Genomic DNA, 51871 nt, shown 5'->3' with positions numbered 1-51871 from the left:
TACTCATTTAAGGATCAGAGAGAAAATAGCCTGAAGAAACATGAGGAAACATTCATATCCTGCATATCGCTCCAGAACACAAACAGTGGGTACAAATTTCAGTCTGGGTTAGACTTTGGGGAAAAACACACACACACACACACACACACACACACACACACACACACGTACACACACACACACACACACACACACACACACACACACACACACACACACACACGTACACACACACACACACACACACACACACACACACACACACACACACACAGACACACAAACAAACACACACAGGGGGAATGTATCCGTTCTGGTGGGTTCAGATGCCTGTCGCAGGACCCAGCCCCATGACCTGACCCTGCCCCACTGCGCTTCAACAGAGCCCGGATTGTGATTCAGCTTGTAATACTCCTCCTCCTCTTCTTTCTCTCTCCTTTTTTTTTTTTACCATTTTCCCTCCTTTATCTCGATCTCCCTCCTCACTAAATGCTTCCCCACCTCATCTGGAGCAGGTGCTTTCCATTACGGGGGCTCTGCGTGGCGTTTGAAGTGGAGGGGCTCGGGGCAGCGAGATGGCGGATCAGCGATAAGCTCGGGCTCTCCTGCCGGGGAGCGTTCCCACTGATCCGCATTACCGGCAGGGCCGTGCTCGCCGGGGGAAATACCAGCCCCCGCGCCTGCTGCGCTGCATTAAGCACGAGCCGCTCGCAACGAGGGATAAAGCGCGGCGTGGGGTGGAGGAAATACGGATGCCTGGGCTGGCGGCTGGGGCGGGGAGGCACTGTCCCGGGCGAAGGTTGAAGTCACGAAACTCTGTGTACCGCACGCCTACCACTACGATATAATGATATTGACTATGACACAATGATGGCCTCTCTTGAAGCCCTTAAAGGTTAAAGGTCAGTGAAAGAAGGCGCAGTTAGAGACCACAACACATAACATGGTCGCCTGACGCCCGTCACATGGGGGACCTTGCTGTTATGATGCATAGCGTAGCGACATAATGGAGGTGGGGAGAGACAAAGACCCTGCGACAATACAGCCATTGGAGCTGAAAGAGCCAGGGCCCAGGGTATTATGGGCATTTAGCGCTGCCAGGGTAGGGATTTGTTTGAACCTTCCGCAGTTTGGTTAGCCACGCTTTATATCCGGCGCGATTTATCGCTGTTTTGATTGGCCTTTCTCTTATCGGGCCGGCAGTGTTTTCACTGGGCGCGAGGAATGCGCGCTGGAATGTGTTGATGTTACTGTAAAGCCCAGCGCGCAGCTCCTAGTCAGCACCTCCATCTCGGGGCAGATAAGGGCCGCTATCAGATGCGAAAGAATGCGTCTGTCAGGGCCTGCCAGACGCCTTGCGGAGGGCCCTCTTCCCTAGACGTCCGCTCCGCTGCCTCCCCCCCCTCCTCTCCCCGGGCGGCACCACCGTGTGGGCAGGCTGGCGTGCATCAGCGGTGCTCCCCCTGGACACGAGACCTCTGCTACTGACCGCCGCACTGATATCGGCCCTGCTGCTATCGCTCTCATTCCCATTAATAACAACAATATGAGCCCCTGGTACAGTTTCCTCCACGTTACCCAAACATGCACCGTAGACAAGAGGGTCAGATAAAAATCCGTTCCCAATCGAAAAAAAAAAAAATGAAGTTGTTCTACGTTATTTGACATGGCTTGAAACACATGCGGTAGCAGAGGAAGTGAAGGTGAGTAATGAATCTATTCATTCTGGGGGGGGGGGTTTGGGTCCTTTTTTTGGCGCTTTCCTTTGGATTGTCTCAGCTGTTTAGGTACAGACTGAGAGAGACTCCCACTCTTTCCTCATATTTTAAAGCATGTCTACTAGCTACCGTGGGGCAGATGATGCTGCACCTGGACGGCCACCCGTCTTCAAGCTTTGCAGGGAGACCCCCCTCCCTGAGATCCTCCACTGGACTGGAAAGCTATACCTCATTCTTCCACGGGACTTCTGCCACCATCAATACCACCAGTGCGTTCAGTCCTGGCCTTCAGCACTTTGAACACTTTGAACCCCTTCCCAGAGAGGAAGCCGTCCTGAAGGGATGAGGAAGACAGATGACCCCCTTCCCTTCTCCAAGTTAGTGCAGGCAAAATATGACTTTGGAGCATCTTCATTAGACACTGCTGCTCGCAAAGGAATCACAGAGGATGCTGGGAGTGTGTTTCCAATGGAGCCCCTGCTGTTCTTGGCCAAAACCTCCTCTTCTAGTTGGATAAGGTGTTTCATTCTGAGTGCACTAGATCCCCCCCCCCACCAGCAGAAGAGAAATGGCATTCCTGTTCCTCAACAGACCGTTTGTCATTCTGCCACCTCCGACTGCTGGCATCATAAATCAGAGTCCGGCGTGGATGATCCTGCCTCAGGTTTCTTTAATCTCCTCCCTTTTTATCCAATTAAACTGTCCCGCACCATGACAGCAAGGAGCCCCCGGAGCTGGGCTACCGCTACCCGGCACCTGCTTCACGTTACTGGGGGCAGTCTTCTGGAGCGGGCCAGATGAACAGGCGTTCGTTTTCGGAGTTGGGGGGGGGGGAGGGCATGTCTGCGTGCAGGGTGCGGTCACTTTATCAGTGCTGCTGGATCTGATTCCCCCTGACATGTTGTGCTATGCGACCGCTGTTTGTTTTGAGGTCACTGTACAAGCCGTTGTCTCTCAATTAGCCCGTTAAGAGCATGATGTAAAACACTCTTCCCGAGTGTCTTTTGTTCTCTTCCCGTGCCAGAGATGGATGAGAGATACCATAAAAAACATCAATGGATCTCACTGAATCACTGCGGAGAGCAATGTCATTGAAGAAATATGCACATGTGCATTTCGCCATATGTTTGTGTGCGTCTGTGTCTGTGTGTGCGTGTATATGTGTGTGTGTCAGAGATAGGGAAGGAGAGTCTGCAGTTGTTAATGCAGAGCGAACAGCTATAAAAGGGTAATGACTGCATATTAGATTGAGTAAAAGGCATCTTTTAAAAAACCGCTCCGATAAGTATATTTTATTAGATTTCAATTTACTAACTTTTAAAAGGGGATTTTCTGTGCAAAATTATATGTTCAAAAGCAGTGTTAGCAGATTTTGACCAGGACAGAGAAAGGAAAGGCATTTGTCTTCACTTTACAAAGAACAAACCGCTTATTTTGAACCTAATCCATATAATTATCTGGTGGTCCAAGCACAATGTTAACTAAATAGCAGGTTGTAATACAATGCATAGCATGACTTGGCAATATACGTCATAAGGGTTATGTGGCTTTTCCTTAATGCTAAATTTGGCTTGATAGAAAATTTGACAGAAAAATCTATTAATTTCTGAATTTCAATACATTCTACCATTGACATCTTGAGTGAAAGAGCAGAAAGATTAATAAAATACTGACTTACTTACCGACATGTTAAAAGCATTCTTCACTTCGACTATTTAAGGCTTGCAATGAATTTCCTTTCCCAGGATATTTAATGAGGAAATGACACGAGCTTGTTAAAGTAAAAAAAAAAAGAGATGCAGGATCACTGGGATAAGGCTCGTGATTAATCCCGCTTTGACTAATTCTGTCGGGGATTCCTTCAAAAGACCAGGGGCTTTTAATTGCCATCCCCACTTTTCCCAGCGCTTTACCTCCCTCCGCTTCCCGGTGAGGGGGTCTCGTTGGAATTCGACAGGCCCCACACACACATACACACACACAGGCCTGTGATTGCTTTCAGATGTGGAGGGGTGTGTGTGTGTGTGTTTTTTTGGGGGGGGGGGGGGGGTGTGCAATGCCAGCTTACCTACTGTGGTTAAGCTTTGCGGCTGTGTTGCCAGTGTTGCCAGTGTTGGAGCGGGAGAGGGGCACAGAGGCAGTGACAGAGGGGCAGGGAGAGCCCCACAGGCAACCTCCCACTTTTGCCTTTGCACCCCCAGTGAGTGTGGTGGTGTCAGAAAAGGATCGCTGTGGATAGGAAGCAGTAAAGGATGGCGGTGGGGGAGGTTCATTTTCAATGTGGCCGATAGTAGCCACGCGCTTTATCTCGGATAAACGACTCCCAAATTCATCAGATTGAACCCCCCTGTAAGGCCTCTCCCCACCCCCCTTGGCTTCATCTGGTCCTTGTTAAAGATAAGGACATTTTTAGGGGCCGCTTCTCTCTGCTTTATTATTTAGGAAATACATCAGAATCAACTTTAAATCCCGCAGGGGTGAGGATAACGGCTTGTCTTTTGATAGTTGTTGATAGAGCTTAGGGGCAGTGTGTCTGCAGTGAGGTCAGGTTTTGAGAAGCGTTGACTTCAATTGCTTGGTCGTCATAGCTTCGGCACCCTTGGCACTCACCTCTGCCTCAGTATCGGCACTGGCCTTGCTCCCTCCATGCTGAGGGCCTGAGAGATTTCGGCATGGCGGACTGGCCGCATTATTGAAGCATTACGGCATGAACCCGCATCTGTGTTATAGACAGACAGAGGGAAACTGTTAAAATAAAATGATCAAGTCCAAGAGAGCACTCCGAAATTATTACTCACAAAACTGACCATTGTGAAACACTCTGCTTTCGGTAAACGAATGTTATGCAGATGATTCCTCAGAATCTGGATGCATTTGAATGGCCAAAGGATCTGGAATGCTGAGGGGGAAAATTTAATTTCCTGAACGTGAGTCTGACAAGGGAGCCGGTATTTATCAAGTAAATAAAAATGCCTTGAAAACAGTGTAAGATTTAAGGAGTGAGACAGAGAGGGAAGAGGAGGCACATGGTGATACTAATGGTGGTGTGTGGCACTGCCAGGCATGATTCTCATTAGCGCAGACCGGGGTGTCAGATCATAATCAGCGGGACACCTGGAGAGCCTTCCCAGAAGCATCGCCACATGTGGGCCACATCGCGGCCCTCTAATTGCCAGCAGAGAGACAGAGAATAAGACAGCACAGGTCCGCTTTGTGATGAATTCACTTCTGCCTTTTCGACATTTGGCTCAAGCTACAGAAGCACTTTTTTTGTTGTTTTCAGAAAAAGTTTGCTTTTGCTTTAAATAGTGTTTTTTTTTAAATAGTTTTTTTTTTTTTAGAGTTATAAATGAAATTATTCCCCATTTGAAAAACGAGCCCTGGAAACAGTGTCGCTGTGGGAGGATGCTGCTTGGTTTTTAGTTCCTCTTTCAGAAAGGCAGTGCTTCAGGACTTGTGCGCTCCCTGAGTGGGGTGTGAATGAATGGGCAGAGATGCCACCTTCTGTTCTCCTCAGTGGCTTCCGCGGTGGGAATCTCGGCTCCCCAAACAATACTGAACTGTTCCTCGAATATTTTACAGCCAAACGGTGTTTGAGCATCCGCTATGCCAAAACACACTGGACAGAAAAACACCCTTTAAAATGACAATAAAACACGGTTTAAAACACTCGGGAGAGCCGTTTTAGGACTGCCTTCCTGTAGTCCCTATGTTCTCCAACACTCCTGAACCATTCAAAGTCCAATTAGCACCACTCTGAATGCTTTTTGGCAGTGGATGTGGAAATGGTTTTAGTTAGAGGCGAAGTGGCATGGAAAACAAATGTGGGCTGGCTTTATGTTGTCTGTAACAACCACGGACCCCATTGAATGCTCTCACAAGGCTGTTTAATAATTGCAACAGAATGGTCAGGTTTTCTGGGCAAAACGGTCTTTTGGTGTGTTCCTTGTAAGAATGAAACGTCTTCAATGCGATTTCATTCTTATAGAAGTTGACTGTTTGAAGTGGAACATTATTTTGGCTTGCTTTTTCCCAAAGACCCTGAAGTGGTTGATTCTATAATCAGTGATTCTTACGAGGAGACGAGTGCTGCGTAGAGCAACATTTGTCTTGACCAATCTAGAGGGGTATATTAAGGGCATTAAAATCTCATACTGTTTATAGAGCTTAAACATCCATAAGTGCTATTCCTTACTTGCTGCTGTAGCGTTTCTTATTTTTTATAAGCACAAAATCTGGCTGTTTACTGTACAGGGCATTGCAAAATTTTAGCTGTGGGGAAAAAGAATACCAGAGTTTCATATCCCTACTGAATTTGAAACAATCATTTTATAGAGTGAATTAAAAACCTTGTCTTGCCTCGGTAATTTAGGTTGTTTGAGAAATCTGTTGTCAGAATGGAAGGATGCCAGCGCTGTGAGAGTCCTGATGGGGAGCGCGGAGGGGGGTGGGGGTGGGGGTTGGGGGGGGGGACTTGGGATAGTGGAAGTGGTAGGGGGCAGTTGGATGGGGCTCCGATCTGAGCCGTCTACAGCTGCGGGGGAGAGTTTTTCGCTCTGTCTTTTCTCTGATATTGGTTTGAGAGGTCTCAATGCATGCCAGTGAAGGTTAGGGGTGAGCTGGCTGCTGTCTTTTCAAATTGGCAGGAAGATAACCAAATTGATTTATGGAAACAGAGGTGAAAGGTCGACGCAGTCTGTGGGACCTTTAAACTTTGGCAGGACAGCGGGGCTACCTGTTGAAACAGGCAGTGGGAGTGTGCTGAGATTCCACAGGGACAGTAACGTTCCTGCAGAACTCTTCGTACCCTCTGTGTACTTTCTTTCCTTCTTTTCATAGTTTCACTGTCGCCTTATTTATTCGCTGTCAATCAGTGACTCACTCAAGTGTTAACTAGTGCTAGTGCTATTTGATACAATACATGGGTCTTTTAATACACAGTATATAACAAAATACCTTTGTGATCTTTCACAAAGTCACAAAGGTAATCCAATGCCCCCCCCTGCCACTTGGCAAACTCCAAATATCGAAGTAAACTAAATGAACAAAGATTGGACATGCATGGCTGTTGAGATTCAGTACTAAAGCAGGACGCAAGAGGAGATACAGAGAGACAGACAGATTGATAGTTCTGCCTTCTCTGATGTGGACAACATCTGCACCATGTCTGGGATAGGAGCTCATGAAAGATGGTTAAAAGGAGGGAGATAGAGAAAGAAAGATAGAGAAAAGGGAGGAAGAGAGAAAAAGAAGGGAGACAGAGAGGGAAAGAGAAAAAGAGACGATGAGGACGATGGACGACAGAAAGATGGAGAGAAGGAGGACGAGAGATAAAAGGAGAGAGAGAAAGTGAGAGAGTCATGGAGACATTACTTCTCAGCTCCTGCTGGTTAGACTTTGCATTTATACATTGGCCAAATGCATCTAATAAAGTGGCTAGGCGTATTAAATAGATTAAAGCACATCTTACATGACAATAAGCTGCTGCGTGAGTATTAAGATGAAGTACATGTTGTACAGAATGGCAGCTGATGTTATGAAATGTAGATGCTGTATTCATATCTTCATAAATGTTTACATTGCTGTTTTCATATGACAGCCAAAATCTGCTTAATCAACGACAGTCACTGAATGGAATCTCACTCTCATGCCAGTTTCCCATGAACACGCTTGTTAAAAAAATATCCAGACCTGGGAGTAATTGACGAAAAATGAAATTGCCCACACTGTAGTGCATCATATTACAAGACCAGAAACCGTCTCCATGGCATTGCCTTTCCTATCAGGAAAACTGTACTGGGCGATGGCTGAAGCCATGTTACAGTTTGTGAGAAAATCAAGCTTTGTTTAAACAGAATGAAGCTGACGCAGAATCCATGGAGCATAGATGCAACCACTAACCACATAATAATATGGCAAGATTTGCAATGAAAGCCAGTGCTATAAATTCACTTAAAGAGTAGCTGACATGATTTTGTCATTTTTGGATCTCTCCAAAGGTCTTTGGATCAAAACGTTGTTTTGTAAACACCATTTATTTGTCTTTGTGTGTGATCGTAGATGATTTATTTGGTTTTATCATGTCCCCGCTCTTGGGTTTCATATGAGCTTCCAACACAAACCTTTTCTGGAGGGTTCTTTGTATCTTTACATGTTGGAGGCTAATATTCAGTGAATGAGGTCAGAACAAATACACACGACAGCAAGGAGAACATATTTGAGCAAGGGTCTAAAAGACTCAGACTCTCTGGGTCAGAAACATATAAAGGCCGCTGTATATGAAACAGGCAATGATGTGCTCCATCAGAAGCTGAGATGGAGACCGAACATGGTCAGGGAAATAAAAATGTTGAAGATGTGTTTTTTCCTTCTATGGTGGTGTGGGGGAAATGGGCAGAGAAGCCGCCGTGTGACCACGATCTGGATAGAAGACCATGCACATGGGGGGAGGGTGAACATTAAGCAGGATGGCACTGTGAAGTGCTAAACAGCTCCTAGCTGTAAATCTTTGCACACAGCGGGGTCAGATTCACATTTCCACTGCTTCATGTCTCATTTGCAAAGTACAGTACAGGCAGAGGATGCCAACTTGTGTTTTACTCATCTCTTTGTGAAAAATTGTTAATGTTACCCAAATAGGCTGCAAGATCTGAGTGTTCTTTTGTTGAAGCAACACTAATCTACAGCGTAATGTAAGATATCATATGTCATCATCTGTGTTTAATGCACAATGGTAAGTACAGTCCTCATTGAATATTTCCATTGAAATATCTTTTTGGAATTAAATGTAAATATTTTAATCTAAAACAGAATCTGACCAGATTGTAATTTTGATATATACACACATGGTTTATACATGGATTGGAAATGAAGTCTTCGAAACCCAACTGGGAGCTGACCCCAGCTGTGATACAGAGTCTTACATGTATGCGAGCATCTTCTACTTTTCACCATTTGCACAGTACAGTGCCCCCTTGTGGAAATAGGAAATTCATCTCTCCCAGAGAGTGGAAACATCATGGACTACCACGCAGCTCAATGGTGGTAGGTAAAAACAGATCCCCTTAAATGGAAATCAAGCGAAAGGCATGCTTAGAAACTGTCAGGTGAGTGACCGAGATCGGACCAGTTTGGGGTGAAGGAACAACAGTGGATTTATTGGAGGAAACCTCTGAATGCTCTTCTCCCGACACAATCTACACTATAGGATTTACACAAGCCCCTATTTTTTATCTCCCTCACTGTCTTTAGTCTAGACAATCTAGCTCTGAGGCAAATCTTCTCCCTAAATCACTTTGGACAGTGGAGCACTGATAAATGGCTGGAAACAAGTTCCCCACTGCACTGGAGGAAATGCAGTGGGACCCCCACAGCAGGGAGAGTTTAGACAGAGGTGGCCCTCCCCACCTGCCAACGTTCCGGCCGGGATTCAAGCTAAAACGGTGACCTTGTCGGTGACTTTATTGCCTGTGGGTTCAGGCATCATTGCACAATCCCTTCCACCGGGGCCTTCCCCACTGTGCAATAACATTGGGTATTTCTAAACTTCAGATACTCTCCCCACCCAATCTGGAGTGAAGCCATCTGTCTTCCCCCCTGTCTTGGGGACCTGAGGCTTGGGTTCTGGGGACAAAGCCTTGGCTGAATTGCTTTTTTTGAAGTGTTATCTGGACATGCCTCCCGCCTACCCCATCCGTTTAGATGATATCATTTGAGTAAACGCAAAATGCATCAGTACATAACATCTCTCTGCTCAGCTACAGTCTATGCTGTCCTTTGCTTTCTGGGTGTTTGGAAAATATTAACTTTTTCCAGTGTTATTTTCCATCCCTGAACATGTTCTGTCTCCAGTGTGGTTGAAGCTCAAGCCTAACTGCAATCAAAACATGATTACAAGTTTCATTAAAACAAGTATGTAAATGAAGAAGAACAATGTATGCTCACTGCTAATTAAAGAATGCCAGGGGTAGAAGTAACTGTGTGGGTGGCTTTTTTGTCTTTTTTCTTCTGTTACAGAATATAATTTCCTCATTAAGATTTTTAGTGTTTATGGGGTCACAATGGTTAGGGTTTTAGCAATCACAGTCATAATTTAAAGTGAACATTTCAATTTCTGTGGGGAGCGCAAAGATCTGCTAAGCTTCAAACTTCAAGCTTTTTTCAGGCTTGGGGCCTGGCAGAATTTGAAGCACTAACTGTAGGACCCCAGTTTCTCCTGTAAATGGTCAGGGAAAAATATTAAACATCTGAGAACTGCACATTACATAAAACATTTCTGCTTCTTCACATAGTTTCATTTATCTCAGAATGTTGCTCGAGGCCAGAAATGAGTAATGACTGAAAGGTTTGCAGAAACAAATGTTGTATTTTTTCTTGAGGAAACCAAGGCAAGAAGCTGTATAAATTTGGCATGCAATCAAATATGCAGCTTAAACAAACCACCGTATCTTCATGAAGGCCAAAATATTTAATAATTTTGCTGTATTAAAAAACTTGAAAAATGACATGCCTGTCATAATATTTGCTAAATGTTTGAAAAAATATTACACATATTCCTCTCCTTTTCAATTTATTGCATGGAAAATCAAGATGAAAAATGACCTTTGTGGCAGACTTATTGATTAAAAAGTGCAGGGTTTTTTGGCTTTTCTTCAATATCACATCATCAACCTCTACCTCATAACATTTCTAAGGAAGAACTGTAATGTGACTTTGAACTCACTCCAGGTTGAAAGATATTGATTAGAGTGAGGCTCTGAAAATGATGGTATAGCCTACTTTATGAATCTATGAAATATTTATGAAAATGTTTTTAATAAAACAATTTGAACTCTGCAGAGTCGTTTATTTGACCTTTTCACCATAATTTCAAAACTTGTATACTAAATTAATTCTCAACATGTCTGTTTAATCATTTTAATATATTCTACACATGTATGATTTAATGCATTTAAGTAATTCTACAAATTTTCTTTTACTATATTTATTTTATTTTCATTTTGAGAAAACTAAACAGGTCTCCATTCTTCTATTGCCAGTATAACTTATTCCTAATCTAACCAACACAAATACTGTATCTGACTGAGGGTGGGCCTAATTGCTGAAAATAATTAAGCACAGTATCTTTGAATAACATGATGAGATTGGCATATATCAAATTACCACACTTGGCTTTTATCCCTCCAGATAACACACATATCACAGAATTTGTTCATATCATTAAAGGAATTAACCCTCATGTGTTACACAAACAGGACATACAGTGTTTTAATTATTATATCACATGCCTTCAAAGTAGACAACCGTATTATCAAGATGTATGATGTTCTTTGTACCACCTAAATCCAATCAAAGAGCCTCGATCAAAGGACTTTTCCCACACAGTATCTGTAATATAGAAGTAGTTTGCTTCTGTATCCTAGCAACTGTTAAGTGAAAAGGTGTCCTATCTTTAGCAGTTCTAATCCTGTCCCTGTGTCTTGCTCAGAACATCTGGAAAGAGCAAGATTGAACACGGAGACTAGATTTACCTTTTTCTATTTATTTAAGGATTGATTCTGTACAATATCCACCATAAGCAAAGAATAATGAACTATTTCTCTGAGACCATATAACAAGCAAAGGAAGGGAAGATAATTTTAGGCGTACAGAGACTAATGAATTTCACAATAGGGAATAATACACGTTTTCAGGTATTCCAGCTGAACAAACCTCTCTTGGATAATTCTCAAAAGCACCCATTGGCACAATTTTTAGACTCTTGCTTATAGACATTTTCCACCCCAATTCAACACTATTAAATTAGATGAATCACTTGGCTCACTGAATGGTGAAATGGTCATAAAGATTTAGTCTTTGTTTTATGTGGATTACAGAACATAATTTCTTTTTAAAAGTTCAAAACACTTATAGAAATGATGGGAATTCTCGCAGCTGGCTATGTATCCAAACCATACTTCTGCATTTCATTGCATATGCACTGAGGAGTGGATCTGCTGTCTGTTCACTGGCATCCTGTAAATTCAGAGGTGACAGGTGCTTTCTGATATCAAGGACATTAGCATCCCATTGTACGCTTACATGTTATCCCACAAAATGGAAATAAGGTCAATAGAAAACTGACTTTGGGAAGGTGTGGAGTGCCAGTCCAGTCAACCAATATTAGTTTGATGTGAATTTGTGGATATGTTGTATTTAATAATCTTTAAATTAAATATTTTAAATATTAACACATTTATTTTTTGACAGGCATTGCCCCCTTGTATGTGAGTATTCAGAATTGAATAGGCTGTTTTTCATAGAATAGGCTGCTTTTCGTTGAAGATTTGAATATATAGACAATTTGTTTTACCTTGCTCCCCAATGTACTTTCCCACAGTGCTGAGTGCCGGGGTGGATACAATGCTTTGTTCATCATGAGGCATAAACCCTTGTGACTGACCAGGCTGAAGAGGAACAGTCTTGATGCACTGAAGTGCATTCTGGGATGGGGAGGAGAGAATCTGGAGAGTGTCTATACCCTGTGTCAATACAGTTAGTGTGACAGAAAATTTCAAGGTACAGTATTGTCCTAGAGACAAACATGGCATGCACAGTTGTCATGCCAGCATATCACAGGGCTCTTTTGATAAAAAATATCAACAGCTCCATGTTATTTTCTTCAGTCATATCAGATCATCAAAAAAAACACAGCAAGGAATCTCTTTCAATAAAAACCACAGTTTTTAATTGTACATTTTTTTCTACTGCTGCCATGCAAAAGGTCAAGTTGGTCTATAGTATGCTGCATCTGAACACTTTGAATATGCAAGCCAGGACTGGTAAACAACACGGAAAAAAACCCATAAAATCCCCCCCTTCTCATTACATATCTCTTAAAATGCAGCACCGCAACAACAACAGCAACGTCAACACTGGCAACTGGGGAAAACAGCAGTGACTTGGTGACAGCGCTGATGAATGGGCCGAGAGAGAGGGGGATAAATCAAGTCTCCTAAAGGATCAAAGGGGGGGGGGGCATGGCAACGGCAGCAAACAGAGCGCGGGGCCTTATCAGCAGGCGGGGGGGGGGGGGTGCTCCCCCCACCTTATCTCCCTTTAGCTGTGAATATCCCCCATCAGCAGGTAGAGACGCCCTGTCAGATGGATGTTTCAGATCGGCAGTGGGGAGGATGTTTTTCGAACCCGTCACTTAGCAACAATTGCCCGTCGAGGAAAAGGCCTTTTGTCAGAGGTGTCGTGTTAAGCAACTGCACTTTCTGAGAGCAGCGCTCTATCGGCGGGTGGATCTGACCGCAGGCCAGCTCCGAGAGCGTTATCCTGCGCCAGGATCAGCACAGTGCCCTATGCCGCTCAGCCAGGGGGAACCTCGCCTACATCCTGAGAGGGAGAGGAAGGGGAAAGCCCGGGTCGTGGCGATGACAGACACCGCTCCGCGCCTGATCAGCAGCGTAGATTACAAAGTGAGCCAAACTCGCACTGGTTAGCACACGCATCCATCAGCCGCAGATTCTCACATGTCCTCTTACTCTAACTGTGGCTAGTGCTTTTTGCTCCTACGCTGTAAGAAAAAACATGTCTTTGAGAAACATGAAAAAACACAAAACACAGCTCTGTATGTGGTAAGTTTATGTATTCCAAATACACTATTGTAAACATCTAATGACTTGCATACAATAGATTACTAGCGCAGATTCCAGGCGGAAAACTGAGGCCCTGGGTAAAGTACTCCCTTTGGACTGAGCCATAAAAAATGACCCAAAAAACATGCTTAACAGGGCTCCACAATACACATAGCATATAGGCATTTTGAATCCTAACATGGAACTTTAAAAGCCATTTTGAACGCTAATATGGAACTATAAAAGTAATAGCCAACAATCTATGGGTACAACATGAGAGTGGAATTCTTCCTAACCTGGGTGAATCTGACAGCTAATAAATACTGCATGCTACTTTCTGGTGATAAGGGTGGGTTTAAGGCATGATTTACTTGGTAAAATAAGACTCAAGAATGAATTTTTGGCACCTGTGCCTGTGTGTGTATGGAATGAGGAGGGGGTGGGGATGGTCCTCCATAAAAACAAAAAAAAAAAAACAAAACTCACTGCCAAATTGCTCTGATGTTTTTGTACCCTAGAGCAGTCAAGTCCTTCAATGTGTGTTTCAGTAAATTACGTCTCCTTCAGTGCTATTAACTGCCATTAATAACGGCTGTTTGAAGTTGTTGGACGAGTCATCGGCATCTTGGTGCTTTGTGTCATGATGACAGTTAAAAAGCCGCAATCTGTGTTTGCCAGTCGCTCAGACCAAATGAGCGGGTCTGTTAACCAGTGTGGCAGTAAATATCTTCACTGCTACATCACGGCCGGGACCTTTTTTGTGGCAGGATGCCGCACGCAAAACACTGGCATAGCGGCTCCGCTGGGTCCCTTAACGTTCCCCGTCGCCTTTCATATTACGCTAATAAGAATTACTAATGTGTCTGCCCCGGCTATCTCTACACATGTCCTCAGTATGGACATACTGCTCCGGCTCATTTCCGCAAACTTATTGCTAATTTGATGGCGAACACGCTCTTTATGAGTGTGAGAAAGTGACTTCTCCCCTAATGCTTTGGCAGTGTAAGAACTACAGACACTGTCCAACATGTATCAAAAAGTGAGAAAAATGGGTAGAACATGATCACGAAACAATGATGTCAGTTGGACATTACGCGCTCGTTAAAAGCGCTGCAGGACGGCCAGAGAGGGCTGAGGCACGAAAGGAGAGCGAAAGGTGCGCCGGCGTGAACAGCTTCGCAGCGAGCAGTGTAGGGGCACAGCGTGGCCGTGCAGAAACCCACAGAGCTGATGTAACTCCCTGTGCTATCTGAGACTCCCCTCGCAATGCGACCGCGGCCCAAAGGGTCACTTAAATGGTAAGTGAGCGCAATAAATGCAGCCCGGGGATGAAGTGCGAGTGGCTGTGGCCCCCGTCCTTTCTCCCTGGCGTCCTGTAGATAACCATCGCCGCGGTCTCCAAGTGGGAGGCCGCTAAATGACCTTGGGAGAGAGAGAGAGAGAGAGCAAGTGTGTGTGTGTGTGTGTGTGTGTGTGTGTGTGTGTGTGTGTGTGTGTGTGTGTGTGTGTGTGTTTGTGTGTGTGTGTGTGCGTGTGTGTTTGTGCATGTGCGTGTGTGTGTATGTGCATGTGTATCTATGTATGTGCTGGGGGGGTTGGGTGGTTGGCAGGTCACAAGAAAAGTAATTGCTTGAATGTATCTGTGAGTGGCTGTGTTACAGTCTTACTAAATCACAGTAGACATCAAGAACAGGCCTCACATTCATCTGGGGCTCTATTCCACATGCCAAAACTAGGTTTGCACAGTCTCCTACAGGTACAGTGGTATAGTCTAACATTGCGGTTATGCCTGCGAAGGTTCTTAATGAAAAACCACAGGCTCATCACGACTGTACAGACAGGGTTAAAAAAAAAGATGCAGGGCGCGAGTGGCACAACATCCCGATGTTGACTCACAAATCCACACTGCTTTGATTAAGGTGTGCATGACTTCTCTTTCGAACTGCGAGCTCTGCGTGTCTGCGTTTAGTCATTTTAGGGTCGGCCAAGGTCTCCTCTGGCTACGCTGTATACAATTTAATAGTTTTACAAGCCTATTAGATTTTGATACAGCTTTATTTCCCCAGTCCGTGCTAAATGTCTCCCATTACCTTAACGAGTCCCCCGGTCCAGCAGGGCCTCAGAGGGTACCTGCTTTCACAGGCAGAAACCCAGATGTGTAATATGTACTGGACCTTCAGATGATCTGTCTGGCATTAAATTGGCACACATTGCCTCGTCTCCACAGACTCCTCTGGAGCTGTGTGCTTTCTGGAAAAAAAAAAAAAACAAAACAAAACTTGCAGGCCAGGCTGGGGTCAGGTCTTTTTCGCTGGGTGAGTTCTTAACCGCTCGCTTCTTCTCGGGGTCCTAGAGACCCAGAAACTCTGCAGCCGCTTTCCATTATTCATGCCATATAATCCTGTAAAAAGAGCAAAAACGCAAACCACAGCTGAAATTACAAAATTCTTTCATAAATGCCTCCCAGCCCCTCCTCTGCTCGCCCTTGTCTATTCGGTGTGAGCCCCACTTCCCTTCCTCTTCAGTAATGGTGACTTGGCCACACTCCTCTCTCCTTCATGGCCACCTCCCCCCCACTCCCCCCCCCTTCCCGCCCATAACCATTTCCTCAACCAAACGAATGTATCACGTAACAACCAACCAGGCCTGCTTCAGAAATTCCATGATAAAGGTTCATTTAAATGGTTTGCGGGTCTAAAATAACAAAATAAACAGACACATTTGGATTTGCTTTGTGAGTGATTTTATTATTGGTACATATTGTGTTTTCTTTTATTAGCTGAAGTAATAAAGTGGTTTTCTGTTTTGTGTCAATGTTACCATTTCGTTATAAGGGAGGGATTTGTTCTCAAAGGTTGTACAGAAATTTCCATTAATGCTAAACTGTAGTGTAGTAGTCTATAATCTTGATAACATTTCTGTACTTGCTGAATTAGAACATAAAAATCAGATACAAATAGATTTGAATCCCTCTCCTGTGCAATTAGCCAAGGCAATAAATTTGTGTGTTACGCAACAACAAGCCTTTGGCTGCAAAAGGGAGAACCCTTTATTTGAGTTTGGTTCCCTCTTCAGCGAGAATGAACCACAGTTGTTTCTTTTCAGGCCAAAGTGGTGGTTGCCATGATTCTGCCATTACAGTTTCAGAACTACTAATTAGCAACTTTAAAAAAAAAGAACGCGTCCATGCAAATACAAACGGACATTTCCCGGGTTTGGGCTTAAACCCACACTGGATGGATCCAGGGAAATATTTAGAAAATTAAACAGTTTTTCAGAGTACTAAGAGGAGAAGCAAGCTGCTGCTTTGTGTGTGTTTGCTTTCACGTAGTCTTTTGGTAGCTGCCAGGGCACAGCTCAGTAGCCGATAAACCGGCTCTGCATTCACATGACCTGCACCACTCGCCATGGTACAGCTGGCTGGGCATGAGGGCATTGCCATGGTGTGATCTACTGGGATCTCTTATTCACCACAAAAATCCCTTTCTCCTTTCATTTTTCCAATACTGATGTATTCATACAGTTACTATTTTTATTCTATTACTGTAGATGAGTTTATCCAGAAATCATTTCCAAAGCACATCAGGGTTCCAGGAATCCAGGTGGTCAAGAAATTGTGAAGAAGATTATATTTTTGGGTCCTGAAAAAGGTAGCTTGCTGTCAAATAATGCGCAAGACTACAGAGTAGTGACATGGAGAAAAAAGGACACAGAAGCCCCCATGGTGACAAGAGCTTCTGACAAAATCAAGGCAACAACATCATCAAAAGGAACAAAGAGGGCTGTTACACTGGAAGAGAACATTGGATCTTTTGTGATACGCATAAAGCAGTTTGCTTTCCAGCAGCTTTGTGTGAGCACAGCTCTAATAAAAGTAACACTTAAGTGCTATTTCACACCTTTTCTTTGGAACATGCCAGGGCACTACTCTGTATGCTTGAAAAAGTACACTTATATGGTGACCAAAAGGGCACAGAAAAAATGAGTAAACTCTTTTATGTAACACAAATAGAGCAATATGTAGCTGTACATGATAAAATTATAATAACTATTTCTTTGACAATTAAAGGAAACCTGGTGCCAAAACCCTTTTGATGGATTCACTGATTGTCAGGCTTTTTTCTAGTATTGCCCTCCAGGTTATGAGCTCACAGGCTCACTGTTAGCGGAAGATGTTGTGATTGAGATCGTTTCAGTACTGGCAACGGAAGCCGTTCCTCCTTGTACCATGCAGCCGCTTCAGTGGCCCGTTGCACCACACCGCCTCCGGTGTTCTTTGATTCCTTGGAGGTCTGGCAATCCCAGGCACCTCGATTCACTCGACTTTCATTCACGGTCTCTCGGTGTGAGTGCAACAGGCAGGGACGACAGCCGTCAGGGACACACCTCACTTCTCCTCTTTGTTCAGGTTGGCGGACATGGAAAGCGCTGGGAGATATCCTCAGATAGAGCAGCGCCAGTCATTTAGTGAGACTACCCTGCAGCTGGGTGAGGCATTCTTCTGCGGCATTCTAGCCTTTGCTGATGAACCAGTGCCAGCACTTCTGTGTGTGTGTGCATGTGTGTGTGTGTGTGTGTGTTTGTGTGTGTGTGTGTGTGTGCTTGTGTGCATTCATGTCTCTGCACACGCATATGAATATAGCATTGCAACAATATTTGTGTGGCCAAATCTTCATTCTCAGTACATGTGTATAGATATGCAAAAGAAATGACCAAAAACATCAGTTTTCTTTCACTGTGCTATAACATTGAGTGCTTTCTTTGTAAAAATGTAAGAGACAGATTTAAATAAGATATAAATTTGCATGTGTTTATGACTGTAGGTGAACTTACAGTGTGTGTGGGAGATAGACCTGGGCCTGGGAGTGGATTCTTCCAAGTTCAGTTTTTCAGCCCAACGCCACATGCAGCTGAGCTTTTCTCCGCTTGCAGGCTATGGTGTGTTCTCACATATGAAAAATTATATATTTGTATAAAAAAGTACAAGTTCCAGTCTATTGGATGTCACAGTGGATGAAAATCAATGATGCGTTGTTAACCGTCTTCCTTATGACCCCTCATAAACTGCAAGTAACTTCTGAAATAAATGGCCTTTAAATAAGATTCTGTTACACTTCATATCGCAGTTGGGATAGGCTGAAAGAATGATTCTGTGTTCTTTGCCTATACTGCCCCCTGCTGGAATTGTGAAAACACCATAAAATGAAGATACAGTACCACAAATAAACCATTTTATCGTTTGAGTTTTGACTTCCTTTGTTGTTACCCCCCATTAACAGTAAAGAGGATTAGTCAATTAGTGTATCATATGCAAACTTTTGGATTCCAACTATTACAATAAAATCATTGTTCACTCAGATAACATCAGATTTAATCTTATCTTATGACCAAATATTTATAAGTTGTGAGACAGACAGCACAAAACATTACAGTACTTGAAATTGTAACAGCCTACGTTGTATTTGTTGGAAATTAGGAATAAATGTATTGAATTAGTGGCTTATTTTGGTGATTTTTTAAAGTGTCTCTTGACATTTACCTGTGGAACTGCTTGATCAAAACTTTATTTCATTCTTTACAGTTTTCTTTTCATTCTTTGTATTCGTTTCATTCTACAGCTGATGATAGATATGCACACATTAATGCCCATGTAATAAATATTTAACACAGATATCTTGTATCACAAATGCATGGGTGTAATTAATCAGATTTTACTAAATTAATTAACTAGACATCTCTGTCCAATTTACTTGAGAGCAACTATATCTATCATTGTTGGAATGTTTGTCAATCATTATTTGATGATTGACAAACATTCAATAACAACAGTGGACAATATTAAGTTTTTAAACTGTCCTGGTGGGTTTTGTCAGCCTGCAGATATTTAAATTACTAAGCAAATGGACAAAACTACAAAGACTACGTTCACAATTGAGCATTCTTCAAGCAAGGTAGATTCCAAGCAAGATAGATTGTCTGGCTATCAGAGCAGATATGTATGGACAATGTTAAAATAATATTGTTACATTTAATTACAATATTTTCGACATAAGGGGACATGTAAAACATTTATGAATTAATTAATCCCCACAAAATGATTTTAAAATGTTAACTAATCCCCAAAATGATTTTAAAAATATTATACAAGTTCAAAATGACACATAAAAATTTTGCTTTTTATGACATGTCTCTTATGACTAACCCCTTATGTCCTCTCCATTTATACGGAAGAGATAAAAGTATTATATTGATCTCTGATGATCTCTCAATTGATATTGATCCCTTTGGTTCCCCTAATGTGGGCATAGTGCATACTATGCCAGTGTGCGTGGAAGTTCTGTCCCTAATACCACTGCCATGCAGAAACCACAAACCTCTTACTGGCCAAACTAGTATAACTAGCCTCTGAGGATCACCAAACAATTATGAAATTAGAAACCACCTATTCAGGATCATGTTTGTATATATTGTATGTGGAACACATATGAGAATTGGACTTGAAATGACAGGTTGTGAGCTAAGAAAAACATAAGTAAGAGCTCTGTGAAAACATTACATACAAACATGTGTTCACAGTTCATACAAAGAAAACACACATGTATATAAACATAGAATGGAGTGATCATTATTTGACTGACACCCTACAACTGTATGGACGTCTGAAAGCAGAAAAGTGTAAATAAGAGTCTTGCTTTTATCATCAGGCCCATGATACTGCAATCACCCCACACTACAGCCCCCAGACAGAGACTGGTTTCAGAGCAGAGCGGGACAAAAATTCATACTGGTAGATATTCTAGTTCTGGTGAGCAGAGAGTCTACTTACCTCACCACTCGTACTGTTTCAACTGAGTGCTCAACGGTCAGCATTGAGCTGCTTTAATAAGGACAGTGAGATTTGTCAGCTAGTGTGTCTGGAGTCTGAATAGTCTATTAGTATTCAAAAGACAGCTGGTTTCACTCCAGACGACATTAAAGAAATTATTAGGTGGAGATATTATTGTTGAAGAAAAAAACATGATATGGATAAAAATTATAACCATGTGTTTGTTTCAAAGGCCTCTGCAAGGCCTGTTGCCTGGTCTGGAACATATTATTATGATTATACACCATGGTCTATTTGATTACTATTTTCTTTCTCTAGCATGAAAAGCTTTGTCAATTTTATAAAATAAGAACAGCAGTTTTTTAACAATTCACCCTTGTTTGGGGATGACTTCAGTTGTGGTTTCTGCGGATTGAGAGAGAGGACAAATGACAGGGTAATATTTCGGCATGCTGTCATTTGTTTTGCAGGTTGGGCCTTAATTTGTCCCTGGGCCGCTGACATGTTGGCAGTCATGGGAAATATGGGACCGGAGAGTGCCCTCACTGCATTGGCCGACTCTCCCAGCCGAGATGACGCAGCGCACATTGGCCACACGAGCGCACACTGGCCACACAAGTGCATGTAATCACAAGTACCCCCAAAACTGATGAAAACACTAATGAGGTGAAGACAGTAAACTATAGACTCGAGGTGTTTGGTCGTATGGTAGCTCTTCCTTTCATTCCATCCTTGTCTGAAGAGAACCAGTCTAACTAGGTTGTGCCTCTTAATTTAAAAAGATGACAGTTATCAAGGCAAAGCTCTGTAGAGATGATGTCATCCCATGGGAAAACAGAAATGTTGATTCTAAAACACGTGGGAGGCCTTTTGCACCTTAAAAACTACCCAGTAGGACTGCACTGCATGCAAGTGCAGCACAAGTACAGCAGCACCTCTCCCACTCCTCAGTAACTACATCTGTAGACATGGGCATACAGTACATATAGACATATCTGCACCTTGGGTTTTTTCCTGAAACATGATCACTTGTTCTCCCTTTATGTATCAGTAGTAGCTTGAAGTTATATTTTAAAGTATTTGAAAATTAATCCCAGAAACACTGTGCAGTTGGAGGTCCAACCACGTGTGGTACTTTTAACACAACACTTCCCTTAGGTTTATATTTCTCAGAGTTGCCTGGACACTCTTTGAAACATGATACTAGAGAGTGCTGCTGATAAATCACAATATGAGAGGAATATGTGTGCGTGTGTGTGTGAATGTGTATCTCTTTGCCAATGCTTCTTGTGCAGAAACTACGAAATGTGAAAATGAGCTGAAATACTGTACCCTGAGGACATCACCAAGTACCCCCAAGAGAACCACATGAACCGCTTGTTGAGATGAACTGGTTTAGATCATTGAATGCTATTAAGACTCTGCTCAGACACTCAGGAGACATTTATAGGAAACAAGGGAGTAGTGTGAGAGAGAGTGGGGTGTTTCAACTGGACTCCTATAAGTATAACCCACACCTCAGTGTGGATGGTGTCTTTATCATGTCACATAGACTGCATGTCTACAAACCTTAGCTACATACGCACCATTCACATGTAATAGTGAATGGTGGGTTGAATTTCGACTAATCAAGTCCCACTTCCTGCCTAGTTTTGTAAAGGCCAAGACAGGCCTGTATTGGGTCGCTTCCCTTTCCAAAACCTTTGAATGTGCTATCACACTTCCGCACACAGAATGATCCGCATGAACCCAACCAATTGGTTTTCAAGGCTGGCCAGTTGCATCCTTTGTCTGTCTTGGCTCCTGTGTGTCTTCTGCTCCCTTTATATGTAATTAACTACATGGAAATTTTACTTCAGGATATGTGTTGTGTTTGGAATGGTATAATCCCTCTGTCCTGTACATTGGATCACACTTACATGTTGATCTAGGCACACACTTGTGATCTCAGTGCTATGTTTGGCACTGATGCTTGTTCATATGTGATTAGTGGTGTCCTGTTTGCACAGCTTTTCATGCCACTTAGATGCAATCTGCAAGTCACTCTGGATAAGTGTGTCTGCTAAATAATGATAATGTAATGTAATGATATACTACTACATTTGATGCGTGTTTCTGTGATCTTCTGGAATTTCATTCGCTTATGACTTCCATGAATAACCAGTGCAGCAGAGAACAAAGATCTTTACTTTTTATTACAATAAAAAAGATTTTAAAAAATGGAGGAGAGGTATTGAAACAGAAAGGCACCATCTTATTGATGAAGCTAATTTAGTAACATTAAAAGCTTGCTGTTCTTCTATTTTCCACCACACAGGGAATGGGCCATACCCTGAACCTTAATGTTAAAGGTGTTCATCTCACTTTTAATTTGCAGCCTGTGTTTTCTACCAGCATTATTTTTTAATCATGCTGTGCGTCAATATCCCTTATTTTAACAGATATTTGGGTTTTTAAATAATAATAACAATTAATAGCAATTTCCTTCGGGATCAATAAAGTTTTATCTTACCTTATCTTATCTTATCTTATCCAATCTAATGTAGTCCACTTACATAAGTCATAAGTTCCAAAAAAACAAAAACAAAATGTCTATCAAAATTGCAAATAAAGTATTAAATTTTAGTAACATTCCAGGAATCAAAGGAGGCTTCCAGGTGGCTTAAGAAACCATTGTTGCTCTGAAAACATCTGTGAAAAATATAAACAAGATGGGAAGTAATGACATGGCCAATGGAAGGCAATGTTTGTGAAACGGAGTGAAGAGCTAAAAAGTATCATATGCATTATACAGACGCATGATCTAAAGACCATGAAATCTGTGGAACATTTGTGTTCTTTTGCATTATTACCATGTAAATGGAATCTGCTCTGGTACTCCTGGAAAGTTGAAAGTTCTTATGTCATCCCCCTATATCTACTTTCCTCCCTGATATAAACCCCTCGTCTTCAGTACTGATCACCACCACTAGAGGTCAGAAAAAATATGCTTTAGAGTTGAGAATGAACCTCATTGAACAGAACATGAGGGATTAACCAGTTCCTGTATTGTTAATGGTTTCCTAGTATGTAAAGAAAATATATATCCTGGTTTTCTAATCACTTATTTAATCTGTGCTGTAATCTGGAATTTAGTACTTGCAGTGAGTTTCAGTGTAAAGATGGCTTCCTGCATGCTAATGATGCGTTAAATATTTTTAGACTGAAAAATATTAATATTCTTGACAGACATCCTTGCCCAAGGACTTCTTAAGTACCTTATGTTTAATTAGAATCGGAATCAGAATTTACAAGGTGGCAATTACAATTACATATCTATACAGACAGTTCTGTCCTATACATTTGTTTCTTGGCAGACTTTTCTGCTCTCTACTGGCCTTATTCTCCATCTTCTGTGAAAGTGTTTGTTATGTCTGTAATAGTTATAACAGATGTCTGTAATGTCCTTGTCTGTAATAGTGATGCCTCACCAACACATGCTGAAATGCAGAGGGTGATCTTTATGTTACTGCCACGTCCCTCCCCTAATTTTGGTGCATTTTTTAAGGGATTACGTTGATTGGCATGTCTCTCTGGTGGCATTTGATGCACAGTGGGAGGGCAGAAAAGAAACTTGACACCTTCTGCCGAAGTGTTAAAATGAAGCAAGGTCTGTAAGCTTTGGGATTCAAGATGCTTTGATTCTTAACACACATTTACTGAAAAACAATGACTGCCAGCAAAACTGGAATTTCCATGAAAGCTAGTGTGAAGGTGCAAGAATTGGGGGGCAGTAAAACAATCTGTGTTTTTTGGGGGGTTTCAGAATGTTTGACCAGTGTGAACCAACTCTGACTGGAAAGCTACTGTAGGTTTTTGTGTCTTCTCTGTGCTGGTTCACAGAATGTCTCAGGGTACACTAGTTTGGTATTTTTCTTCTCAGATTTTGCTGCTAGACTTTGCTGCTATTACCATGGTTTCAAAACACTCTCTGGAGAAAGACAGCTGGGCTATGCAGATAATCTAGGTTAAAGGTAGCAATAGCAGAAGATAAGGTGGACATTCAAAGGATTATCTTTCATTTCTTTCTTTAAATATTTTAGTGGGAGTAACAAACTGCCAAGGATTTGCCAATATAACATCTTAAGATAAAGGTTAGCACCGTAACTGCCACAAATAAATGGTTAGTTTTGAACTGATTTGACTGATTTTGAACTGATGTGCTGGATAATGTAACCAGTAAAGTATGTGTTCACTGGTTCAAGTGCTGAAATTTTGACCTACTAGAGTCAATTACAAGTGGAAATGCATTGGAACAAGCATCAGCTTTGTTGTCCCAAAAAATTTCACTGCAACTAAATTCACTACCTTTAACTAATGCCTATCTATATATCACACATATCTAAGAAGAAATACAGTTTTCTCAAATCAATGCATCCCAGTCAAGCGGATTTCCCCTCGACTTCCTCGCCCTCCAGCGGTGTGTATTCCACAATATAAGCATTCCTTTTGTATACTGTTCGACCATGTGATGGAAAGAGAACTGGGAAATGAGGATGAACCATAACCGAAGCTCATAGACTTCAGTACTTTATTTGTAAGGATGAACTTCCAAAATTCCAAAAATTAACCCTTGTTTGTGGCGGCAGAACTGTGTAGCCTAGAATTGCTGTTTCATCCTAGTTTGCAAGGAATTTGCTTAACGCTTAAACAGAGAATGCTTGTACAGTGAAACGGGAGAATCTGTGGTAACAAAACAGGTAATGTCAGCATTTATTTTTATTGAGAGAACCGAAAACGACTAGCTCAGTCAACGTGAGGAAAAAATAAAACAGCGTCTCACTGCTATCGTCACGTCTTCAGACGTAGCCAGCTAACAGGCTTATCAAGATTTTGGCATGCGTGGAATGACAGTGACGTCGAGAAACCTGTTCTTAGGGAGCAGGTGAATTCCGTCATATTGTAAATAGGTGAGGAGCATTGAGTTGTAAGGTAGTCTATTATGAGTATAGCGGCAAGGACTGTAGCACGCTATAGCTACCCGTACACGGCAGGAAAAAGGTAATGCACGGCAGTGTTTTTTGGGATGGTAGCTGACTGGCTAGCTACGATTGTTTATCCAGGTTTGCACCGCACAAGCACCGCATTCAGGGCGGTCTGTCATGCGTTAAAACATCTGACACTGCTGCAAATCCCCGTACACAATGAACAGAGAAGATTATTTTCCATAAAAGCGGAATAAGAAGTCGCTTGAGAGACGTTTTTGTTCGTAGGGGCTGAGTTGTCCTTGCTGCAGACTTAAACGCCCGGCCTATGTAAACAGAGGCAGTTGCTGATCCACGTGAGCCTCAGGTAAGAACTGTCAACGTTAAGATAGTTGCGCGTTAGGTCTAGAGTGAAATACAGACTACCTTTACATGCAAAAATAATCTCTTGCTAACATGTTTCGTTGTCGTCGATGAGTTGAATAAATCTCTTTATTTACAAGACAAAGCACGTTAGGTTGCTAGCCAGCTAAGTGTTTCGATTTGAAACAGCAACTTATGTGGCAGTTAACGTTAACTAAGTTAACTGCCACATAAGTTAACAGACTTATGTGTCCTTAGTGCTTAGTGCTCATCTTTACTGTGGTTACTATAGAATGAAAAAAAAATGTTTTAACAGTTTTTCTTCTCTTTATACTTTATGTTAGTTTCATAAAGATTTCACAGCTCTGTCTTCCCAAGTCACAGGTACTGAAGTTACAAGTCAATTCCCAGAATTAGTCACATACAGTATTAGTCATTTTTCGACTCTCGAATTACAGAACTGAGTTTTAAAGGGTAAATAACAAGATGTGAATGTGTAAAGATGTAAGCTACCATCTTACCCTGTGTTTTCATACATATATACATATTTTGCCAAAATTCAGAGGATGACAATATTATGTTCTGGGATGAACAGCAAATAATTTGTTCAACGTTCTACAGCAGCTAGTTTTTGACATTGATTTGACGTTTTTGTTTATCATTTATAGGAACAACACATCTGTTATGCTGTTTCCCCTGCAATCCAATTTTCCTTTCAAATGCGTGCGATATCCTGACACAAATCATGGGTAAGATTTATTAACATTTTTTGATTATGCTGTCAGTTGTGGCAGATGATACCCCTTGACAGTTTACTTCTCATACTATCATACTGCATCTCATTCATATCTGCCAGTCTTGGATGGGGTAACGCAGATCTTGTTTTGTGAGGACAGAAGGCTGTTTATGAGAAGTCATCACTTAGGTATTGTGAAGCCCATGTCAGCTGTCTTCCTGGTTGCAAGCTGCAATAGAAGAGTGTATTATGTACTGAGAAGAAAACACATATTTTAGATTCCTTGTAAATAGAAACCAGTTCAATGACTAATTAACTTCGACGTCCTGGTAGGTGAAAGTGTTGTGGTTTTTCTGCGTGGTTTTGTTTATGAATATTGTCTCTTAGGCTGTACCTTATTAGGTCAGATGTTTCAGTCCAACCTTTTTGCCATCCACATGCTGTGTTTGTCACGCAGAACTGAACTGGTGGGTGTTTTATAGGAAAAAAACGCTGCAGGCGTTGCGCTGTGAAATGCTGTGGTCGTATGCTGCCCGGCACTGCCCATGCGTTGCTCAGTTCCGCTGTAAACATCTGTGGGATTGTTCCAGACCCCTTGGTGCTTTTGTTTGATTCGTGTGTGCGGCAGTGCGCTTTGCTCAGCCGGCCGCTGTCCTTGATCGGAAGCCAGCGAAGGGGCTCCGGGCTGGGCGGGTGTCATTTCCTGCAACTGGCTGCCGCAGTCAATTGGCCCATTCAGCAGTGTGGCTGTGTGCTCACTGGCCTGTCGCTAAAGCCTAAAGCTGCCCCTCACACCCCTCCCCCCCTGCAAACGGCACAGCTGACCCTCCCATCCCATCCCCCCCACCCTGCACTCACACACCCATGCCACATGAGGCTCCTGCAGTTTGAGTCAGTGGAGAAAGTTACACCAGTCAGCCAGATTGTCAGGCTGTTTTTCTGCGGTTCCCTCACGTAACCCACACGCACAGCAAGCTCTGCAGGCAGGCTGTCCGAGCCTCTAAAGGTAATGATTCATTTTAATTGATGTTTGCAAGCTATCACTTTGCAGCTAGCCTATCATTTTCAGGCCTAGGCTAGGCTGTTGCCCTAGACAGCATTGCTTGTTTATGTGTTACTGATATGGCTGTCCAGAGCCATGATGTTATGTTTCTTCCTTGTGTTTCCTCCTTTTGCTTTTCTCTGACTCTTCCTTTCTGTATCTCCTCTTTAAACAGCAGATTTGAATCACAGCATTGTTTATTACTTGTGTTTCTTGGTGATCATTCAGTTTTTATGTTTATATGACTTGTCAAGACATGTCTGATGCTGAAATCACAATTAATAGCTACGCTTCTAAAGTTTAGTTAGTTTGCCTAATTTGCATCGAACATTTAATTGCTAATCAAAGACACAGCTATTTGTGTGGTAGCCTTGTTAATATGGATCAGCTGATTTTTCGAGATTAAAAAGCCCTGAAAACCGTAAATTCAGCAAGGGCTTTGACAACATTTACCATTCAGGACCATTTGGTTTGCACAAATGGCGTTCCACTTCAGAGGATAAGCGACAATGCAGAGCCCTCCTCACTTCCCCTCCCATCAGCTATTCAGCCCCTCTGTCTCCCACGGGAAGTTGCTGTGATTTGCCTCTAACATGGGGCCCTGGGCCTGTTTCCTCTGACAGATAGCCCCACCATGGAGAGTGCGGCAAAGAAAAGAGACCCGCCGCTGCTGCTTGTGCACGGAGAGGAGGCTGCGGCGGCGGGGGTGGCGGCGCAGGCGGAGGTGAGTCCGGAAGGGGCGGGCGGAGAAGAGGAGGAAGAGGTGGTGGAGGAGGAGGAAGAGGAGGAGAATGCGGAGAAGGTGGCGGAGGAAGCCGCAGCGGAGGCAGAGCGGGCGGAAGCGGAGGCCGCCGCCGCCAGGGAGAGGGCGGCGCAGAAACAGCTCCTGGCCATTGAGGAGCTGGTGTACACAGAGAGGAACTACCTGAGGCTTCTGCAGCTCAGCACCGTGACCATCAGAAGTAACCTGCAGAAGCTCCAGGTACACTGGCTCTGTCTCGATCCTTCGGTTTAGTCATCCGGAGATGGAACAAGTTCTAAATTGGATTTATTTAGGGCAACTTTAATCTTTCAAAATTCCTTTTTTGCACCCCGCTTCTCACCTAGCTGTACAGTGTTCCCTAGACAGCAGGATGAAATGACCAAGTGTATCGACTCAGTCTTTCTGTTAAGTCACATTAAAAGCATAAAGATCAATATCGGGTCAAGATAAGATCGAAATGGCTTTTTATGATGAAGGTGATATCATTAACATGCCTGATATAATTGTATGAAGCAGCTGGTGGATTGGGGGAGGACTGGAATCTGACTAATGATGCCAGTTGAAGAGGTGTAAGTCTGGGGGATAATTGATGCCTCTTCACAGCCTGCGCCGGTGAACCTGGAGGCCATGTTCTTGTACATCGACGAGGTGATTGACGTGTCTGGACGCCTGCTGAGCCTGCTGGATCAGACCCTGCCCTCGGAGCCCAACTTCCTCCACTCCCTCTGTAAGTGCACCGTGGTGGACTGGACTGGCAAGTTTAAATGTTTCATGTGGCTCAAGTTCAGCTGGCCAGCCTCGGGGGTAGGATTACATTCACACTTGCCCCACCCCCCAATCACAAAGTCCAAGTGCAAAGCCACTGGTAATTGCAGGTGTCTTCCAAGACAACGCGTGCCCCACAATTATCAAGATACACCACAGCTATTGCCACTGGTTTGTACCGGTTAGGTCGAGTTTTGCTTAACTGGACCTTTCAGCCTTTCAGTCATGGAATAAATACACAAAGGCTTCGTGTCGGGGGGGATTATGGTTGTATGCTTGTGTCCGTGGTCAGTTCTCATGAAAGAACTGGCTACATCGCAAATTTTTACTTGAATGAGAATGGGTTCACACAATGCAAGAGGTCAAATTTGGGCTGTTTCGAACCCCTAGGCTATACATTATTGTTATCACATGTTCTGATTCCTAGTAGAGAAGAGAAAAGGTAAGGAAGTCATTCATGTATTTGGAAGCCCATAAGCAGGTCTGTTAGATCATTTCTTTACTTTATTAATTCTAGAATTGAAAAACTTAGTAGTTGAATTATTTATTTTTAAAATCTGACATCAATTATCTCGGTATGGTAGACATTCTGCACAAAAACATTCATTGCACATCAGTAGTGGGGAGTCAGGGATTTATTTCGAAAATTAAACCTGGGGATGTTTAGCTCACCAGATTAAGACAGTCAGATTGGCAGCTGGGCGGGGACATGGGGAAATACCACTTTTATGATAAAAAGGTCTTTATCATAAAGATGAAGTATCCTGACCAAACTGAGTCAGGACTTTGTTTAATGAGTTATGAACAGGCAGGGCATTGGTTTTACGGTTGGTCTAGAGGGATGAGTCCCCTACTGGCTCATCAACACCATCTCAAGATGCAACCAGATTTTCCTAAACAGATGTTGTAGACCCACCCAACTTAGCTTTGGCAAGAGTAGGTTACAGAAATATTCTTGGTTTTGTGTGCCTTAAAATAGCATATAAGTATTGTTTAACTCTGGGCAAAAGAGGTATTATTTCAATGAATGCCAAATGTTACCTGAATTGCCTACTCATTCCTAGTCTCAGATGGCTGTACCAGATTTTTCTTATTTATCCATGCACAAGTATCATAAAGGATGCCGTCTGCTTGTTTTCTAGGTGATGCCTTCCTAAGCCTTAGAGCAGACATGGAGATGGCTTACAAAGAGTACCTTGCCAACTACAATAATGTCACAGCTCAGGAGAACAGCTACAAGCAGAAGGAGCCTCTGTGGAACGAGATGGTCAAAGTCATCAAGTCCTCCGCGTATGTTAGCCGCACAGCACATGAATGCTTTCAGCTCTGCAGCTACTGCAGTGTTCATTTGGGGGGCTGAAATGATGGAACAGCAGCAGGTGACCCTTGTTTCTGGTGTCACATCTGAGCTTGCCGTCCCCTGCCTTTCACAGGCCTGAAGTCAACGGCACGTCTTTGACCTTCTTCCTGGTGATGCCAGTGCAGAGGATCGCCCGGTACCCCCTGCTCCTGCAGACCATCCAGAAGCACACGGACCCCCAGCACCCGGCCTACCCCGTCCTGGAGGAGACCGCCCACGCCGCCGTCGACCTCAACTGCAGGATCAACGAGTACAAGCGCTTCCGAGAAGTCGGTGAGGGTTCGGCTCCGACTGGAATTCAAGGCACTGCCTTTCATAAAAGAGGCGCATGTGTGTCAGATTTCGGGAACCACAAGAATAATTTAATGGTGACTATTAAGTCTGATTTGTCTGCCTCCTGCCAAGTGAAACTACATAACTTAAATCTTTGTTCTGGTGTGACTTCCCATTTACTTATAATGTGAAGTAGACGGAGGAGTGAATTTATAGCGTTATTCTCTGTGTTGAACATCAGTTCATTGAAAGGGATCTTTAAAAGAGATGCCAGGTCATATATTTTATGTGCGCTCTTTCCATATTTTATGTACAAGTTGCAGAAATAGCTTTGTCCAAGTATGAACAGGCTTTTTTCCCCTTGTCACTGATGATGAACTGCTGGCAACGAAGAAAGGTATTTTCAATCTCTCTCACATTTTTCAGATTGCATGTTGCTAGGATACGGCGGCCTCATGAAAATTATGATTAATTATATCCTGTCGGTGGGATGGCTCTTTTCCAGGCTCACATGTAGTGTTAAGGCTTGAACACGCATGTGAAACAGCAGTGGAAGGTAAAAATCCTGTTGTCTTGCCATCGCAGCGGACAAATACAAGAAAACCGAGACCCTGACGATAAAGGACAAGATCAACAGATTGAATGGACACAGTATTGCCAAGAAGACAGCTCGTCTGAGCCAGTACATCAAACACGAGACGGGGATGGTACCAAAGGTAACCCTGCACCTACCTCTCCTTTGAGCGTTTTAATCACTCACACCTAAAGTGAAATTACGCACTCCCGACAGCTCCCTCTGTCAATAATTAAACAGGAAGACTGTAGCCAAGGTGACACACTGATCATGTTTACCTTGAGCTGGATTTACAAACTTTACATAGACAATTGTGTGTTTTCTCACTTTGACCCATTTTCAGTTCATTGACCTCAAAATCAGCCATTTTTATTCTAAACTAAACCCACAATGCTAACTTCATATGAGATGTTCAATATTGAACCACTATGAATTGTGTGTTTAAGGGTGAATATTAAAATATAGTAATTTAGTTTTAACTGGTCATATGGAATTAACCTAATTACCTGAAATCTGGTACCATATTTTAAATTGTTAACTTTTACAGTAGCTAAAGTAACGAGTTGTCTCAAACTGGTCCACATAACTTTGATCAAATATGAAAGTATGAGTATGTTGTATTGTTTTTGATATTCTGCTTAATAGATTCAGTAGAAATGTAATATATGTTTACAACTCCTTTATGTTGCATTCCAGCTGAAGGATGAGGAGTTTGATGCATTGGAAGGGTTTTTCTATGTCCTGGAGAAAGGGATCACAGACCTTCACGAAAATGTGGCAGCCTACCTTGGCCATCTACAGGTGAACTTTTGGAGAAAAATTTCATTCTTAGTTTTTTTTTAACTTGCTTGTAGCCACAAATTTAAATTGTGTAGTTAGGCACCTATCGATGCCAGTTTTAATGTTCCAAACTGTTGAGGCCTATAATTTTTGCTGTGCTTTTTAAGAATAAATTTAATGTACTTTGTATTACCCATTAAAATGGCAGTTTATTCACGGTAGTTGTAAACTAATTTCAAAAGGCTATGGGTAATTGAATATCTTAAGTTCCATTCACATTAATGTACACTGCTGGGCTGCAGTGTGCTTCTTTTAAGCAGGATGTGTGAATACATGGGCTTGGTACTGCATGCATACACACACGCACCTCATATTGTCAGAATGTTTGCTGTTAGAGTGCACTCAGTCTTTTAAGCAGTTAATATGTTTAATTAAGCACGGCCCAATGTTTCCAATTCCAATGAATGTAGCTGCAAGGGGTTTATCACCAGATACCACCCACACACAAACAGAATATCCTAAGCTTAAAAGTGCTGGTTTGAAAATGCCTTTGCCAAAATCAATGATAAACTGGCTTCCTGGTTCCCTAATACAGCTTCGATTGACCATTTCCCTCCAGCCATGGCAAGTTGTCCCGATATTTGTGTTTCTGAGAAATTCAGCAGTGCTGAAACATCGGATAAATGAAACAGCAGCTAATTCACTAGTATTTTAGCATGAGTTGCTATGTATGAACTCTCATAATTAGCCATGCAGATCACTGTATTGTGATCTTCTTGCATTGCACTTGCTGTGTGTTATATTTTGTACTACTTTGCTTTACTCATCACTAGTTACATACTAGTTTTTGCTCTTTTGGTTTAATATCTGTATCATCCATCAGTCACTTTGAATGGGAACACATTGATGCATCTTTGGCCTCTTCTCTGAATCACTCACAAAATTTCCTGGTATAGTTGAAGTCTACTCTTACTAAACAACAGCTGTGCTGGGTATGTGATAACCCCGCCTGCATGTGTCCTGTGCAGAAGTTCATTGGGTGCAGACCAGAGGATCAGGATCTGGACATGGACAGTGAGAGGGCTGTAGTGTGCTACAAGGAAATCACAGCAGCACTGAGGCAGTGGATATACCCCACGTTTGTGAGTATCTGAACCTCAGAGTATCTGAACCTCAGAGTGACCCATTCCTCCTCAGACACTGACATTACACCCTGTCTGAGATCACGTAAACTCATCTCAACAGGGACCTGCTGAAGTTTATATGACTTTGTGATCACGTCAATTGGGATTATCTCAAGTGATGATCTGGCTACCTAGCTAATTGCATCGTTGCCTCTGCCCTTCAGGCTCCTTTAAGTGACGGTGCGCTGTCCACACTCTCTCTAACAGCGAGGATTCACACATGTTCCTTTCCCCTCCCAAACCTGCTTGCAGTTCGAACTTAAGTTGAGCTTCTGATGGGAGAGGCTGAAGTTTTGATGATTCAAACTTTAAAATCCTCCCTGTTGAAAAATGTAATGCAGGGCTGTGAGAAACATACCAAAACAAGCAAAACGGGGTTACTTGCAATCCAGTTTAACGTACAGTAGCTGCAATCCTTTATCTGAGTGTCTTACATTAAGGCTTTTGCTGCTGGTGTTGAAGTGCGTCCCACCTCATGCCTTCCTCTGCCCACCTGCCCATCGCTGTGCAGGAGCGGAGGCTGCACACCCTGGTCTTCAAGCCCCTCTGCACACTGCGGGAGCTGCTGGCCGGCCCGCGCAACCTCATCCGCAAGCGTCTGGACAAGCTGCTGGACTACGAGCTGATCGAGGAGAAGCCCAGCCTGAGCTACGAGGAGCAGGCGGTGGCCAACACCTACCGGACCATCAACTCCCTGCTGCTGGCCGAGCTGCCCCAGTTCAACGGCACCGCCCTGCAGCTGCTGTGGGGGGTGCTGGGGGCCTTCAGCTGCCTGCTCCGCGACCTCGCCGCCGACATGGAGCAGCTGGCTGCAGGGTACACGCAGCAGGTAAGGCTCAGCTCTGCAGGGGGAAAAGAGCGGGCAGCCATCTGAGGTGCAACTGGAGGAGCTTTAAATGCAGTTTCTCTCCTCCTCTCCTGTGTCCCTCCAGGACTGGAAATAAATTATACTGATTAAAACGTTCTTGTCTCCTTATGTAAATCATGGCACATATTACAAGTCTTAATATTACCGTAAAGCAGAATATGGCTGTAGTAATTTAACTTGAAAAGCAGCCAAATTACGATCTTTCTAGAGGGTTGTGAAGACTTGAATGGAAAGTGAGGCTTCTGTGACCCTGCACAGAAGGTAGCAAACAGTGGACACTGGGCAGAGATAGATGTTAACTGTTAATAGCTGACTAAATGTAAATTGGTGCAGTAAGGTTTAATATAGCCAATATGGCTTTATCAGGCATTTGGATATTGTTTTCCTCTACTAAAAGCCTGACGGTGTGTAAATGCAAGCAAATGAACTGTAATTTAATGAAACTGTATGAATTGCCCTTGTCTGTTTCTCAGACCTCTCTCTGTTTTTGTAGCTCCCTCACAGCTTCCTGGAGCCCAGTGCATTCTGGGAGTGGGCAGAAGGCTCCGTACATGAGGGGGCGAAGAAGCTTGAGAGTCTGTGCCGGAGCCTGCAGGAGGAACTGAATGCTCCCATTGTGCAGGTTGGACCAAACAGAGCCCTGTTTAGAGTGTGTTGTTGCATTATGACTCATTGCCAGGGAACAATACTGGGACAGTGTGTACACCCTCACAAGACCCATAGTCATGCTAAAGTACCAGGACTATACTGGAGAACCCTATAGTCTTGTCTGAATCAGAACTAAACAGAGCTATGCGTCTTCAAGAAACTTAAAAACAATGCCGTATAAGGTATAACATGTAAATTAATTCATGTGTCAGTGTTGATACATAATAGATATTTACGTTCTAATTAATTTGATATTCAAACATTAGATTAAATGGCTCCCTAAGACATGTAATGAGTAATGAAATAAGGAAGTCTCCACAAGCACTGCTTGAAACTCCTGTGTGAAAGTGACTCACTGTGAAACTTTCAGGCAGAAATATTTTTCAGGTACTTTTTCAAAAGAAAATTTGCTATCCGTTTTATGCAGGGTTCTAAAGCTCTCCTGTATCAATATTGACAAAAAACAGTTAAGTAACAAGCATTAGATTTGATGAGTTGGAAGTGCAGTGGCTTGTAGGTGGCTTGTAGGTCTTGTTAATTAGGAGAGGGTGGTGATTATGTTCTGTTATACGTCTTCTTCATTGTGTTGTTTTCAGCTCAATGCTGTTTCTGTGCAACTTTTCGAACTATAGAATAGAATTGAATGATTGAAATGTGGAGGTGAATGAGTGATTCAAATGCCTTTAGTTTGGCTAGCAATTTTATTAGGCATCATTTTGTTACAATATATATTTTTAACAAGATCAAATCCATTTATGCAAAATATCAATTAAATGAGCTTAAACATAATATAAACTAGAACATAAGCGTTGTGTTAGAATTGGTTAAAGAATACCATTGAGTCTTGAGACCTGAGAATTCTGGTGACTTGCAACTTGACCTGACCGTTGTGACTTGGGACTGGTCTTGAAAATTTACCATTGTAACTTAGGACTTAATTTGGAGCTCATTAGTTAGGACTAGAGACTGACTTGGAACTTGGTCTGGTATTTCCTGAATCACATGCCACAGCCTAAATAGGTCTGCCTACTTCCCCTGCCTCCTGTTCATTTATATGGAATTCAGCTTCAGCCTCAACCTCAAAGTGCAACTTCACCATGGCCATCATTGCTTTAGTAACTGTGATTCTTATCATGAGCACTGCTCCATTAGTTCAGCCAATTAGAATGTACGGGGGAGGAAAATTAGGACATCTTCTAGATTCCAGATTTATCTGAGAATCTCAGAACACAGATACAAGGGAGTCCTTATGGCCTGTCTTCTCAACAACATTCAAGCACGTTCTATGGTGTGTGTAGCCCCTGTTCAGCATGTATTTGTTGTTGCTTGTACATCATTATGAATCTGATGGTTGCCGAAGTTAAAGATAGGTTGTTTCAGAAAAAACAGCACTTTTGCTCAAATATGTTTCTCAGAACTCTGTTCAGATTACACAGAGATCTTAGTTTTCCTGCTGTTTGAAAGCAGACCTAGCCCCTGTTTTATGCCCCAGCGCTGGGGACTAATCAGATTGAACTCCTTGTCTCCATGGCGACAGCCCCTTAGCCCCTCCTCCCAGAAGCGCCTGAAGGTTCTGACGGAGAAGCACGGCTCTGGGAAGATCTACCAGCTGACGGGCCACGTGGTGGGGAGCCGGGACCTGGACCTGACCCTGCAGCGGGGCGAGCTGGTGGGGGTGCTGTCCGAGATGGACACGCGGGGAGACCGGCGACGCTGGCTGGTGGATGCCGGAGGTACTGCGCTCCATTTCTAAATGTCATGTTAACATTATGAAGAACACATTTGACTCCACACAGAGTGTAATGTAGTCTTGGATAATTAATTTAAGGGATAATTTATTGCATACAAAGTTTATTTTGAGAGTAGGTGCATTCAGTTGCTAATTAACAGCACTGCTGTTTTTTTTTCCTATAATTCATATGTTATTACTTCATATGTTATTCATACTATTATTTATATTACTGTCTTCTGTGCAACCCTCAGGTACCCTCAGTTAGACTGGGCTGCTCTGTTACTCTAGAGAGTAAAGATTAACAATGCAGATCAAGCGTTGCTACATGCTCACGGCTGGTGTATGTCTTAATCTGTAATCCAGGCCCCAGGGGCTATGTGCCAGCCTCAAAGCTGCAACGCTATCACCAGGTAACGAAGGATCCGCCCCCTTCTCCACATCTCACCTCTTCGATGGGCGGGGCTGAGGTCAGGAGACATTCCTACACCACAGAGTCACATCCGGTCGTCACCATGGCCCTGCCCTGCTTCCAGGTGGGTGACACTGCAGATAGGACTAATCCTCTAACACAAAATGGCTGATGATAAGCTTAGAGTTCGAGCGATCTGATCCTGGATCAGTAGTTGGCGACAAAAAAGCAGCCAGAGTAGTGAGTGACGCGAAAGCAACAGAGCAGCTGGAGTGAGCGGCAGGGAGTGACAGCATTTTATCTCCCCATCGAGTTACTTTATCTGATTGGCGTGTCGTTGTAGCAGCAGCCAGAAAAGATCAACTCTTATAATGTTTCTCCCAAAATGCATCCATCACGAGCTGTGTAGCGTGTGCGAATGCTGTAATGAAAAAGGAGAAATTGGCTGCCAGCCTGTGTCAGCGCTGCTGCCAGGTGAATTGCAGCTTTCGGATTTATTTATGTGTTTTAACTAAGGACCTGCACCATATCATCAAGAGGCACTGGCTGATTTTATGGGATGAGGCCATAAAGAATGTGACTAATACGTAGTGTGTGTGTGTGTGTGTGTGTGTGTGTGTGTGTGTGTGAAAAGCAGAGAGAGATATACTGCCTGTTTGAACATAAAAATGTGACTGATATTTTGTTTGACCTTTGCACATCGTGTCCATATGTACAGCAAACCTATCTGCAAAGTGCTTGCGCCGTTATCGCCGGTCATAAACACACTGCCGAACAGTGTTTTTGATCCCAGCTGTGACCTGGGACCAAATTTAGTAATACCGGCAGCTTGCAGCAGTCTTCTGAAAAGAAATTAAAAACTGCTTGCCCAAACAGATTATTAATGTTTTACCAACATCAGCCACAAGTGGGAGTTGTTGTGGCTGTTTTGTGGACGACTTTGAAACATAACGTGCAGGCACATGGTGCAAAGTAAGGAGCAAATTTTATGGCTCAGTGAGCCACCACCGGGGATAGAAACACTTATAATGAGTGTGAGTGCGCTGTGGCGTTCATTCTGTTTATTTCCAAATTATGCACCTTTATACTGTAGTTCTGCCAAGATCCAGAAACTATGTCCGGACATCACAGCAAGCAATTCAAAATAGTGCTAATGCATTTCCTTGTATGGTGTTTCCTTATTTCAAGGAAAGACGACTGTTCCAGTCTCCTTTCTCCCTTTACTACTCATGAATGAATGAGATTAGTTACTGCGGCATCCAAAAAGCCATCTAATATGACTGTAATGGCTAATTGATCATAAATAATTGATAATTGATAAATAGATCGGTAAGTGTAAATGTATGAAATAAATCAATAAATTTCTTTGCTGTATGCTCAATGTATGGTTATTGAATATACATGAATTTCATTTTTAAGGTGCATTTGATGATATTTCTGTCGTGAATAATTATGTTTTGCTAATTTGCATTTTCAGAAATGCATATGCTGTGCTGTTTATGTCTGTATTAACATAATTTGAATAATGAAGTGACCCAAGGGATTTACTTAGCAGTCGAGGAATATGTGACTATTTTCAGTGGAGTGTAAGCGGTCGCTGTCCTGTCTCCGCAGGTGTTTGCGGGGTATGACTTCACCGCGCGGAGCAGCCATGAGGTGTCCCTGCGAGCGGGCGAGCCCGTGCGGGTTCTGGAGCCGCACGACAAGCGGGGCAACCCCGAGTGGAGCCTGGTGGAGGCCCGCGGCCAGCGGGGGTACGTCCCATCCAATTACCTGGCGGTGCTTCCCTCCGTGGTGGCCCCGCCCTCCGCCCCCTACCGCTAGAGCTGCCCGCGTGGTCCCGTCCCCTACCCCGAACCTGTGGCTTCTGAGCGTTAACCCCCCCGCTAAGGACAGCGCGTGCCCCGTGGGAGGAAGGCTTTGCTGTGTGACTGGGATGTGAAGCAGTGCGCCGATCAGTCCCCCTCAGGCCCCCGTTTCCTCTCACAGCCTCAGGGAGGGAGGCTGCTAGGTAACACGAGCGTGCCGCTTGTCCCGAAGGTGCAGGCGGGAGCGCTAATGGGTGGAGATTAAGCCCGGATTGATGGAATTGATCCCTGCGGGTTTTTTCACAGACTCGCTAGAGCCCTCCAACTGTGTCCATTGACTGCCTCTCTGGATCCTGGCTGATTTGCATCCCGTGGCCTCGAACGACGAGGGCATCTTGCTCAAAACTACTGACTTGCATGCATGTGATATGCGGCTCGGGCGTGCTGGCGCCCACTGGTGGCAAACCTTATTCAGTGCATGATCCTTGCAGTTACGTGTTGGTTCAAGTTTCAGATAATTCAGCCATTCATAATTAATTCATCAGTTAATGCAGTGATTAATACATTCTCTCATACCCGTAGAGGTTTACTCTGGGTTGAGAGTGCATGCTTTCACTCATGTTTCAAGCTCTGTGATATATTTAGATCAATTTTTGTGGAAAACTGGATGTTTAGGTATATACTCAAACTTAATTTTGATGACTGAATCAAATAACACTTGGAGGAATTCATGGCTCATTGATTTCCAGAATCACTGGATACACTGGTGAAACAGTGTAGGATTCAAGCACCAAAGTTGCTCTTTGATGTTCACTTGACTGAGGAACAGCTTGTTGAGATTAGACAAAACATCTGTGGTGCAGAAACCCCTACTATGTCAAATGCAAAGGTATTCAGTTCAGTATGGCTCACATGGACAGTCTCCTACTGCAATATTGCAGTTAATGTATACCACAAAACAGCAGCAAATTGAGTCATAACAGTGACTCTTGTATTGGTCACTGTTTTCTGTAGGGATAAATACCATTTTTAAACAGAATTTTGGAATTCGGGAATTATTGCAGCACTGCAGTGCTGAAAAGAACATTCTGTCTTGGCAGGTTTTTTGACCTGGTGGTGTGTACTTCTCATTGCAGATGTCTTTGTTTTTCTCTCCACTAGGGGGAGCACAATTCCAGCTCAAGCAGCTGTTCCTCTGGTCAGTCATCTTCATTACCTCAGTCAGTATTGATGCGAATCGTCTTGTTACACAAGCTAAACAATGATATGTAATGAATTTGATTTAATGTCTCCTTGCCTGAGTCTGAAAGCAATAAGATGGCACAGCTGCACCCAGTATTCTGGCAGACAAATCTTGTTGCAGCATGTTTCAGGTATTTTAGAGGTGTATTTATTTATGTTATTTATTTTATAGATCTAGGGCCATTAACTTCAGGGTATTGCGTTTTAAGCTTTGTGGCGGCTTGTGCTAAAAGGTAAAAAACATTTGAGGCGATCCTCTTGTTGCCAAAGTGACTGGGAATGTTTTCTACCCCGTGTGTTGTTGACATGTTGAATTTTAACCGCAGATATGTAGAATAGAATGTATGGCTTGTAAATGATGAAGAAAATTTGTATCTTGAGACTTTTTTTAAAAATATGGAACTGGTTTAATGTTTGCACTAACAACATTAAGTAGCATAATGAAAGCGTTTACAAGGTGCCAGCTATAAGAGTGGTGTTAGCTGCACCATAGAGGTTGCTGCATTGGTTTGGTGGCAGCATGACTGCCATTAATGTATATGCTCAATATTTGGCTTGGTTTCTGCATCAGCTGTGGACTGGCTGTCAGCAGGGAGTTGATGCATTGACTCCCTCCAATTTCAGCTCTTGCCAGTGTGGCAGAGCTCAGAGCTCTATAAATACATTTCTCTGTTCAGGGACCTAAAAATAGCTCTTCTGTCAGGCCTTTCGGTAGAAGGATTCCCATGTGATCAGGACCTCCCCCTGCTGGAGATTCCAGAAAGTGCAGCTGTTGTTTACTCAGCCTGCCTCTTGGGGGAGCCTACCTCATTATGCAAAGTGTTCCATTGCTCTCCAGTTCTGCACATCTAGCTGGGAGGTTACACGATAGCAATCTGGCATTGTTTCACTTTTCAAGTATTAGATTTGGCTGCAGCCTGTGAGGTCTTCCTCTGTTGAGCCGCGCTGGTAATGTGGCGTTTCCACCGGACCCGGGGGCCGGCACAGTGATGTGGTGGAGGAGTGAGAGGCTTTACCTGCCGTAGTGAGGAGTGGGGTGGGGTGTTTCTCCTGGAAGACTGGAGGAGGGTGGCCTCATTCCAGAGGTGGTGTTAAGCAGCAGCCTGAGGCCAAGCCGACTCCGAGATGGAGCCGATCTCTCAGAGGGCCGGGAGTCAGCCCCAGCATGACGGAGGCTCAGTGCCGCGTTTGGCGAGCACCAGCGCTCAGAACCCGCGGCTATCTCAGAACCAGTCAGCAGACTCCTCACGCAACCCGTTTAGCTTGAACAATGGCTCATCAGGCACGGGGATGGGAAGGACTTGAGTGGCTAATCACGGGGGGCTTAAGATAGCGCCGGGCTCAGGATCGGAGCCGCACGTGAGACATTCTCTCAGAGGTTTCCCAGGGGACCCTGCTGCCCACACAGCCTGGCCACGCCCTCCACCGAGCTGCAGCGGTGAGGGAATGTTACAGCAGGCAGGACTGTAAGTGTGTGTGTGTGTGTGTGTGTGTGTGTGTGTGTGCGCGTGGGCAGACTCAACGGCTCCACAGTTGCCCGAGCGAAGGTGTTCTGTTTCGAGGAAATGCAGGACGACGTTTGATTTTTCCAGGAAACCATTTTCATAGGACTTCACCTCAGTATCGTGTAGACATGAGCTAAATTAGATATGCAAAGATTCTCAACCGTAACATTTTTTAATGGCCCCCCCTTTTGCCACTGGAAATATCTTACAGTTCAGTTTTGTTTGCACCGTGGAGCCCCTTCTTTGCCCATGCTCTGAGAAAGAGCGGGAGAAGTTCAGCACAGTTTTAAGTAAACCTTCATGAAGCAGGACCATTATAACACTGGAAAGTATTGGGACAAATAGCAGTCTTCCACATAACAGTTTATATTTAGCTGATGCAATGATTTTTTTCCTTCAGGGGGCCTGCCAGAGACCTCAGGAAGGAATGTTTACATGTTGATTAGCAATAGCCTATGCTGTCTAGGTGCACCGTGTGTGGTGCTGACCTCTGTTTTTGCCCCAAATCCCATCACTCTGTCAGTGCAGTGACAGCAAGCTTGAATGGAGCGCAGGCTCGGGGGGAGGAGAGGATAGCTACATATGGTCCTCATGAGGATTTTTGCTGTATGGCGATACACTGTAGGTTTTGTGGGATATGTCCACCCTCCCCACGTGTTTCTCTCCAGCTGTTTTCGGGAGGGGTGCTTGCGCCTCCCGTGAGAACGCTTACGGACTGGCATCCCATCTCCTTCCCTCTCGCCATCCTTGGCATGTGGCATGAGGACGTCACATTCTGCCCTCGTGTTGTTTTGTGGGCTGCGCTGTGGCCGCGTACTGTCCAGTGCATGTGACCCTCGCACGTTTGTGCGGGGGGGGGGGGTTCAAGGAGTTCAGGGGAGTTCAAGGCCAGCCCTGTTTTGCTGTGAGTGCACCCATAAAGAGCGGACGGCCACGTGAAGCTGTTTTGAAGCGGAGGGCCGGCTGTATAAGCCCCCTCGCACTGGCGTTTGTGTAAACAGAGCTGGCCCAGAATGGGGGGCGCTGTAAAGCACTGGAGCAAAGGTGGCGGGCCAGTCGCTGGCATCACCGTGTCTCCACGGGAGGCATTTCTGTGGAAGTGTGAGGGGTGGGGGGGTTATAAGGGCTCGGCCTCACTAACACTCTGGAATGTACTCGGTGTGTGTGTGGAAATCTGATAAGGCACTTTATATGATTTAACGTGTGATGTTGCTTATTATAACATGGAGTTTAAATTCATAGCTGTTCAACCTTTCTAAATTCAGAGTTGGCTGTTGAAGGCTATGCTTTAATGTTAATTTTAGGCTTTTATGTGTACGTATTAATTTCTCATGCTGAAATCTGAGATGCGTTCAGCTATGCTCATGTAATTGATAAGATTCTTATGAATGACGGTTTCTTATTTTTCTAATTGTTGCTAATGCTCTGTATAGGAGATTGTTTGTGCATTTGTGTCATGTCCATTTGCCTGCTAGGACTTATTCCCATTGCTGAATCTTAGAATGTATTGGATGCGTGAGATGTGAGAAGCTCGGCACACTGGAACCAGCTTGCTTTTGCTGCCCTGTAAGATTGAAGTGTTTGCATCTCATATTTCATGTGATAGCAGGATGTACTGAGTAAAAGAAAAGAAAACAAAAAAGCCCCAAAAATAGCGTCTCTTGCGTATTCTTTGTGAGGAAGAACACATTCAGATGAAACGAAGCGATTGAGTAGATGTGCCTTCCGTCTGCAGCGAGGTGTTTTCTGAGCCAGGGACCCAGACAGAGCGTCAGACTGCGTCAGCCCTGCCCGAGAGCGAGGCTCAGATCAGGGGCTGCTCTGTGATGTCTGCTCGCTGCTCCGCTCTGGAAGCAGCCTGCCCCCTTTCGCACCTGCGCTTCCAGCTATGCAAACTGAAGCAGAAACTGAAAACAGGCGACGTGAGGCGGCGGCCATGGAAACAGGAGGGAAACCGCCCTCCTGCGCGCACACACACACACACACACACACACACACACACACACACACACACACATCCACACACTGGTAAATCTCTCTCCCACTCTGTCCACTGCCCGAGTTGCCCTCAATCCCGGATGCTCTTCTCGTCTCTCGCTGCCATAAAAGGAATAAGTGGCAATATGTCTTTGGGGAGAGGGTGCTGTTATGGGCTTTCAATAAAGATCCTGTCAGCTGCATTCACACTTAGTTCTGCCTGTCCTTACCCTTAACACGGCACCCCCTCCTTAACACTGGAATTACTCACCCGTAGACATGGCCCCTTAAGGCAAATAGAATGACTCTAAGAGCCAATAAAAATCTAAATGCACCAGTGTGAGTGTTGCTGGACACGCAGAGCATTTATGAATTGGCTTTGTAAAGCTTTGGTGGGTCCAGCTCTCATTTTGATGTCAGGTTCGTTTTCATATGCAGTTTTCACAAATAGATCATTTCCGCTATTTTTTTCCAAATAACGTCCCTGTTCCAGTAATATGGGTTAAATGTTAATAAATGTTAATTGCAGGGTCATTTGCAGATGATGTTTTTCCAGAGAGAGTATGCCATTTAACACAGTGATTACTGGGACACTTGTGCTGCTTTTTAAAATGAGGGTTCTTAATCAGCCTCTTCCAGAGGCATTCAGAGGGAGACCTGCACGTGGCCCCTTTCTCACGCTCACAGAAGCTCAAACGCTGTGGATTTAGAGTTATTCGAGATAAGGATAACTGGAAAAGGCAAATAGCCAAAGCCTGTCTAGCACCTCAGCGTGAAAATAGCATGGTCTTTACTGTCACAATATCAGTTGTTAAGTGTGTGTGGGTGAATGGTGGACATTCCACTGGTAAATATGCTGCCTTTGAAAATTTGAAGCAGAAATTTCAGGTGGCTACTCCGCACTGTGGTAACGGTGAAATTTCAGAGGTGTTTACCACCATAGTTCCTGTCTAATGAGCCCAAAAACAATAACCAATGGTGACCTTAACAAGCCACTCGACTGGTCTCCATGTGTTTATATGTATACAGTGTATATGTATTTATCAAAGGAAGAACACAAAGGATGGATAAAGAAGAAATTTTACATAAAATGAAGGAAGAAAAAGCTGAGAGTAACCCAGCAGAGATGATTCCCATTCCCCTTACAATCGGAAATCTTTGAAAGAGGAATATGAAACGTTCCTTATTTGCTTATGCTCTTCTCATCCCTGTGTTCCCACCTCTCACAGTGAGGAGGAGTGGAGCTTGTTGCTGTCGTTCTGACAGTTGGGATTCCAGGGAACCATCGCTCTTGGGAATCGACTCAGACGATTTTTGCATCGACGTGCGAAGAAAATAGCCCCCGTCTTCACCTCCCCGGGGCAAACAGCGGTGAGGACGCGGCCTTTAAGATGCTGGGTCCTCACCCCCAGGCAGTAATCCCCCCCACTCAGGGTTTGTTTTGAGACCGTTTAAAGTCACGTGCCTCGCTGTATCTCCGGAATGGATTACAGCATTTTACTTAGCGGCTCAAACCATCCTCACCTAGCGCCCACCCCGTAAATCACAGTGCTGAATTTGAAACAGCAGGTGTCTCAAGCTAAGAACCTCAGGGGACATTAGCGATATCTTAGAAGCATATTACGTTTTTTTTCACAAATATTACATTTACTAGGAATATTTTCTAGATTGTGCAGGGGAAGGGAGGGGTGTTGATGGGAGTGCAGAAGTGATTCATGGTGTATAGACAAGACGCTCCTCAGGTTTCCATAATCGCATCTGAGGAGGCAGAGAGGAGGTATGCGTCCTGGCAGAGGTGGGCCCAGGGATCGCCAGAGACAAAACACTAAACAAAACCATGGAGACCAAGCCCGTCACACTCGGCCATGGCGACACAACTGGACTGCTGTGGAAAAAAAAAAGCAAAAAACAAAACAAACCATCAACATAAACAAGACCTGGATTCAGTTACAGGAGATTTGCCTCAGAAAGCAGACTGTCCATAACGTCTTCATAAGCCTAAATGGGGTTGTCCATAAACCTGTGTGAGATGAATGGGTGTACGTGCTCTTTATACATGTTCTTGTGCTTGATCGGTGTTTGGGGTAAAAAGGGGAGTTCCTCCTCGGTCTCAGTCAGGTTCCCCCCTCCCAGCCTGCCGCTCGATCGAGGTTACCGAGCAGCTCAAGGTCGCACCCACAATGTTCCTGTCAGCCAAAGCACGGCACTGCGATAAAGATGTCATAAGTCACGTCTGAGCGCATGTGCTGAGAGGTGCAGGCAGCGACTGGGGGGTCGGGGAGGAATGCGCATTTTACGCTTGACCTTGGGAGATTTCCTCAGCTCCAGGCTCAGGCTGCAGTGCTGCGGGTTGGGTGTTTTGGTGTGCATCCCCTCTTGACACGAGGGATGGTCTGTAGCCCCTGCTTATTGACTTAGAGAGGGATATGTCCGAAACACCTGTTTCACTTGCGGCACGCCGCGACTAAGATAAGGGGATTTCAGGCTGTAATCCCGACAGTTAGCGTTGTTTCTCAGACAGGTGTTCCCCATTCTAGTGGTCTGCTCTTATTTTGACTGTGCTGCAATATGCTTTACATGTAAACAGGGCCCTCATGGCACTGATTACAGAAAACACTGCTGGCACAGTAAGCAGTGACCACCCAAAACACCGTGTGAGTTTATGACAAGTTATGATGAAAACATGAGACCCAACACTGAAGTATAAGTTAGGAGGTCATACTCATTTGATCTCATGTTTTTTGAGGGGGTAAGATTTTTTTCTATACTCATGTAAACCTTGCAAAGAGCCATTTTTAAATGCTCTTATAAATTTTTTTGGTCAGCTAATACCATACCCTGATGGCTTGATGCAGTACCCTGTCTTTAAAAATAAAACCCGCTTACTGTGTAAAGGGTAAAGATCGCCCCGCTCAGCCATTGATTGTAGGACGGGATTTGTTTCTCTGTAAGAGCTGAGGATGCAAGAGTTGTATAAGAATGGGAAAACGATTCAAACGGCCCATCTGCTTATCTCCTGGGCTCTCCATTGCAAATTAAGGTTAGTGTTACCATCCAAAAACCTGTCCCTTGGGGTTTCCAGGTGATTCACTGCAGATTGTCACCACTAGAGGGGGTGTGACATCATTTTTTTCTGCATGAAAGAACCTAGTAAACATTGTTATGTTCCGCAAGTCTTTAATAATGCCTCTGAGCATGACAGGATTGTTAACATTTTGCAGAGTTGTAAGGCAGAGCCTTATGTATTTGGATTTGGAGTTAATCACTTAACTTCTGCAAGATTAACTTCCCTGATCTCAAGGTAATTTGAATACTTATTAAACACACTTTTTGTAGCTGTATTTTGAGCTCGCTAGAGCAACTAGAAATTTAACAACATGTCTTTTGTACGTACATACACGAATGCAAACACACAGAAAGAATTACACAGATGTTACACAGTGAGGTGGCAGTGTGGTGTAGTGGTAACGAACAGGGCTTATATCCAAAAGACTGCTCGTTCGATTCCCCACTGGGGGTGCTGCAATTGTACCCTTTTGCCAAGATACTCAACCCAGAATTGCCTCAGTAAATATCCAGCTGTATAAATGGGTCAAACTATAACCTATGTCGCTCTGGATAAGAACATCTGCTAAATGACAATAATGTAATGTAAACAATGGAAATTCAGTAGTATCGGAGGGGGATAAAATACACCATGAATTGTAATTATGTCACTACTTTGTAATGCAGGAGACTGAGATATGCCAGCGAGATGGCTGCATCAATGCAGCACAATCAGATTCTGAATGGGCCGCAACCAAGTCTGTGCCCTTTGAAGTCAACTCAGCTGCCCTCCCTCAGCCTCCTGAAAACCCAGGGATTTGGCTCAGGTAAAGACTGTGTGGAACCACGTCACTGCCTTTCCTCACTTGTTAAGCTAGGTACGCTGGGTCACTGGGGAAAGGAGTCCTCAGTCCTTGGTTTATTACGTCATGATCACCAGCGATCAATGCCAGCTAGCCTTGGGGTTTGTTTCCCTCTCTGGAATTTGGCCATTCTAACAAATGCACCACTCACAAGTAATGATGCAGAAACAGTAGAATGTTAAATGTTAGCCAGGATGTTATAACTTACTTCGCTCAGCACGTAGTCATAGGTTTAGTTGCTGACGCCATTTGTCCAGGTGCCACTTTAGCACAAAGACCTCAGGTAGTTTCAGGTAGTTTCTTTCTTTATGGGGCCTCAATTTTATGGTCTTAACAAAACAGAAAGGGAGGTGTCAAAAGAAAACATGGCATTCTTTGACTCCAAACCATTTCTATAGGATTCAGAGGCAGGTGGGATGCATTTACAGACTAGATTTAGACTCTTCCTAATCTTCAGCTCAAATGTACCTCCATCTAGATCCCCATAAGCTCTGCCCAGACCTAGGTAGCCACTACGATCTAAACCGATTGCAATGACTAGATGCACGCCCAAGCTTCTGGTTGCATTCTCAGGAAGTTCCCACCCACGGTGAACGGCGTGGCCCATCCCACAGCGGACCTGATCAACTGTCACTTTCACAAATACAACAGAGCAGGGCCACACCCCCTTCCACTTTCTCTCTGTTTAAACGAAAGTGTGAAGACGGAGCAGTTGATCGCTCCGTCTGTGTGTTTCCCCAGCTGCTGGATCAATACTGAATTACACCCAGCGCTAGGCAATCCCCGCTTATTTTACAGTTTCATAGCCTTTACAGAAGCGGAGGCTTGTTTACGGCACGCTGAAGTGGACGGCCTCGTGTAAACAGGCCGCCCACGCGGCGCTGGTGGTGGAGCGGAGTGAGAGAAAGGGCCCTGCTCGAGTGACGGTGTTCCCTCTCTCCCTCGCCCCCGTTCCCTCTCCCGCTCTCTCCCGTGTCCTCCCGCGCTGCCGCTTCGTGTTCCGCCCTGCCCTGTAGGATCAGGATGTGCTTGTCAGCTGTGAGCGCTTAATCCCGTGAGATGGAGCGGGCCGGCCCCGGGAACCTAAATAATGGATTGGGCAGTTCGCCAGCCCGCGCGCATCCCGCCCGAACGAGAACCCGGCGGACTCGCAAGCGCACCGCGAGGGACCGGCGCATCCCACACCCCCGCACCCCCGGGGGGAGCGCCTTCCCGCTCATCTCCCGTTTGTCTACGCCGCGAAACGAAATACCCGAAATGAATAAAACGTGACAAAGCACGCCAGATGATGTACGTCCCACTTATTCATTCACTCACTGGCCGGTGATAAATGACTGAAGGGTTTACAGCCGAAGCCAGGTGAGGCCAAGGCTGTGGCGCAAGATTAAAAGTGGACTCGCTGCCAGCGGGCGAAACAATTTTAAATTCATCTTCATGTTCCCCCCACAGAGTTATCATGTCTTTCGAGCACAGAGGAACACTAATCTGATAAGCAACCGTGCAGATGTCTATCCTCTTTTATATAGCCATGCCACTGACGGGCGGCATAATCCCAAAGCATGCACAGTACTATTGCACCGGGCACCAATCCATATGCAGAAGATATTTTGCAACGTTGGTCAACTTTTAATTTTGGAACATAATCAGTGACTGTTCTATGAAACTATAACCGTACTCCATTTCCTCAAAAATTTCAACCCCGGAAGGCTGGAAGTTAATGTACAATAGCTTTAGCCGTTTCCTCATTCTCATTCTTCCTGTGACCTGATTGACTTAAACATGCCCTTCATGCTAATGGCTTTGAGCTAGCTCGAATGGTGTATTTGCTTACGGCTGCACTTCTGGCACAAGACAAACCATTAACAAGAGGGGGGGGGGGGTGTATATTTTGTTTCTTCAGATAACATTGAAATCTTGTAATCTTCCCCACAGACTTTGTCAAAGATCATATCTCTGTGATAACACACATCCACTGACCTTAAGCGATCAAGGTCACCTGCAAGGAAAAGTTTATAGTTTTGTGGAAGCAAAGGGGTTTCGCCGAAACTTTTCTCTCACGGCTCTTAGGGGTGCAGACAGGCTCTAAAGAGCTCCACTGGAGGGCGGGCAATTTTGAAATGTCTCAGCGTTTTTTGACTGGGGGCTATTTTCACTAGTGTTATTGATGTGAGAGCACCGTGCTGTGTACAGCAGTAGTGTGCTGCTCAATAATGCATTTGACTTGTAGTGAGGAGCTGAGCGGAGTGTAGTTACGCAAGGCCGGCTCGCAATTTGGGCTGAATGCATTTTTTAAAGCTTTTGTAGGGTGCGGAGCTGCTCGGCGGCTCCATTAGTCATCCTGACTTGGGCTGGTGTGGCTTCCATTCTCTTTTGGTGAGTCAGAACAGGGCTTCCGCCCACTCTAAGCGCGGAGAGGCAGAGAGAGAGGAGACAGGTGTGTGCGGCAGTGCAGGCGGAAAGAGGGAGGAAGTGCTGAAACCACAAGACATGCCTCAGATGTCTGTCGTGTCAGAACTTAGAGCAGACACCCATTTGGCTCGTCTGGAAAAACGGGAAATTTAATTTGTTGCATTTTGTTTTCTGGTCAAGCTCCTGGTGCATGTGTGTTTGAGGACAGTAAAAGGCAGGCACCATGCATGTGGGTATATGTGTTTTCCACCCTTTGCCCCAGGGCTGGAAAACACACACACACACACACACACACACACACACACACACACACACACACACACACACACTTATTCACTCTGTAAATGTATGTTTTTCTTTCAGCTGGGAGCCCCTGTTCAGTTTTTCTGAGCTGTACATTTGAAACTAACACAGGATTGACATCACTCGACAGGGATATGCCATTATTTCCTGGTAAATGAAACTCCCTGGTAAATTTTGGGGTGGTTGTGCTGTTGAATGAGAAATTCAACTTTATCTGGTCAGTTTACAATCAATAAAATTGATATTCATATAAAAGTGATATTGTTTCAGCTCAACTAATTTTAGATTAAGAATTACAGTAAGATTCTTAAGATTAGAATAAGATTAACAAGTAGTTTAATGAACAGCACTAAGGACTACTGTAATTAATCGAACAACCAGTTCAGCTTAAAGTAATAAGATTCCAAAATTTGTTTGAAAAACAAAAAGTAAAAAAAAAAACCTAAAAATTTGGCATAAACAAGTACTTTTGCTGGATGTTTTACAGCTCAGCAAGAACATTTCTTTCTTCAAGGACTTAAAGCAGATAACTTTCAGGTGATGTCAAATCCAGATTAGTATTCAGTCAACAGCTCATTGAAACCTAATTTATTAGAAGCAGTTGGAACGAACCCCAGCATTCTCAGCAAGCCCCCAGAACCATGGCTGAGAGGTACTGTGTGTGTCTCCCCTCGCTGTGAGATTCATTAGATGTGTCTGCATGTGTGTAGAGTGCGTTGGTACTTTGTGCCTATGTACGCTGTAGATGTGCATGTGCATATGTTAGTTGTGTGCCTGTAATGTGTGTGCCCATGCGTGTTTGTAGGAATGTGTGTGTTTGAATGTGTGTACATGCATGTGGGTGTATGGGGGAATGAGTGTGTGTGTGTCTGAGAGTGTGTGTGCATTCTTATGTGAAAGGGTGTATGTATGACATGTGTGTGCATGGGGGCACATGAGTACATGAACACCTGGGCATGTGTATGACTGTGTGTCTATGAGTGTGTGTGTGTGTGTGTGTGTGTGTGTGTGTGTGTGTGTCCGTGTGTGTGCATGAGAGAGAGAGAGAGTGTGCGTGTGTATATGTATGTGCAAGAGTGTGAGTATGTATGCATGACATATGTGTGCACGTGTGTGTATGGGGGCGAGTGAGTGCCTGTGTGCTTGAGTGGGCATGCGTTTGTGTGCGTGTGACTATGTGTGTGTGTGTGCGAGCGGGTGTGTGTGAGTCTGTGCACACACATGTATGTCAGGGTAATGGGTGAGGGTTCGGCCGACATCACTGCAAGGCGGTGAGCGATGGCCTTCGGACTGACAGGTGCATTTTCCTAATGAGATCCAGAGGCAGAGTGACAGAGCTGCCCGTGCCACCCTGCTCCCACTTGCTCAGCTGGCTGTGACTGCAGAATTATAAACTGGCACAGGAACACTCTGTTCTGTCTGTGCCTGTTCCTGTTCTAAGGATGGAGAGGGGGGCTGGGGGGCGGGAGGCTGTCATAGCATCACCTCGATCAGAATGTCACCGAAATGAGTTTCCCGAGATGCCCTCTCCAGGGGGTGTCAGTGGTCACCCCGGGGGTCCGCCGTTGTACCTGTGAACTTCTGATAATTGGGAAAGCTCACTTTTACCTGGAGTTTATGCTCACAGAGCTTGGACTTATTTCCAGTGTATGTGAGCCTTGCACGGGAGAAGTTTTGTGTGTGTGTGTGCTACAAACATGTGTGCGGAATAGTGTCTTCTGCCCAACTGATAGACTGGAGCGAGGAAGGCTAATAAATCATTCAGAGCCAAAAATCTATTCTTATCTCTGACCTTCTACCAACCACCAACCTCTGTGCTCGGCCATCCCTTTCTCACTGAAGGAGAGGAGAACTGCATTGGGAGATATTTTTGGGGCCAGGAACAATGCAAAGCTGAAAAGCATGGTTGCCTTTCTCATTCGAGAGCTGTGTCTGCACCGTGGACGTGTTCCCAGAGGGTGAAGGCATATCTGTGACCTCATATGACAGACATCTATTCCGAGACCCGGTCACATGAGAATCGGCAAAATGTCGCCTGTCGGTCCTGTCGGTTTGACAGCGGTAAGGCCAGAGTCTAGAGAGTCGCGTGCGCC

General features: G+C 44.1%; 1 protein-coding gene across 1 annotated transcript; it reads left to right on the top strand.

Moving 5' to 3' along the window:
• The first annotated feature begins 24997 nt into the window (after positions 1-24997).
• arhgef37 (Rho guanine nucleotide exchange factor (GEF) 37) lies at positions 24998-42823 on the top strand. Its single transcript, XM_036548404.1, has 14 exons — positions 24998-25496; positions 26161-26241; positions 27894-28252; positions 28637-28760; positions 29941-30088; positions 30232-30431; positions 31017-31147; positions 31702-31806; positions 32814-32927; positions 33481-33798; positions 34331-34459; positions 36023-36218; positions 36581-36750; positions 38241-42823. Exons 2-14 carry the CDS (start codon positions 26238-26240, stop codon positions 38448-38450), a joined length of 2208 nt encoding a protein of 735 aa, XP_036404297.1. The 5' UTR covers positions 24998-25496; positions 26161-26237; the 3' UTR covers positions 38451-42823.
• The last annotated feature ends 9048 nt before the right edge of the window (positions 42824-51871 follow it).

This window comes from Megalops cyprinoides, chromosome 16 (genome assembly GCF_013368585.1).
Source record: "Megalops cyprinoides isolate fMegCyp1 chromosome 16, fMegCyp1.pri, whole genome shotgun sequence".
Taxonomy (NCBI): Eukaryota; Metazoa; Chordata; class Actinopteri; order Elopiformes; family Megalopidae; genus Megalops; species Megalops cyprinoides.
This window is presented reverse-complemented; position numbering and strand designations above follow the sequence as displayed.

Coding starts and splice junctions, on each gene's coding strand:
- arhgef37 (XM_036548404.1), top strand. Junction 32,928..33,480: donor AGTGGATATACCCCACGTTT/GTGAGTATCTGA, acceptor ATCGCTGTGCAG/GAGCGGAGGCTGCACACCCT. Junction 36,219..36,580: donor CTGGCTGGTGGATGCCGGAG/GTACTGCGCTCC, acceptor TCTGTAATCCAG/GCCCCAGGGGCTATGTGCCA.